Consider the following 72089-nt stretch of genomic DNA (forward strand, 5'->3'; position numbering starts at 1 on the left):
GAATGAAGTATGGGTTGAGTTGATTTTATTGAAGTATTTTAAGAAAGATGATGGGTAGAGATATGGGTGGTGATGTGGGTGGTTGATGATGTTAGATAATGGTAATGGATTAGGGCATGGGTGGAGGTGTGAGTGGTTGATAATGTTAGAGGATGGGGATAGGTTAGGTTAGGGTAGGGTATGGGTTGAGTTGATTTTGGAGGGAAGGCGATGTGTTTGGTTGATTTTTAGAGAATGGTGATGGAGGTAGGTGATTAGATAAGGGAGGTGAAAGGTGGTGATGACATGTGTCATCTTTTGGTATGAGGATTGTGATTGGTTGATGAGGGTAGTAGTTGATGGATTAGGGTTGTGGGTTGGGTAATTGGATATGGATAGAATGATATTTGTGGGCTTTGGTTTGTAGATTATTTTAGGTTGGGTAAGGCTTGTTTTGGGTTGGATTTTGAGGGTGGATAGGTTTTAGGGTTTAGAAGGTATGAGGTTAATTTTGGGTTAAGGGTAATGGGTTTAGGAAGGGGTTGAGGTCTTGTGGGCCTTAGGTAGGTTTAGGGCATTTGCGAATTTCGAGGTGGAATGGTGGATGATAGATGAAGGGTAGGTTTTCCAAGTCTTACCTTTTTAATTTTTTTCAATTTTTTTTTTGTATTTTTCTTGAGATTATTGATCTGATCAAAAAATGTCACGTGTTTGGCGATTTGGGCCTTTTGGACCTGTTGGAGAATTTATTGAATTTTTTTTGGATGTGAGCGTGGAGCGGTGATGTTGGACACATGTGGGATGGGTCACACCCCTTCTTGTGGGCCTCTTAGACCATGGGGAGGTCTTAGGGCATTGATTTATTCAAAATTGTCATTTTTTAACGTTTTGGGCCCTTGAGGCCCGTTGGCCTATTATGTTGGAAAATTGGTATTTCAAATGAGCCGGGGTAGATGGGAGTGTGCCGAATCCTTTTAGTGGACCTACTAACCCATTAAGAGGTGTTAGAGGCCTTGATTTTGGCGAAAATCGATGATTTCAATGCTTCGGGCCTTTGAGGCCCGTTGACCAAATTCATTGAAAAAAGTTGTTTTTGGGCCCTTTTCAAGTGAGGGCCCACTCAAATCGGGGTGTCTACAAGTTTAACATAACCAAAATAAGAATAATTGGGAATGAAGAAACTAAAGATATAATAAAATTATTGATAATCCCAAATTGAAACACTATGAGATTTACTAAGAGTAATTGCCAATTGTGAATCGAAAATCTAGAACTTTATGATTTTGTAAATCTAAAATTTTATGGATTTGTACATACCGAAACTTTGTAGGTTTGTATAAACAGAAACTTTGTAGGCTTGTATAAACCGAAACCAATAATAAAAAATCTGAAAATTAATTGGATCAAAAATCTGAAATTTATGGGTTTGTAAAACCCAAACCAATAGTTAAAAATCTAGAAATTTATGGGTTTGTAAAACTCAAACCAAAAATCAAAATCGGAAATTTATGTGTTTGTATGAATCAAAATCATAGTCAGAAATTTATGAGTTTCTATAAACCAAAATAAAATCGAACATTTATGGGTTTGCTATAAACCAAAATCAAAGTCGAAAATTTATGGGTTTAAATAAACCCAAACCAAAATCAAAATACAAAATTTATGGGTTTGTATAAAAACCCAAACGCAAATAAAAAAAATCTTTAAATTTTTGGGTTTGTAAAACCTAAACAAAAAATCAATGGCAATAAAATAAGTCCAAATGGAACAAATTAATCTTAAGATTAAAAAAGATTAGTAAATAACCATTTAGTTTCTTCAAGATTTCAAAAGGAACCTAGCCTAGTATGGCAACAATAATGCATAAATAGACAATTAATCCAAGATATAGCGATTCATGAATCTATGCTCTAATACCACATATGAGATTTAATCTATAATAAATCTTTACTCACAGCTATTAGTCTATAATTTTTCATGATCAAGAATCATGAATATATCTCAAGAAACCTATTCATGCTGCTAAAGATTAAAAGTTAGGGTACTTACCCTGTACCATAAGTTAAATCAATAAACTAATATACTGGAGGTGTGCCTTTCACAATCCACGTGTTTGTGATTCGATGTGCGTAAATCTCCGATCGTTCTCTAATTTTCAGACCCACTTTCTCTTCCCTCTCTATATTGGTTCGACCTAGGGCTTTAGTGATTGGTGGAGGTCACCATGATTAAAAACCCTATATCTCTTCTTTGTTATTCACATTTTTCGTGTGCCTATTATGAGGTGCCAATCCACTTAAATAGATGGGAATAGAGGGCCTAGTGATATTCTTTTAGTAGATTTCCTATCTATCAAGGGTTTTTTTTTTTCTAAGACTTAAAGAATTGTTTCTATTTATAATATATTGGGATATATTTTTAATTATTGACGTCTCTATAATGATAGAATCCTTGTGCAAGTCAAAAACCTAAAAATGTGTAGGTCAGTAGGCCACGCGATTATTGTGGGTTATAACTGTCTACACATGGATTTTAACATAATTTGTTAAAATTCTTTTAAACCCAAAATTGTATCATCGATCTATTTCCCCAAAAATCTTATCTCATTATTGAAGTATGAAGGTTGGAAGGTTAAGGGCCTGATTGATTCAGCTGCCAGAATCTGCTGTCAGCTTCTACTGCCAGAATTTGCTGTTAGAATCTGCTGTCAGAATCTGAAACACTGAAAAGCTTGCTTGATAGAGCTTTCTAAAAGTGCTGTGCTGTCAGAATCTACTGTCAGAATCTGGTAATTACTGCTTGATACAGCTTCAAGAATTTGCTGTGTTAGGGTAAAATGACCAAAATACCCTTAAGGTTGATAATGCACCCAGAATGCATTAAAAATGATCAGAATACCCCTATAAATAGATAATTACACTAAATATATATAAATATAATAAAATTATATAAAAATTAAAATAATTATTATTTTAATTTTAAAATGTCTATAAAAATTATAAAAAGATTTATAAATCTATAGAAATTTCGGCAGCATCTCCTTAAAAAAAATGGACATATGGAATTTTCCTGATAAACAAAATACCTACATAATACACAATCCAAAATTCACATTGTACATAACACATCCACATTACATCGTATATATTAGTTGATCTTAACAAAACTAAGTTGATAATTGTCATAAAATAGTCATTTAATTTTAATTTCTAACAAAACAGCCCATGTGTATCATTTGGCATGTATCACAAGTGGGTAAAATCGCCTTACACTATCAACAACTAATGCATGACTTACCATGAGGCTAAGTGCAATGTTGCAGTGCTGTGAATGTAATGGGATTTACAACAAAAGTAATTGTGATGGAACATTAAAACAGTCATAAGAAAAAAAGAGAAAATGCATGAAAGTAATATTCGCAATTTTGGTGAAATAAGACCATGTTGAAAGTAATATAACATTCCAAAATGCATGGAAATGTGTCAATTAAATCCCACTCTAGCCCTGCCATAACCCATCGAAGAAAATTCAATCATTGTGTAACTAAGGTTGGATCAGATTACCAAAACACAACAATGATATTAGAATCTCATATTCATCTTGACAATAACAAAATATTGAACAAGATATTTAAATCTATTTGAAAACAAGCAGAAATTTATTTCAATGCTAAGCAAGCGGAAATATTTTCAATGCAAAGTAATCGGAGTTTTGGTTATTTAATATAACTAAGGGAGTTTTGGTTATTTAATATAAAAAAATCCTAAAGGAATTACTTTAAAAAGGAAAGTAATTTAGACAAACATACACCTCTACGTTTAAGTGAATATTTGAGATGCACCCTTAGTTTTCAAATACCCTTAGATGTCTTTAGCAAGGCCACTATTTTTATATCTAAATCTATAATCAAGTTAAACTAATAAAAATATCTATCCTAAAGAGTAAATTTCACTAAGGTATGAAACAAACAAAAGCTATTTTGTAAAGTTATATCATAAAATATCAACATTTAAAGATTTTGAAATAATCCATGTAATATCCAATCGTATCTTTCTAGTTGTTCTCTCTGGCATGAAGCCAAGTTTGCATTTGTTTGTTTCTTGTATTATTCTTTTCTACATGACCCTATTCCAGAATTTTATTCCACAATAGGTAGTGCAATTCCGCACATCTCCCTATTCTTTAAAATAGGTGTCAAATTTTTTTCCCATAATTGACATCCAAATATTAATCTTTCTACCATTTAGATCAGATTTCATTAATCTTTCCAACAAAGGGGAAAAACAAAATAAATAAATAAAAACCCTTCATAGGTTAGATGCTCCAAAAGAAAAAGGTAAAAGTAAGCAAAAGTCCTTCATGAAAATTTCAATAATCATCCAAAATTTGAGAAAAGTAAGCAAATCCCTTCACGGGTTAACCTCCAAAAAGGGAAAATTAAGCAAAAATCTTTCATAGGAAATTACCAAGTGTAGCCTTCATGGGTACTTCAAAAATTGATCTAACAAAAAGAAAACAAAACAATATAACAGAATCTCACCTTTATCCTTGTATTTGGTGTAAAGCTCAGTCAATTGGGTATAATTGGTATCCACTGTTCAGCTCCAAACACAATCCCATTAATATTCAGAAAAACCAAAATAAATAAATAAATAAGATTGATGAACGACTCATTTTTGAAAAATAAAGTACCATTTGGAAGCAACGTTACCAACAACAATAATCTTCCCTTTGTAAATGTTGAGATCAACATCCTTCCCTTTACAATCCTGAAGAGAAAATCCCATAATTCAAAGAACCCATATGCGTGCAAGTGATGAATTTTCATACAGAGAGACAGAGAAAAAAAAATTGAAATTGAAATCTGATAAAATTAACTTACCTTGACTGTGAAATCATGGAGGGACTGATCTAAGGTAGATGATTGAGAAGCACCCATACCAAATCAAGGGTTTGTATGGCAGAGAGAGAGAGAGAGAGAGAGAGAGACTTCAGGAGAGGAGGAGAAGACGACGACGTCGGTGTCCGAGGGTTCTGTCGAGAACGACGTTGTTGTGTGAGGGTTCTGTCGAAGAAGAGACGAAGAGAAATCGATGTTGCTGTGTGAGGGTTCTGTCGAAGAAGAGACGAAGAGAAATGAGTTAAAAAAAACGAAGGGTAATAACGTCTTTTCACATGAGACTTTTTCGGTAATTCGCGTCTCCCGCAAACGCAAATTGAAAAAGCTCTAAAATTCTGCTTTTCACATTTGCATTTATAAACACAATTTGGTAACGCAAACTCGGTAAAGCAAAACGCAAATGATTGCGGTCCGTTTGATTCAGCTTCAAAACGCTGCGTTTTGACGCAAACGCCGGTAAAATTGCGTTTTGAAGCGCAATCAATCGCCCCCTAAGGAGTTAGTATCATAAGGTTGTTTCAATGAGTAAATATTTCACCTAAGAGGTTGAAGTTTACTTGTTTTGGAGAAGATATCGATTAAATGATTTTCACTTTTGTGCTTGAAACTGAAGATGAGGGTTGTTAGGTCTTTTCGTGACGTTTATATGTTGAAGGAGATATGATCTTCGTATTGGATATGTTGGGTATAGATTCTACCCGGGAGTGGAAGATGACCTATTTTGTAATGGATTTGACTAGAGGTTGAAGACAAGGGAATGTAAGTCAGTTTTAGTTAGCTTCTAAATGAAGACCAAGGTTTAGGGATAGGTCATCGGTTTGAATCTATCGGTTGCATTTCGAATATTATTCTTCAAAACACATGGATGGCATGCTTTTTGTGGGCAATATGTTCAAAAACCCAATACGGATCAAAATGCAAACCAATTTGTTTAGTATTGATTCATGGTTTGGTACAGGAAGAACGAATCTGGTAACATAAGTACAAAGTACAGATTATATACGTCTATGATTCTGAAAATTTGCCACGTTTGTACCTCAAGAAAATCCATTTATGTAGTGCATGCAAACCAATTTGTTTAGTATTGATTCATGGTTTGGTACAGGAAGAACGAATCTGGTAACATAAGTACAAAGTACAGATTATATACGTCTATGATTCTGAAAATTTGCCACGTTTGTACCTCAAGAAAATCCATTTATGTAGTGCACATGTAGGCTCCGAAATCGTACAAGGGCACTTTAAATCCTTGAGCTTTCCAGGCTGTAAGATCACGTAAGTGTAACAAACCACATATTTCCCATCAAATCTCCTACTCTTTTTAAACGCACCGATGGAATGCTACCAGCTAACTAAGGCACATTTAGAGACTAGAACGAGGCAGTCATGTCCTTTCTAAGCAAAAGTAATACTCATAACGTGTATACGTGTTTATATAGACTGTTTCCTTTGACCTACAAGCTTTTTTATGTAAGTTACCTTTTCAATGAGAGGATTACAAGTCATTGAGGGGTCCATTTGCAATTCTATGTCAATCAAGTTTCCCATACCGCGAACACTTAGTGATAAACACACTTATGGAGCTTCCTTTTTCCCATTATTAAAGGTCGTCCTTCATCATGATTTCACATGATTTAATCCACTATGTCCTTGACATTGGCCATTGATGATTGTTTAACAGAATCTTAAATTATTTGGATAAAATTGAGATACCCCTTTGTGCTTTGATGAAAATTAAAGTTACCAACTTATTTTCCCTTTTAATTTATTTTTTTCTTGAAAATTAAAGTTGAACATTTCCCATATATATATATATATATGGGAGCGGTTCGACAGCCCTAAAGTTTGCCAAATTTGGTGCCAAACATTTTTCAAAATATGGGTTAGAAGCTTTGGAATGAGCTGATTCTTTGTGAGGATGATCTCTATGATGAGGAGATCATCATCACCGAAAATCAGCCTATTCCAAAACTTCTAACCCCATCAAAAGTTATTTACAAAAATTGGATGGTCCACGATTCTTCAACTTGTAAACTAGGGTTAGAAGTTTCAAAATGAGTTGATTTTTTGTGAGGATGATCTCTTTACCGTAGAGATCATCCTCACAAAAAATCAGCCTATTCCAAAACTTCTAACCCCATCAAAAGTGATTTACAAAAAATGTTTGGCACCAAACTTGGCAAACTTTAGGGCTGCCGAACCGCTCCTATATATATATATATATATATATATATATATATATATATCAAAGTACTCTCATCTTCAATCTCTTAGCTAAAACTCCTTTAGAAAATACCTCTATTGCTATGGTAAAATTATTTACCCTTATCTTCAACTTCAAGGTTTCATTTCCCTTTGTTATGAATCAGTAAAATACAAAACATAAATATTTAATATAATTTATTAATATGACCACTTCAAGGTGAAAAACCTCCAAATGAATTTCTTCGAAATAATTCTTCTCCCCATGTAAATCTCTAAATCCTTATATTTAACTAACTTCCCATAGATAAGATAGGAAAGCCAAGGTACCCTAATCAGAATACTCCTATTCTAATCAAACACATCTCATTGGTAAATATTTGAAATCTTATATATATGTTAACCACCACACATGATTCATAATAATCTTAAAACCTAAAGCACAGTACAGGACTTTTGGAAAGGTTGAAGATGATACATTTTTGAAGAAAAATCAAAGTTTTCCAACAAGAGGATGTATATCAAAGCATTTGTAGTTACTTAATTATTTAAGAGTATGGTCAGATGTATGGGTGGGTTTCAACTATAATATGTGAAGTACAATAGTCTCAAATGGCTGAACATCGACTGGTAGACATGGATTATTATACCCAATCCCATTATTGTAGACCAGGGACATGTATAGCTTGAATAATGGCCACCTAACTGCCACAAGAGCCCACCAGATAATCTGATATTGATAGTAAACCAACTTGTCCCTCTCTTTTGCAAAGGGAACGATTTTGTAACCCTACTAATCATTCCCTTAAAGATTACAAACATCTACTCATGCATAAATGAATTCATTAATACCCATACATATTCTGGGGAAATTTCATCCAACACCTCGTGATGGGTGAATATAAAAATTGCTTCTTTGGGCATGATGACATAAATAGAGATCATTGTAATTCCAGTACTCCAACGGTCAGGTAAGTCACTATCCAATACAGTTTTTAAGGGGTTTTTGAGTTGAGTTGTGTACTTTGGCCTCCCGTTACTTTTATATTCCTCTTTTCAGTCGGGCATTTTCCTATCTTAAGGTATATGTTGTTCTGTCATTGTTGCGTGCTCATTGAAGCATGTTAGAAAGTAATGTGCAGTCTGTATCCATGCCAATTGGGCTACCTCACCTCCTTTATAGAAGCTTTTCTACCTGTCCCATCTGTGCGTAATTTTTGCCTATGATATGCACACCTAAATCTTCGCAACAAACTTCGAAAGGCAGTCATCCCAACTCAGCTGCATGGTCAGGCTCTAATTCTGCTATGTGTTCTTGTTGTCCTTTGCATAAGAGTCTAGTGCGAAGTTAACTCACTAATATTCCTTGGAGGGGTGGTCTTTCCTTGGTGCATCTTGAGAAGAAACTTAACATACATCTTTGTGAGATTATACTATTTGCCTCCCACATATACATATACATATACATATACCTGCACGCCCATGTTACGTACCACGTGCATATAAGGGTAAATTAAAGATGGTTACTAAATGAAATTATTGTAATGATATACCTGTGGGGTCTGTAGTGTAGTTGGTGAAAATAGACAAGAAAATGGATATCCCAGGAAAATTCAATTTACAGGTTTATAATTGAGAATTTCTAGCAAAAACATTTTCCTCCCGAGAGGAAAATATTCTCAGACCCATCTTCCCAAGAAAATGATTTTCTCAGCACTATTGGAAAAGCCAAATATTATTTTCTCAAGGTTACCCCCAAAACGTAGAACCAGCTCTTTTCTATATTTTCCTAGGTGCAATCAAACCCAGGCAAATATTTATTCACAAAATCTTTTTTCTAAAGAGAATTTTCATTTCTAATAAATGTTTTCTTCAAGCCTTCACACCACATATAATTGAAGACGAAGATAAACACCAAATACAATAAATATCATAGGCTTTTTATATGTTTCATCAACAAAGAATATTTATCCCAAAAATTTGCGTTGGGCTGATTGAATCCTATTCTTTATTCAAATGGATCATGAACTTTATCTTCTCACATCCTATTCTTTATTAAAATGGATCATGAACTTTGTCTTCTCACTAGTTCATTCCTCTTTTATGTTTCTACAAACCAAACAAGGGTGTGATAGATAATTCTGAATATGGAAAACTATCATAGAAAATGTGAAAGAAAAAGGTTAGTGATAGATTAACTTGTGTGAATGAAGAATATAACTTTTCAGTGCATTTAAGAGAAATGTTTATCATTATAGCGTAATCATGAGTTTAAAATGGACAGTAAGTCCAAATTTGATGCTATCAAGTATCAAATTTTGACAGTAATTGGCAAAGCGGATTAGACTAGCAAGCAACTATTTAATTGTTTAGGGAAATATAAAGAATAATTATAAAATTTTCATATGTTTACATGACGAAAGCACACGTGAGATTCAATATGACGCATCAAATTAATGGTTCATTAGTCCTTTATGTACTCATAACATGTCCACCATGTACCATTGCTACATGAAATAAGAAACGTACACATACATGCATACATCAATATGCATCTAGGTCTGATCACCTCCACCCTTTACTCCAACACAGTTCTATATATGAGTGTCTTTCCTCTTGTAGCTAATTACAAGAAATAAAAAACTGCATAAAAGGGAAACCATGAGTAAGGGCGGAAGCTATGGAGGTGGAAAGAGCTCATTAGGCTACCTATTCGGTTCGGAGGAACCACCGACAAAACCTCCTATGTTGCAGGTAGTTAACAAGCCTCCATGGGGAGATGATAACACTACCGAGGCACCTCCGAACATTCGTTCACCGACACAGAAACCGAATATCTCCAATAACTACCATCGTGCTCAGGGCCAGAATTCAGGCAACTTCATTACTGTGAGTAAATTTTTTTATCTCCCGTGTCATACTCTTACCTTTTTCTTCTTCTTCTACGGATTTGATCAGATTTCATTCTTCCAGGACCGACCGTCAACAAAGGTTCAATCTGCCCCTGGTGGAGGCTCATCCCTTGGCTACTTGTTTGGAGATAAGTGATGGAACTCTCTCACTGAAAAGTAATGAAGTAAATTTGTGGTGTGGAACTGTGGGTTAGTAGCAAAATTGAAATAAGGGCTTTGCTTGCCATAAACTTGTGGATTTTATGAGTGTTTAGACACTGTTGGTATGGTGTTTGATTTCATGTAGCTATGGGTTTGGTATTAGAATCATGATGTTTTTTTTTATTGTGTGAGTGAGGATGCTTTCTAGTGCTTGAAATAAGGGTTGCAGTTCCAATCAATGTGGTTGAATTAGTTTTTTTTTAATATATATATTATCTTGGGACTCTCTCCATCTCTCTCTCTCGGCCATATGATTAACAACCACAATTCCATGGACTGGTTTTATTTGTCACCGTTAATAGTGGATACTATAGTTATTTTTCTGAAGGCTTTGATCTTATTATGTGACGATTGAAGTGCAAAAACCAATGCGCCATTAGGGTTCCAGTGAGCTTATCAATAAGAAAAAATAGGAATTGATTAAGTGCAGAATTAATAGTCCAAATGGAAGATTTCCATGGGATTTACTCAATGAATAAATGAAAAATATATAGAACAATATTTTATTACTGAAGTTAATGACGATGAGCTATGAGCTTGATTATTAAATAAGGGAATGCATCATAAACATCAAATCCTTCTCCTAAAGATTTGGGTATGGGTTTCTTGAGTTTGGCACAAGGGAAACCCACAGATTCACAAGTATGAGGAAGCATAATCCACCAGGCTCTTATTTCTCTTTACGATCAGTATGCTTGAGTTCGGGGGACTTCACCCTTTATTACAATAAAAATCGAACTTACAAATGAATTCCACCAGATTCAAAAATCTGCATGTGTTAGATCTCTAAAAAGCAGAAATGTAGTTGCCACTTCTATCTTGGAAGGCACCTTTGTAATTTCCGTGACATCTGAATTTATATCTTCACGGAATTTTCATGACGTGTACATATCAGCAATAAAACATCCTGGTGATTCCTAGCAATCCAGATTTTCCAATCACCAAAACCACATTGAGATTAATTTTAGTCACTCCCAGAACCGGAGGCTCCCATTCACAGATCTATTATAATTTTCCCTCTAAAACATGGGATAGAAACTATTGGACACATCCTCTACAATGTTACCCATTATCTTTTGCCTTCACAATATCTCACCTTCAATAATTCTTCTATTTCTCTCTCCACAGATGATAAATATTGTGCAAATAACCATTACAAACATAGAAGGAAAAAATAATATACCCCCGTCCTCCAACCCCTGGCACCTCCATAGTGCCCCCAATGCTTATCTGGTATACAATATATATTTTGCTCTGTAAACAAGGGTTTTACGGGATACAACTGACATGGAGAAAAAAAATATTCAGAATTAACATCAGAGATAGTTACAATATAGATGTTTGGTTTTTTTATTGGTAAGCTGATCTTGAAGGGACCCCACCCTTTTATTAAATATGCTAACGAAGATACTTACAAGAAAGATCATCCAACATAATTTTCTCTAACTCTTGAGGGATAAAACTAGCATCCTCAATTATAAGATAATCACGGTCATAAATACCTATTTTTGCCAAAAAAATCTGCTGCGTGAGTTAGAAATTCAAACTGACAAGTCTGAAAAGCCATATGGAGTTGCTGGATTTCCTTAATTTGTTCATCGTATTGCCATCCAACTTCAATTTCATCATTGATGCACTTGATGGAGTAGAGTGAATCCGAACTAATGATCACTCTTTCATAGTTTCTTTTAAAAGCATAAACTAGTGATTCACGTATTGCCAACTACTCAATACGTATGATGCCATCCTCATTGCTGCCTGACCAACCCGCAAACTCAAACTCTCCATTACCATTCCTTCCAATGAACCCAAACCCTCCTCCTGCTGATGAAAGAGAGTCATCAGTGTTAATTTTGACAATGCCATCTACCGGGCATTTCCTAAACAAAGACTTCTGCACTATTTTCTTTTTAGAAACTAAACAGTTCCAATTTGAGAAAAATCTATTCCCAAAAAAGTTTCAAGAATATCCACACCATCAAAAGTAGCCTTGATTACTTCCTTAACTTGCTTAAAAATTAATTCTTTAGGCAAGTTAACTCCTTCGAAAATTCTTTTATTTCTTTCTCGCCAAGAGAAGTAAATGGTTGCACAAAAACTTACACAAAGCATATGGAAAATCTCCTTATTTGTGAAATGAATTCCTTCGATCATTTGTAACTGCTCTTCTACATTTCCAATACCCATCCGAATGATGCCAAAGTTTCTGAGACAAGTTTTCCATACCCAACTTGTGTACATACAACCAAAGAATAGATGATCATTTGTTTCAGCTTGGTTGAAGCATAAGGAGCATCGTGATACAATTTGCATTCCCCTTTTCTGGAAATTTTCTATAGAAGTTAACTTCCTATTCACTGTTAACCACGTTATGAATGACTGTCTTGATATTTTGTGTTTGCTCCATATAGTTCCTACCAACGTAACTTGGTTATTAGCACTCAACAATGCCTCACATGCTGATTTGGAAGAAAGTCTTCCATTTGCGTTGAGACTCCAAACTAATTTGTCTTCAAGCATTCCTTTAGGAATCGGTTGAGACTTAACAAGCTCTACCACATCAGTCATATGACCATTATATGGTTTAGGTAAAGTCCACAATCTACCCTCAAAAAAGTCTTTTATCTTGGCCTCCCCATTACTATAAAAAAAATTGACGATACGGTTCCCAAACCTTGAGATCAGACTTTCTCTCTCTATCCAAGGGTCCCGCCACATTACGGTATTTTCACCATTTCCTTTCAAAATTTTGTTATTTTTAACAGTAAACTCCATTTCTTTCAAAATTCCCTTTCAAGCCCAGGAAGGATTTTGTGGTGCTTGACATGTCCATATATCATTAGTGACAACTTATGGCAACCTCATCCACTTTTCCCGTAAGGATTTATTTTCTTGCATATTCTAGAAAAATTTTGCCATTTCCCATTTTATTTACTTCCCGCAAACTTCGAAAACCAAGACCCCCCACCCCCCCAGAAAGTATTGGTTTGCAAAAATTCTTCCATTGAACAAGATGAAAAGATTTTTGAAGCTAATGTCCACTACATAAGAAGTTATTCAACAAAGATTCAATGTTTTTAAGGGCACTGTTAAAAGAGGCTGACCAATATATTTGGAATTTAGAGAGAACATATTTAATTAATTCCAATAGTCCAACATATGAAAGAAACATGGATTTGCAACCTTCTACTCGCTTGGTCACTCGATCAATAAGACATTGACAAAAAGAATGTGTAAGAGGAGAATAAAAAAGAGGTATACCTAGGTAACAAATTAGAAGGTTCCCATTTCAAAAACCAAGTGTATTTAGGGCTGAGATATGATCAACACAATGTAAAAAAAAATCTAACACTTCCCTAATATTCACTAAAGAGTCCTTCTCATTTTGAGAAAGTAACAAAACATCATTTGCAAATTTCAACTGAGAGATGTAGACACCCCATTTTTGCATAAGCCGAACTTGAGAGCACCAAAAATTTTCTGAGGAAGGGCTTGACCCAAGATAGCTTTCCAGAGGATTAAAAAAACCCAAATTTGCAAGCAACCAATGTCTGGGGATTTCAACAAAATTTAACCATGCCAAAAGTAACCCACGGCCAAAACAAATTTTAAACTTGGCCAATGGTCACCCATGACCAAGCATAAAATTTTCTTGGTCCAAGGGTCACCCACGGCCAGGCATAAAATTTGTTAAGGCCTTGGTTCACCTAAGGCCAATTTTGTAGGGCAGGTTCTAAACCATGTGCACTCGAGTTTGGTTAGAGTTAATTACCCTTTAACCGACCTCTTAATGAAATTTTCCTTAAGAAGACCCCTACATTTTACTCTTTTGCCCATCTTTTAATCCTTCAATAAATCGACCATCATGGTCTTCTTGTAATTTGCATATTCTTCAAACAAAGACCTTTGGTCAAATTGGTCCCCACATAAGTATAGTTACTACCTTAACATCATGTCGTTAAAGCTAAACTAAAGTATATTACACTTATGACCTCCAAGTTTATCCACAATCTAAGAGGAATCAATATAATTAGACCACGTTCAATGGGTTTTGACCACTTTACCCAATTCATACAATGCTCTAGAACTTGTGAACAAATACATTCTTAACCTTAGGTTGTTAGAGGATTAGTTAAGATAGATAATCTTAATGTCCAAAATCCAAGTCCATATTTACATGCCATCTAGCCTAGTTCTCTAAGATTTGACCCAAAGCCAAGGACCTAGGACTCTTTTGAGCTCGAGAACATTAAAAACCTTCAAAGAAGGGGATTGACCTAAGGAAATTTCTAGGAGGGTTCAACCCCTATTTTCAAGCAACCACAAGGCCTGAAGGTCATTTAAAAAAAAAAAATTTAATTTAAGTCTGGCCATACTTAACCCTTGGCCAAGTTTAAATTTAGGTTTGGCCATACCTCAACCTTGGCTAAGCCTAATTATTTGCCTGACCAAGGGTAGCCCATAGCTAGGAGTAGTTTTTGCTTGACCCAAAGGTGACCCTTGGCTAGGAATAATTTTTGTTCAGGCTTTGGTTCACCCCAGCCAATTCTATTACAAACCCATATGTGTTCGAATTTGATTAGGGATAATTACCCTTTAACCTATTCCTTGATGAATTTTTTCCCAAGGAAGTCTCTCCATTTTACTCTTTTGCCCATCCTTTAATTCTTTAATAAATCCACCATAATGGTCTTCTTGTAATTTCTCTATTCTTCCAACAAAGACCCCTGGTCAAATTGATCCCCACATGAGAACAATTATTACCTTAACCTCATCTTGCTAGAACTAAATCAAGGTATATTACCCTTATGTTCTCCAAGTCTATCCTCAATTTTAGTAGGTTCAATGTAATTAGACTAAGTTGAAGGGATTTTGACACTTGGCCCAACCTATAGAATTCTCTAGAACTTGTGAGTAAAAACATTCTTAACCCTAGGTTGTTAGAGAACTAGTTAAGCTAGATGACCTTAATGTCCAAAATTCAAGTCTATATTTACATGTCATCTAGCCTAATTTTCTAGAATTTTTCCCAAAGCCAATGACTTAGACTCTTTTGCCCTCTTCAAAAAATCCTCTAGAAATTATGACCTTTTACAATTCTATCATCTTGATCATCATGATTGGTAAGACCTATAGGTAAGTGAAAAACCATCACGTCTAAGGAGAAGAGAGGTAATTTGGATTTTCTCTAAAGGTTTTATTGAAAATAAAGGGACCTTATGATTTAAGACAAGTTTATCTCCAATGTTCTCCCAAAATCCTATAAGTTGAAGACTCTTCCAAGGTAAAGAAAAGTAGATAAGGAAGATGCTCATTTGGTGATTTAAAATTCTATCCAAATCTCTTCCAAACCTATTTAAGTTGTCCTATTTTTTCAAAACCTCTCTAAAAATCTTTAAAAGAACAAACCAAGAAGAAGAAGGAATAAGAGAAGAAGACCAAGGTGGGGGCCTTCAATTTCCCCCTTTTAATCCCCTCCTCTTTACTTTCAAACACTTTTTTTACTTAGCTCACTTGCTTTCTTCTTAATGTAGTTCTTTAAATTTCTAGTTTAGAAGCTTAGAGAGAGAAACTAATCCCTTTTAAAGGTAATATCCCCCAACAAGTCATCAATAAACTCCTTAAGAGCATTAGATTAGGTTACTTTATTTTCTTTCTTTATTCCTATGCAATTTAAATTTATAGTGTAGATGTTTTACTTTCTCTACTTTATTTGCACTTTGAGTTTCCTTGTCTAATAGTCTTTCTTGTTTTACCTTCTTTGATAGTAATAGAGCTAAAGAGTAAACCTTCCTTGGAGTTAATCTTCTCTTGATAAGTCCATCACATATAGATACTTTGCACTCACTCACTTCTAAAATGATTACAAGCAAGAGTGTAGGTCTCTATAGACCTATATTCAACCTTTAGAGCCAATAAAAATAGTCCAAAAGTGAACAAAATCTCATACTTGTAATCTTGATTCATATATGGTGTAATTCAAATCAGAAACTCACCAAAGGATCAAATTAATAAATAAAGTCTCCTTAAGGAGCACATAAAATTGTTTTGACGCTTTGGGACTTCAGCAACCAACATTTTGCACAAAAGTTGTATAGAATATTATTGTAGACACCCCATTTTTGCCTAGGTCGAGCCCGAGAACATTAAAACCTTCCAAGAATAAGTTTGACCCAAAGAATTTCATACGAAGTTTAAAACTCGACAACCAAACATGTGAGGACCTAATCTTGTAAGGTTCAGTCAAGTTAATTTAAGCTTGGTCAAATTTAAGGTTCAGCCAAGGTTATATTTAGCCTGTTGAACCTTATGTTCAGCTAAAGTTAATTTAAGCCTAGATGAACCTTAGGTTCAACCAAGGTTAAATTTATCTTGACCGAACCTTAGGTTCAGCCAAGACAGTTAAACGATTTAAAACACCTGTGCACTCAAATATTTTTAGGAAAAATGATCCCCCTAACCCCCTTTTTAATAGTTTTTCCCTCAAGAAATCCCTCTTCTTTTACTTGTTTACCCCTCTTTAACTCTCTAACAAATTCTACCACTTTGGTTTTCTCTAAATTACCTAAATCTCCTAAAAAAGACTTGCTTGGACCCCACTCAAAGATAATTACCTCCCTAACTCAAGTTTATTATGACTCGTTAGAGTGGATTCCCACTTCTATCATACCCATATTCTTCAAAATTCAAAGAGCTTCCATGGTATTCAATGTGATTTTACTAAGTTCAAGGACTCATGACACTTTTTTTCACCTTAGAAAATTCTCTAGAATTTGTGCCTATTGACCCTTTAATCCCTAGATTGTTGGAAATTCTCTTAAAGGATCAATTGACTGAAAGTCAAAGTCTTAGGACCACTCTATCCCTCCCAAAGAATTTTATAGAAACTATTGACTTTTATTAACATATCCCTTGATTTTCATGATTGATGAGACCCATAGATGAGTGATAGACCATCAAGCCGAAGGAGAGGATGAGTAATTATGATTTTTCATGAAGGTTTTAGTAAAATTATTAGGAACATGAAGATTTAAGACTAAATTATCCCAAAAGGTCTCCCAAACCCTTATAAATAGGAGACCCATTGAAGGCAAATAAGGAGAACCTCATTTGGTAATTCAAAATTCTATCCAAATCTCTCAAACCTCTTTAAGCTTCCCTATTCTCTCAAATCTTTCACAAAATCCATGGAAGAAAAACCCAAGATAGAGAAGAAGAAAATCAAGTTAAGGTTAAACCCTCCATTTTTCCCATCTAATCTTCCTATTCTTACTATCATTTTTTAATTTCAAGTATTTTTTTATTTACAAGCTTTCTAGTTTAATAATGTAGCTTCCTTAATTTTCTAGGTAGAAGCTTGGGGAGAGTAAGTAATCCCTTTTTGAGGTAATCTCATCCAATAAGTCCTCAATAAGCTCCTTGAGAGCATTAGTAGGTTGCTTTACTTTTATTTACTCTTATGAAATTTAATTTTTATAACATAGATGCTTTCGATTCCTTGCAATTTCAATTGTAGAATAATTTTTTTTTTATCTTACTTCTTTTGATGGCAATAAAGCTAGAAAGTAAACCCTCCTAGGAGGTAATATTCTCTTGATAAGTCCATCACATGCATACATTTTATACACATCCACCTCTAAAAGATTATAAATGAGGGTGTAGGTTCTTGTGAATCTATGTCAAACCTTTAAAGCCAACAAAAATAGTCTAAAAATTGACAAAATCTCATACAAGTAATCTTGATTCATACATGGTGTGGTTCAAATTATGAATTTCACCAAAGGGTCAAACTAATAAAAAAATCTCCCAAGGGAACACATAAGCTAATTTTGAAGCTTTGGGTTTTCAAATGATGAAATCCATATGGATTTCCATCAAAGTCCTAAGCTTACAAAAAAAAATCCAGTAGACACCTACTTCTTGTAGTGGCTTGCTCATTTTTCAAAATAAAACTATAGTCAATTTTTCTTTACTTCCTTTATAATTCCTTATATTTTCAAAATCCAAAAAAATGAGTTTCTAATCTTACCTTTAGTCAATCAATGGTAATCATCTTAGGATGGGAGGGACAAAGTGCTTAACACCTTCCTTGTCCTTCTACCGAACCCCTTACCATAGAATTTCTAGGAAGACCTTTTCCATATCTTTTGGATATGAAGTCACCAGAAGTCAAAGAAAATCAGATTTTAAAATCTTTTTATGATGCCCATTCACACTTTAATTGTATGGTGGCAACTCCTAAAGCCATGTAGATGAGCTCAAATTTCAAAGCTCATGTATCTACAACTTGGAGACTCCACTAGGGATGCCGAGGATTTAAACCAGATTTTTGTTGAACATTAGTGATAATTTTGAAGCATTAAATTGTTGGTTTTTGTAGCTAACCTGTTTTATTTCTTTTGTTTTCTCTTCTTTATGTGTGGTGAATGTTGCAATAATATAGGACTAATTTTTTCTTTTGCTTTTTTGGGACTATTTTCCTTGTAAAGTTGGCACACTTTGATTTCTAAAATTGTACTTGTCCACTCTCGATCATAACCAATGCACAAACTACCCATTCTATAAAAACTATCTAGCCCCAGATACAATAATCTTACACCTCATAGGTAGTTTACCTTGAGAAACGGAGACGAAAACATCCAACTTAATCACCAACCAACGACATGCTTGCTTCGATTTGTATAGAGATTTGAAGATTTGAGAACCTTCAACCTACTTATAGTATATTATGCATAGCCTTTAGTTATAGGTTTATGATACTTGTTTCGAAAATGAATCCCAACAAATTGTGTACCAACTTTTAAAGTTGTCAAGTCACCCTTGAAGGTCAAATTGTAAGGTCCTTTCAATTATCCATGTTGAAAGGTGAGGCTTCACTTTATCATTTGTTTAAGTTTTACAATATGCATTTTTATAGGCTAGACCTCCCAAAGTTTGTTTCCAACTCAAAGGGGTTCAAAATCCATCGATACAAGTTGAAAATAGATGTTGAGAAGATACTCTAGAGGACAAGTCCACTCTTTGGGAAAAAAAGATTTCTGGCTGCACTTTAGGTTCAACCAAACCAAAATTTTAACCTGGTCGAACTTTAAGTTCTGCCATAGTAAAATTTTGACTTGGCCGAACTTAAGGGTCAACAAAGCCAAAATTTTGTCTGGTCAAACCTTAGGTTCAGCCTTGGCAAAATTGTATTTTGGCCCATCCTTAGGTTCGGCCAAACATATTTAATCTTAGAATGCCCCACTCTTAGGCAAAAGAACTTTTTGGTGTTGTCCCTCTCCCTATTTTGACTAGGACAATAATTTATGACTAAGGAGCTCTTGATGGTCCCTTTTGTTGACCTTCAGACCAAAACAAGATGCGTTTTTTATTACTTTTTCTCTTAGATTCTTTTGGTGAACCTAATTTCAAATTAAGCGATTGTTCTATCCAAATGTCACCCCCGTTTAGTTCTAAGTCCTTAAATTTGTTAGGACTGAGAGTCATCTTATTCTTAGATCTAAGTTTAGACACCCTCTTGATTCTTCCTAACATAAGGTAAGTGCTCGATGTCATCACCCAAATCACAATAGATTAATTCTTATCTGTTCAAACGATAAATTCTCACATAAGGTTTCAGGTTAACCTAATGCAACGATATAAGTTAAGAAGACCCTAAGGGAAGTTAGGAATCCGATTTCATATCTTGACCAGGCCAATTTCAAAATTTTGTTGTGTTTCCTCTAAGTTAGACTTAAGACTACTCAATTCTTTAGACTTAGGTCCGTCCATTAATCTAGAAGTATTCGTCAACTTTCAAATTAATTTGGAATTTGTGTTTCCTAAGGAGTCTTTCATTATAGGTTACCTTGGAGTGCATCTCAATCTAATAGGGTTGAAAGGCAATTATTCGAGTACAAAAACTCAACTCATTTTTCAAGAATTCTTAAGATTCTTAGGAAACCAATTTAGACTAAGCCACTCCTATTTTAGGTCTGTTAGAAGTGTCAAGCTCGACCCCACTCGAGGGTCACTTCGATATTCCTCGTTGACAAGGGCCATGTATGCAATCGATTCTTATTAATTTTAGGTTTGTTAAAACTTCCTAAGATCGAACCCACTTGTGGGTCACTTCCTCATTTTTTGCTAGCAAGGATTGGGCATGTGATCAATCTTCATCAATTTTAAATTTGTTAGAACCTTCCAAGATTGACCCCACTCATGGTTTACTTCATCATTCTTAACCGACAAGGGCCGTGCATGTAATCAATTCTCATCAAATTTAGGTTTGTTAAAAACTTTGCGCTCAACCCCACTTGTGAATTAATCACATTCCTCGCCAGCAAAGGTCATGCAACTCATTAACTTGAGATACCTACCTCCAAGGATCAAGGGCAAGGTGATCCTATACAGTGAATCTCGTTTAAGGTCTTCAAGGCTTTGTCTCATACACTCGAGATGTCCAATCCAAAGATCTGGGCATAACCCCCATACAAGGGATTTTATTTTTTGTTTTCTACATCCAAGACACTTAAATTTATGTCTCATATATTCAAGACATCTCTTCTTCTCATCTTATAGATTCGGGTCTCTTAAAGATCTTCAACTTCTTAAAGGTCTCTTTAGATTGAGTACTTCAATGTTAGAAGGTCTAGATAGGGACCTGTCTTTACTTCAAATAGCTCCAAAATTCTCTCAAATTTGCAACCTTTGAGACCACTTTAGATCAAGTATTCAATTCTAGAAGGTTTGGGTAGGGATCTTTAAGGATTTTCGAGCCCTTAAAGATCAATTTAGGTCATAACTCAGGTCTCTCAAAAACCTTTGGACTTCTTAAAGGTCAATTTAGTTTGTAGTACTTTAGGTCTCTTAAAGACCTTTGGAACTCTTAAAGGTCACCTTACCATCTATTTCCTTCCTTTTCATTTTTTTTATTGCTTGAGGGACTTTAATAGAGCTTCTTGGAACCTCCTAGGTTAGTTATACTATATTTCGCTAGCTATCCAACAAAAACTAAAGGGTTACGATTAGATTCATTGTTCATTTACTCATTTTTATTGGGTTTCTTCTAGATTTACTACGAGAGGAACTTGATTTTGACCTAATAATAATGAAGATGAATAAATACTGATAAAATCATCATTTCTGTCATACTAAAGTCGAATCTTTTATTTTTTTTCTTTATTAAGGTACCAACAAATAATCTCATTGTAAGGAGACAAACGTTGGGCATCTAAGGATCAGGGTTCAGAGAAAAGGAGATATAACTCAGAGTTATTACCTTTAAATATCTAGGACATCACAATGGAACCAATAGAGAGGACAAAACCTCCACTTAGAGAAAATCCATTTGCTACAAATAGTCAGTGTAGATACGTGATTCTTGGATTTTCAAATACCACTTCTACTAAGGTTTGGAGTCGCCTCCATTCATATTTGTAAAAGGGTGTGAATTATCACTCGGGGTACATTTTTAGAAAAAAGGTCATTTTTCTCATTTAGTGACTTTCGTTTGGATAAGGTACCAATCAACCTAAGATCGGGATAAGTGGCTCAATTGAAGAAAAAGAAAGGTGATAGGCATCCTTTTCTCCCCACCAAGAGATGGTAACCTCAAAGAACTTGATTATTTTGGATGTAAATAAAATAAAAGTACCACGTGTTGACAATTTGTATCCTAAGTATAAATTTACTTTTAGCTTGATTATAAGATCATCCCATTGAAAGAGATGATCCTTATAAACACTTAGCCTTGAGAACTATATGTGTTTTAAAAAAATATTGGCTATGGTTATGGGTCCATTCTCATGAGTCGAGATGAACCCGAATATCGGTTGTCACAAAACGATTTAAGGGATTAAAATGATTTTATTTTGAAAGTGGTTACAGCCTCTATATTTTCGGTTGAAACCAAAATCTGATCTACCAGAGATAGGAAAGGGGGATCATTACGTTTTAGAAGCTTTCTAATAATAAAAATTAAAGAAATGAAGGGGATAGTAGAAGAGGGATATGGAGAGGGTAGAGAGAGGGGGGTATGTGTTCCTTTGACCCACCTTGAAGCTTTAAGGTCTTTTTTCTTTTTTTTTTCTTTCTTCTTCTTTTATATCTTCTTCTTTGAGTTCTTAGTAAAATATGAGAATGTATTTTTTATTGATGTGAAAATGTAAAAGTATAGTAGAAGAGAGTTGAGAGTAGAAAGGTGAGTTGAGTGTGGACCCCTTTTTTAATCTAAGACTTGGTACTCATTTTGAAAAGTGAAGGGGTATTTATAGGTATTTAGAAATTATTTTAGGAGTACAGTTGGGTGAAATAATGGAAAATAGATAATGGCATGGGATTTGAAGGTGGGGGGGGGTGTGAAATTTAGAGTTGGGATGACGATAGTTGTGTAATAAGGATAAATAATAGTTTTTTAATCCAAATGGTTTGGATCCTACCCATTCCATTTTGGTGAAGTGTTTGGTGAGGTGAGATGATTGATATTTGGTTTAAGAGAATAGGAATGTAAGGGAGTGGTTTGTTGATTGAGTGTTAGATAGGTTGAAGGGGAGTAGTGTTTAGATTAAGAGAATGGGTTGTGTAAGGGATTAGTTGATTGAATTTTGAGAGGGTTAAGGAGATGATGACATGTGTTAAAAATGGGTGGAGAGGTGAGGTGATTAGATGAGTTGATTGAAGAGAATGAGTGATTGATTGGAGATGATAGGTGTGGAGATAGATTTATAAGTGATGAAGAGGGTAGGTTAGAGAAGGGCATGGGTTGAGATGGTGGTAGATGATTTTTTAGAGAAAGGTGATGTGGATAGGTTATGAAAGGGTATGTGTTGAGATGATTTTTAGAGAGGGGTGATAAGGGTAGATGGTTTGTTAGAAAAAAGTGATGGGGGTAGGTAATTGGATGAGAGGTGAGTTGGGGTGATGACATGTGTCTCATTTGGTAATCAAAGGGTGATTGGTTGATATGAATAATGGTTTATGGGTTGTGATTATGGGTGTGGATGTGGATTTGATATGGATAATGGTTTGTGGGCTTTGGTGTGTTGGGCTTAGGTTTTTGGAAGATTGTAGGTTATTTGGGATTGGGTAGGATTTATTTTAGGATGGGGTTTAATGATTGGTGATTTTTAGGGTTTAGGTAATATTGAATTAGATTTAAGTTAGGTTGGATAAGGTGAAAAATGAATCTTCCGTGAGTTTAAGGTTCGTGGGCTTTAAGTGGGTGTAGACACCCCATTTTCGCACTTGCCTGATTAATCAACTCATCAACCCGATTACGGCTGCTCCCAATGATGGATGAGGTATCTCAAGTAAGTAAAACTTTAGAAACCATGCTACGCTAGGAAAATGTGACCCAAAAATATAGAAATCACCATTTTGAAATAAAAAGAAGCTTTACGAAAAAAATCACGAAAAAATGATCAAATTACTAAAATACCCATGACATCAAAACATCCCTAGAGCCTACTTTACGCTTAGGAAAATTTTATAAAACACATAAAACAACAAGTTAAAATCAAATAAACTGTTTCGTCAATTTTCACCAAATTCGATAAAATTACGAAAATACCCCTCATAAGGCCCACAATCATTTTATATAAAAAATCTATAAATGACACAAATCGATACTCTCATTCAATTTCTTACAAAAAACTGATTTCAAAACATCCTAAAATATCAAAAAATGACCTCTCAACACTAAAGTCCTCTTCGGGGGTGCAAAACGGTAATTTTTCAATTCTAATAATTTAAAATTTTGAAATTAATAATTAAAACATTAATTAACGTAAAGTAAAATCTTAATAAATTAAATTAAATTTTTAAACAAATAAAACTAATTAATTAAACCCATGGGCCAAATTTTAAGTAGTAGCACATTTAAGTAGGAGCCCACTTGACATTTATTAAAAAAACCCTTCATCTGGGGGGCCTAAAGAATTAAATACATAACTAGGGGGGTTCTCCAAAAAACTTAAAAAATGATCTTTCATTGTACGTAAGAATTAAAATCTTAATTCTAAACCCTAAATTAAAACTCTAATTCTAAATCCTAATTTAAAACCCTAATTAAATCCTAATTCACCTTATCTAAAAGAAACCTAGTAAAACTTAAAATCTCCTAAAAATTTTATAAATAGGAGCCTCCACAACCCAATCTCGCATGTCAAGAGAAACCCTAGGAAAGAGAGGTCAGAAACACCCCTCAGCCTTCCCAAAACCTTAAATCCGAAGCCCAATTCCCTATCAAACACCCAAACCCTTTTTTCTATTAAAAAAACACCCAGAATTCTTCAAAAAACACCTAGAAACCTTCAAAACACCCAGAACATATAGAAAATACTTAGATCTAGGAGGAAAGTACCTCATCTTGAGGATCAGAAGCAGGTCAAGTGACAGAGAAAAAGTAGGAAAACTCACACGAAGACGCTCTCCGTCAACTTTGAGGGAATCAATTGCCGCAATCACCCTAGGTAACAAAGGTAATAGTTTATTTTGATTTTTAGGTCATTTTTAGTAATGTAATAATTTTTTGGAAAAGTAGAGACCGACGTTTGTCGAGCGGGATCGGTGCCTAACACCTTCCAATCCCATAACGTGATCCTCAGACCCTTTTTTTTTATATTAGTACATTTTTTCGATTTTGAGTCATGTTTCGATTCCTAGACCTCAAACTAGGTGGCGACTCCTAAACCCAAAAACAAAAAAGCAGATCTGCAACTCACGGATTGAGAGTGCTTTTAGTGGCGACTCTATTGTGGACAATTTGAGTGTCAAACTTGAAAATATCTCAAATTTATGTGCATTGTCAAATCGACCTAGTTTTATTTTTATTTATTTTTGTTTATTTTTTTATTTGGTTATTTTTATTCTTATGACTTGATTGTAGATCATTTGTTCGGATTTTGAGTATGGTATTTTTTATTTCTTTTATGGTCCAATTGGGGGTCACTTTAGACGATCCTAAATAATTTAAGATTTCAAAGATTTAATAAGACAAGGATGGAATGATGGTGTGGACATGAGATTTATTCAAGTTTGAATATATCAACCACTTTAGGGGGGGTTTGAGGTCGTCACCATTCATATTTGAAATAGGTGTGAATGGTCACCCGGATTGCATTTTTTTTTTTAAATCATGTTTTTTGTAATTTGATGACTCGCGTACGGATATGGCTCATTTGGTCCAACTTTTGATTCAAGGTAAAGGGATCCATTTTATGGAATAGGGAAGGTGTTAGGCACCCTATTTCATCCACCGTTGCTGGTAACCTCGAACTCGGTCTATTTTAAAAGAAAAGAAAAAAAATGAATTGGAAAATTTTGACATGTACCCTCGAAGATGAGGGACTTGGATATTGGTTTAAATCGTTGAGGGCACCCTTATTGAAAAAGGGGCCCCGTTTATGATTCAAACCATTTGTGGTGTGTATGTATAAGTGTAGAGAAAGGGGTGTAAGAAGAAGATCGAAAGTTGGAGGGGAGAAAAAGGGGTGATCCTTGTCTAAAGCCTACCTTGTTCTTCTTGACCTTCTTTGACTTTCTTCAAAAGATGAGTCTTCTTTGAATTTCCTTGGCTTGATTGAGAGAGTTGAGAGTTAAGAGTTGAGAGAAGTGAGTTGAGATTAGAGGGTTGAATATGATAGCTAGAGAGTGATTTTCTTAAGAGACTTGGGGGTTTTTCTCAAATGTTCATTAGATACTGAGAGTTGAGAATGAGAGGGGTTTTTTAGAGTTTGAGAGTTATTTTTAAGGGTAAAATAGGGTGAATTGTTGGAAGAGTAGAGAATGGCATGAGTTTTGAAGGTGGGGGTATGAAATTTAGAGTTATGATGATGGTAGTTGTGTAATGAAGGTAAATGGGTGATTTTTGACCAAAATGGTTTGGATCCTACCCAACCCATTTGGGTGGAGTGTTTGATGAGGTGAAATGATGGGTATTTAAGAGGGTGGTTGTTATTGAGTAGTGTTTGGTTTAAGAGAATAGAGGGTGTAAGAGGGTGATTGGAAGGGTGAGAGAGATGGTGATATGTGGCAAGATGTGTGGAGGTTAGGGGTTTAGATTTAATTGATAGGAGAGAATGAGTGTTTGATTTGAGATGAGGGGTGTAGGTTTAGGTTGTAGATATGGGTTTGTAGGTATTGATAAGGGTAGATTAGGGGAAGGTGATGGTTGATTAGTAGGGAGTGATGATAATAGGTTAAGGGGGATGAAGGTTGATGTAACTTTTTAGAGAAAAAGTAATGGGGTAGTTAATTTTTTAGAGAAAGGAGATTGGAGTTGGTGGTTTGATGAGGGGGTGAGTTGGGATGATGACATGTGTCATTTTTTATGAAAAAGTGATGATTGGTTTGATGTCGGTAGTGATTTGTGGGTTAGGGTTAATGGGTTAGATATGGATAAGGGCTTAGGGGTATTAGGCTTGGGTTTTAGGAAGGGTTTTGGATTTTAGGAATTGGTTGGAGTCATTTTGGATTAGGATTTTAAGGATGGGTATGTTTTAGGTGATGTAGGATTAAACTTTTGTTAGGGTTAAGGTGAGAAACGCATTTTGTGTGTGTTGAAGGTTCGTGGGCTTTAGGTGGGCTTCGGATAATTTAATTCAAGTGCGGAGCGGTGAAGGTTGTGGAGAGTGGTAGGTATCCCAAGTTTCATTTTGCATTTATTTATTTTTTTAGGGATTTTCAGAATCCTTGGCTTGATCAAAATGCCACATGTTGGTGAATTGGGCTTTTTAGGCCCGTTGGAGACTTTTATTGAGAATCGGGTGTTTTGGGATTCAGGAGTGGAGCGGTGAAGGTGGGAAGGTGGTGGGTATCCCAATTCTTTTTGGTGGGCCTATTAAACTCTTAGGGGGCTTAGGAACCTCAGTTCTATCAAAATATCGCTTTTTTAGTGATTTGAGCCTTTGAAGCCCGTTGGTAAATTTTGTTGAAAAATTGATATTTTTGGACCCTTATGAGTAGGGGCCCATTCAAATTGGGGTGTCTACAGCTACCCTTCTTTGGAGGAATTGTGTGCAAAGAAATACAAATAATAGATTAAACCCTTATTAGTACGGGCCAGAAGGATTCTATAAAACACGACTTCAAATTACCGATTGAATTGATAATCTTCATAAAAAATGGCTACTCAAGCACGGGGTCTAACAGAGTTTTACCTTATTGATTCCTTGATCTTGATGGCGTGGAGCTCGTGTGGGATCTCGGATGAGAATTTGATAATTTTTGAAATTCAGTAGTTGCTTCAGTCATGTTTTGGCAACTCAGAGTTGTATAACTCAAAAATGTTTTTTTTTTTATCTTACTTTATTTTTACCATAACTTAATCCTCCAAATTCATGCATTGTCCCTTATAATGGCGCCTTTGATCTTTTCAACGGTACAAGCAATAAGGTTGTTAACAGTAGCCACTGATCCAAGAGCGAGTTTTTGCTGTTGGAGTTGAATCAACTAGGATCTGAAGGCAGGAGGGCTATATAGTCTGGGGCACCCCCATTTAGAATCACATTCATTGCAACAATATCAATGTGAGCATAAACTACGAACGAGCCCGTGGCATTGGAGCTATTATCTTGCAATATTAACATGTTGTTCTAGTTAGAATTTGGATTATTTACTCGTAGTAGAGATACATAGTTACCAAGATTTTGACCATTTGAATAATGTGTGTCATTTGTTGAACAACACTACCATTTAGAAAGGATATCCCACTCATCACGAGAATTCTCAGTCCGGAAGAAGTCAAAAAATCTCTTTAGTGGAACAGAAAGCCAGAAAGAAGTGGCTGCACTTAGCACAATACTAGGAGGTCGGCCTAGGTTGTCTATAATCTTTGTAGTCATGACCTTCACATCTTCAGCTCCACTTATTGATAATGTGGTCCATGTATGAGTGGTAGAAGCACTCACACCAAAACAAAAGCTCATCACCATTTTCTCAGCTAGCTTCAACATACTCTTTCGCCCTTCTTGATTCGTTATCACACCAATATCTCCAACCGGCGTGTTACTTGCCATAACACTTGCAAGGAGTTTGCATTGTTGATCTAAGGTAGCAACCCATCGCTTTGCTCCAAATCCAAGGTCAGAGTTAACCAGTGATTTATATATAGTGTGAACTGCTTTGTCATCCACTTCAACATGTTCAATCCATACAACCTTGGAGTAACCATTCGGCATTGCTTGGATTACACAACCAGATGGCCTTCTTCAACATCTCAATATCGGGCTAGGACGTAAATGGTCCAAGGACACATCGACAACCACCCAAATTCCCTCGGAGTGCTATTTATAATACCTTACAAAGAAACTCTTTCAGGTCGGAACAAGAGGTGAAGGGACTTAAAATTATGCTGTCATCATTTGAAGGGCTCCATTGTAGTTTTCTGCTATGCCTGTTGATAAGACCTTGAGAGTCATTGCTCTTGAAACAATGCTAGAAAACACAGTGGACCACTGATTGACATCCATAAGGATCTCAACAAGGTCAATATGATTCATGATTACAATGGCACTTTCTCGTGAAGTTTCTGTTTTCAATCCAAAAGGTTTCAGCCTAATTCCCCTAGGAAAAGTTCCCATGTACTCTTCTTCATTTCGAATCTCATAAGTATCGTCAAGGCCGTCCATAAGGGTTCCCCAAGTTGGGCCATTCGGATCAGCTCTTCCATTGCTGAAACTGCAAGCTCGATGATCAATGGTTTATCTGCCTCAGTAGGCCCAAAGAGTGATCTCAGGAGAGGCTTGCTCAGGATCCTTGTTTTGATACATTTGTGTCTTGCCTTGTGAGTCGTGATGCTTCAGATGCTGAGGTGGTGATGATGGGGCAAGCTATCCGAATTCGTGCTTTGGAAGAGAAACTTAATTCATTTCTCATCGAGACGTGTGATTGGCATCATATATTTTGTATTTTCTTTTTATGAAATTTTTGAAATAAAAAAAAATAGGTTTTTTACTTACTTGACCTTAGGTGTATCTATTTATTTGAAAACATGAAGTTTGAATAAGTCCTAGACTTTTTCATCATTGGTTAAAATAATAAAATTTGAAAACATTTGAATTTTTGTGATTTGTCTTTGTCGAATAGATATTAAAGATGCAGAATATGAACACTTTGAAAAACCTTTATTATTTCGATGATTTATGTGTTTTTGCCAGTTATTGAGGATACAGATGTTGGTAGCTCATTCGCTCTTTTTAGAGTCATCCGCAATGTTCTAGTACTAGATGAAAATCGATTGAGCGTGGGACTTGGGATTTCAAGAAATTTTTGTTGTTCACAATTTATACTCATGCGGGCCAAGAGTTTTTTATTTTATTTTTTTTATTTTCCCTTATTGTCCCTAGTGCTAGTTACGATTTTCACCATACTCGGTTTCCACATTTTTACTCATCGAGACTCTTTTTTGGGGTTTTCATCGTGTCGATGGCTTTTGATAAGAATGCAAAATGTCATATTTTTCTCCTTTAATATTTAGTCCTTTATACATATTTAGTGCCTAAATATACTCATTATTCTTTTATTTTGATTTAGGATGCAAATGGAGGTGTTAAGTGCAAAACGAAATTAATTGGGCGATTTTGGACAGTTTCGACATCGCTTCGTAATCTAGGCATAACTCTCTCATCCGAACTCCAATTGAGATGATTCTAAATGATGTGGAACGCTGAGAAAAAGATCTACAACTTTCGTATTTTGAGTTTTGAGAGATAATGACTGTATCAAGGTCAAAATTGGGTTTGAAGTTGCTGTATGTACACTGTTGACGCGAATTTGACGCGAATTTGATAAAAATTTGACGAGGTTTATTTTCGAAAGTCTCCAAATCTAGTGCACGAAAATTCTAACTAAAACACCACTTTCCTAATTATATTAGGACTTTATTTTATTTTAATTAGTCAGATTTATATATTGTTATTGGAGGATAAGATTTAGAATATTTTTTTTAGGAGATTTTGTTGGCTTCTAAGAAGGAAGAGAAGAACGTGTAAAAAAAGAAAAAAGAAGATCTCTCTCTCTCTCTCTCTCTCTCTCTCTCTTGCTCTCTCTCTATTAGGTTTTTTTTTTAATCTTTTCTTTAGGAAAGAAGTGGCTGAAACTTGGGGAACTAGGGGCCAACGAGTTGCTGTCAAGAAGAAGGAGAAGTTGCTGAAAATTTTCAGCAACATTATTGCCAAAAAGTTTACAACGTTGCTGCTTGTATTCGTTTTCAACCATCAACATCATCGCCGTGAGGAACATCACCACCAACACATCTCAAACTTCTTTGGTTGTGTTAAAAAAGTGTAACCCTTATGACTTTTATTTATTTTTATTATTGCAACCCTGGTTGCTTTTGGATTAAAGAACATCTTGTTGGATTCTTAAGTTGGAAATTTTTAATTCAATGAGTTAGTGACTTTCAGATTCATTAATTGATGTTTTCGGATTGGTGATATGTAGATACATGAATCAGTGAATTTTAATTATGTATGCTGAATTTTCAGTTTGGTCATATTGAAAACTTTGATATTAACGGTCATTGAAGCCATAATTGTATCTCTAATCACCTAATTGATTTGGAATATGATTTAAAAGTGGTAAAAACTATGAACAATAGTTGTGATCTGAAAATTGCATGTTCTTTAGCCATGGACTTTTCCATAGGTTTGAAGAGTAGGTTATTGAAACATAATTCCTTTTGATCTTAATGATTTGTTTAAGAAGTTGTAAGGATACGCTAAGTATTAACTTGATTGCTTAATCAAAATAACTAGGTGATGGACTTTTCCAAAATCCTAGGGATTATCTAAGAAGGAATTTATAAGATGCATGATCTCTTTAGGCTTGCACTTTGATTCAATTCGGATATGTAATTAAGGCATAAAATTCGTTATCTATGTTGAAGCAATTTGATTAGTCATTTAATGAATTTGATTTTCTGAATTGTGAGAGAAGATGATCGATTGTAAATATTTATTTCTTTAATTTTTATTTTTATTTTTATTATTTCTTTCTTTTTATTATTATTATTTTTTTTTTAATCCGAATCGCCAAAATTGAAACCCCTACAAATTTGTGTAATATGTTTGTTTTCAATTTGTTAACTAAACTAACTAAAATTTGTTATGACTCTTTAGAATAGGAGTACCCGCAATCCCCGGCCAATAACGATACCCTACAAATCACTTTACTACAATATTCTATAGGGTTTATTGATGACTAAAAATATGGTCAATCAAATGGCGCCGCTGCCGGGGATTGCAAAATCCCTATGTTTTAGTGTCATTTAACTTGTTAATATTCTATTTTACTTGTTGAGCTTGCATGTAATATATCTTGTGTTACACTTATTGAAATTTTAACATGAATCTTTCCTATCACTATGGCGATCACATTGTGATGTTTTTAGGAAGGGAAGCTTATTATTATTCTTTCAACTCTAACTTGTATATTGTTGTCTTTACTTTTGGGTTCAGGTCCATGAATGTCCGCAGTTAGAAGAAAGACTTATGAACTTGCAAAACGCTTGGCCTTGCTAAAAGAAGTTGCACATCAACCCCTACCTCACCAAGAGGAAAGGGAAGAGTCGGAAGAGTCAGATAGCTCTTCCTATCCCTTGTCAGACGAGGAAGAAAACATACCTGATTTAGAAGAAGAAAGTGAAGAAGAAGAATTACCAATGGCTGAAACCATTAGACAAATGTCTTCTTCAACTGATGGGGGAACCGCACCAACTTGTATTACTTATCCAGAACCAGCAATCGGCAAAGTAGCTGAGTTTGAACTGAAGAGTGGGTTTTTACACCATTTGCCCAAATTCCATGGGCTTACTAATGAAGATCCTCATAAGCATCTCAAGGAGTTTCAGTTTGTGTGTTCAAGTATGTGCCCACAGAATGCAGATCTCAACATTTTGAAGCTGAAGTCATTCCCTTTCTCACTTGAAGATAGGGCAAAGACTTGGTTGTTTGATCTACCTTCAGGCTATATCAACACATGGGAGAAGTTGATGACTGAGTTTTTGACTAAGTACTTCCCCGCCTCAAGGATTACTGTCTTGAGAAAGCAAATAACTGGAATTGAGCAAAGGAAGGATGAGGCATTTTATGCCTACTATGAGAGATTCAAGAGCTTAGTTGCATCATGTCCTTCACATGGGATGAAGGAAGGAAATCTACTTACTTACTTTTATGAGGGACTCCTCCCTCTTGAACGTCAATTGTTAGATGCTGCTGCTGGAGGTTCTTTTGTGGATAAGACACCTGAAGTTGCTAAGGAGTTGCTCGCCCAACGTGCTCTTAATTATCAACAATATGAAGGAGTGTTAAACTCCACTCGTGGGGTGAATGAGGTATCTTCTAACTCTACTATTGAGGAAAAAGTTAATAAAATGTCTACTCTTCTGTCTCAGGTATTGAACGTGAATGGAGTACAAGTACAACAAGTTGCTCAAATCTGTGGTGTGTGCTGTACTCAAGGGCATCCAACTGACCAATGCCCCCAACTGATCAATAATGGAGGATGGGAGTCTCTTAACGCTGTTGGGTTTCAAGGTAATCAAGGTGGACAAAGGTATAACCCTTTCTCTAACACATATAACCTTGGACTTAGAGATCACCCCAATTTACGTTGGGCCAACAATGATAATATTCAAAACCCTCAAGGACAAGGGCAAGTGTTTCCACGCCCTCCAGGTTTTCTGATGAGACCTCAGGTACCTCAAAACTTTGTCTCACCTCAGGTACCTCAAAACTTTGTATCTAATCCTCATGTGCCTACAAATTCTAATGCTCCTAATTATGATGAGATTTTAAAGTCCCTTGTTCAAGGGCAACAGAATTTAAATACTGCTACTCAAGCTCTTGTTACAGGTCAACAGGCTCACACTAAAGACATTGTAGAGTTGAAAAAGCAGTTGGGACAAGTGGTAGACTTCATGGGAAAGATAATCGAGAGCGCAAAATTGCCTAGCAACACTGTTCCCAACCCAAATATTGAACAAGCTAAAGCTGTTACGACAAGGAGTGGTAAGACCCTTGTGGATGTTCCCAAAATCCTAAAGAAGGCCCAAGTGACCCACAATGAGGAAAAGGACAAAGAGAAAGATCCTGCCACATCAAGACAGAAATGATTAGTCCTTCATCATCTGAGAAGGCTTTGAAACCTCGAGGTAATGAGCAAAACCCTAAAAATTCTTTCGATTATAGTCCTTTTGCTCGTGTGCCTTTTCCTAGTAGGTTTGCCAAAACCAAGAAGGATGAATCTGATCAAGCCATCTTGGAGATTTTTAAGAAGGTACAAGTCAACATGCCTTTGATTGAGTGTTTGAAGCAAGTGCCAAAATATGCCAAATTTCTGAAAGAGCTTTGCACTACAAGGAGGCAAACTCGTGAGAAAGAGGTGGTAAAGATGAATGAGACAGTCTCTGCTGTCATCCAAAGGAAATTACCACCAAAGCTTAAGGATCCAGGGAGTTTTTCTGTTCCTTGTGTGATTGGTACGAATAAATTTGATAATGTCATGTTAGACTTAGGAGCTTCAATTAATGTGATGCCTTATAGTCTTTATGCTTCTTTAGATCTGGGTGAACTTAAAAGTGATAATGTTGTTATCCAATTGGCTGATCGATCTAACAAGTATCCTAAAGGATACATTGAGGATGTTCTTGTGCAGGTGAATCAACTCATTTTTCCCGCTGATTTCTATGTCCTTGATATGGAAGAGGCACCCCTAAATTCCACTCCATTACTTTTAGGGCGCCCATTCATGAGGACTGCAAGAACAAAGATCGATGTTTATGGAGGAACATTGACCATGGAATTTGATAATGAAATTATACGCTTCAACATCTTTGAAGCTATGAGGTATCCATTGACTGACATTAAACCCTGTTTTTCTATTGATATTATTGATTCATTTGCGCAGAGGTTTATGGAAGCAATGGAAGAGGATGAGTTGAAAGTAACACTCTCTCAAGGAGTTGGTTATAATGAGAATGGAGATTCCTTTTCTAAAGCTGAGTTGGAGAAGACTGAGGAGCCCATTGTGATCAGAACCGTGGCCTCCCTTGAGTCCCTACCCATTTTACCAAGGTATATTCCTCCTTTGTCCCTTCCTATTTCTACTAACAAGATGTTACCTTCAGTGATACAGGCCCTTACACTTGAGCTTAAGGTTTTGCCAGATCACTTGAAGTATGTCTTTTTGGGGGATAAGGAGACGCTGCCTGTTATTATATCCTCGAAGTTGGAGGAGAATCAAGAGAAGAAGCTTGTGGACATTCTTAAGAAGTACGAGACCGCCATTGGTTGGACTTTGGCAGATATCAAGGGAATCAGCCCAACCATGTGCGTCCATAGAATCCTATTGGAGGATGGTGCCAAACCCACCAGAGAAGCCCAGAGACGCCTACATCCACCCATGATGAAGCTTTGAAGTATTTGATGACAAAGAAGAAGGCCAAACCGAGGCTGATTAGATGGGTGCTGTTACTTCAAGAATTCGATTTGGAGATCAAAGACAAAAAGGGGAGTAAAAACTTGGTAGCCGACCATTTGAGCAGACTTGTACATGAGGAGGGCACCTTACCCTTGCAAGAATCATTCCCAGATGAACAGCTCTTTGGGATTGAGATAAAAAGTGACAAAACTGGAAATGAATTCAAGGTGAATGGCCATCGCTTGAAGCCTTATTATGAGGCTTTTAAGGAGCACACTGTGGAAGAAGTACCCCTCCTAGAGGCTCCACTCACAAAGGACTAAAAACGAGGTACAAAGTCTAGGCTGAAGGACTGTAAACATTCAAGCGCTACTGGGAGGCAACCCAATTCAGTCAAGGCTATTGAGGATACATCAACACAGATTTGCATTTTCTTTCTCTCCTCTATTTACTTTGGTGGATTTCATTTTTTTTTATTGTGTGATTTTCGTGAATACCTTGCTCATGTTTATATTTCTACTTACAGGCTTATTCTGATCTACATTGAGGACAATGTAGGATTTAAGTGTGGGGGAGGGATTTACAACTTTAATTTAAAAAAAATAATAATAATAATTAAAAAAAAAAAAAAATTTGTTTTCTTTTTAGAATTCCTTCCAACTCAATGATGAAACTGATTCTTAAGATAGATGGCTTGTAAATAGATTTGAGCATATTTTTATAGATAAAATAAGAAATGGAGTTAATTTTCTTATATTGTAGTCATACTTGGAAATTTTGATGCACATTAGCCTTGATTCGAGTAATCTGTTATCTTAAAGTGAAGCATGGAGACATATTGAATGATACTTGCATAATTCCGCAATATTTGTGAGCTATTCGAGCCTTATAATTGATTCATTATACATATCAATTTAAGCTTCTTTTCTGAGTGCATCTTGTGAATATCATGTTTTCTAGAACTTGCTTTAAACCTGCTTGAGACAATTTTACATGTTCAGATTTGGAGAAGACGGAGGCATATTAGGATTTTACCACCATGACCAAATAGCCTTTGTCCTGATTGTGATTTGACCCTTAGATAGCCCTTTGAGCCTTCATTAGCCTATTTTCTTCATTAACCCACATTCACTTACTCTTTTAAACTTAAACACTTTACTTACCCTTTTCCTTGGAACTAGTGAGCTTGGATCTTGTTTATAAGGTGATATCAAGAAGGGTGGAAAAGCATAAGTGTGGGGGAGGATTTCATATGGTTCTAAGGTGTAAGATTTGTAAAAAAAAAAAAAAAAAAAGATTGTGATTAAAGGAGAAGTAGGGACATGAAAAGAAGTGTTGTGATTTAAAGAATACAAGTTCAGAAGAAATGGGAGCATTACAAATCTCTAAAGCAAAGTAAAAAGAAAAAAAAAATTGATGAAATCTACCTTAGAGTGATCGAAATGTGGTACTTAATGATGAAGACCTATTTATTGACATTTCTAATTGCTTTCTAGTTCTGAGGAAATTTTGTGATATCCTTTCTTTTCCTTCTTATGAACCCTTGACCCTTTAGCCCCATTACAACCTTTTCAAAGACCTCTTGATCCTTTGATGTTCTGTTTTAAATGTAGAGAGTGGGTGGACAAGCAAGCCTATGGTTTAAACTGTTTTCACAAGGGTTTGAGTGATTAGTGTAGCTAGCACCATATCAAATTGAGAGAAAATCAGAGTGATACATCGTGAGAAGTAAAGTTTGATACAATTTGTGCATTAACTTAAGGATGCATATTACACTTATATTTGGCTACACACACACACACACTCCAAGTATGCATGCTATATAGTCTTAATAACTCTGTGGCTTATTTTTGAAGTAAACTTGTGCTCTTCCTACTTTATTATGCCATACCATCTAAAGGATCTCTGAGATGTAAGTTGGAAGGATTAGAGTCATTTAATTTGTGTTAAGTCATTGTGGTGTTTTTAGTTAGTCTTTGTCGTTTTCCTTGAATTTCTATTAGGTTACATTTTGTTCTGTTTTGCCCGAGGACGAACAAAAGTTAAGTGTGGGGGAATTTGATAAGAATGCAAAATGTCATATTTTTCTCCTTTAATATTTAGTCCTTTATACATATTTAGTGCCTAAATGTACTCATTATTCTTTTATTTTGATTTAGGATGCAAATGGAGGTGTTAAGTGCAAAACGAAATTAATTGGGCGATTTTGGACAGTTTCGATATCGCTTCGTAATCTGAGCATAACTCTCTCATCCGAATTCTAATTGAGATGATTCCAAATGCTATGGAACGCTGAGAAAAAGATCTACAACTTTTGTGTTTTGAGTTTTGAGAGATAATGACTGTATCAAGGTCAAAATTGGGTTTGAAGTTGCTGCACGTACACTGTTGACGCGAATTTGATAAAAATTTGACGAGGTTTATTTTCGAAAGTCTCCAAATCTAGTGCACGGAAATTCCAACTAAAACACCAATTTCCTGATTATATTAGGACTTTATTTTATTTTAATTAGTCAGATTTATATATTGTTATTGGAGGATAAGATTTAGAATATTTTTTTTAGGAGATTTTGTTGGCTTCTAAGAAGGAAGAGAAGAACGTGTAAAAAAAGAAAAAAGAAGATCTCTCTCTCTCTCTCTTGCTCTCTCTCTATTAGGTTTTTTTTTTAATCTTTTCTTTAGGAAAGAAGTGGCTGAAACTTGGGGAACTAGGGGCCAACGAGTTGCTGTCAAGAAGAAGGAGAAGTTGCTGAAAATTTTCAGCAACATTATTGCCAAGAAGTTTACAACGTTGCTGCTTGTATTCATTTTCAACCATCAACATCATCGCCGTGAGGAACATCACCACCAACACATCTCAAATTTCTTTGGTTGTGTTAAAAAGTATAACCCTTATGACTTTTATTTATTTTTATTATTGCAACCCTGGTTGCTTTTGGATTAAAGAACATCTTGTTGGATTCTTAAGTTGGAAATTTTTAATTCAATGAGTTAGTGACTTTCAGATTCATTAATTGATGTTTTCGGATTGGTGATATGTAGACACATGAATCAGTGAATTTTAATTATGTATGCTGAATTTTCAGTTTGGTCATATTGAAAACTTTGATATTAACGGTCATTGAAGCCATAATTATATCTCTAATCACCTAATTGATTAGGAATATGATTTAAAAGTGGTAAAAACTATGAACAATAGTTGTGATCTGAAAATTGCATGTTCTTTAGCCATGGACTTTTCCATAGGTTTGAAGAGTAGGTTATTGAATCATAATTCCTTTTGATCTTAATGATTTGTTTAAGAAGTTGTAAGGATACGCTAAGTACTAACTTGATTGCTTAATCAAAATAACTAGGTGATGGACTTTTCCAAAATCCTATGGATTATCTAAGAAGGAATTTATAAGATGCATGATCTCTTTAGGCTTGCACTTTGATTCAATTCGGATATGTAATTAAGGCATAAAATTCGTTATCTATGTTGAAGCAATTTGATTAGTCATTTAATGAATTTGATTTTCTGAATTGTGAGAGAAGATGATCAATTGTAAATATTTATTTCTTTAATTTTATTTTTATTTTTATTATTTCTTTCTTTTTATTATTATTTTTTTTTTTAATCCGAATCGCCAAAATTGAAACCCCTACAAATTTGTGTAATATGTTTGTTTTCAATTTGTTAATTAAACTAACTAAAATTTGTTATGACTCTTTAGAATAGGAGTACCCGCAATCCCCGGTCAATAACGATACCCTACAAATCACTTTACTACAATCTTCTATAGGATTTATTGATGACTAAAAATATGGTCAATCAGCTTTGATCTTGCCATAATCTGATTCTTTTACTCGTAACGCCCTTTCGGATTTTCACTATGCCCTTTTAGACTATGCTTGTATTTTTTGGACTTTTTCATTACAAATCTTTCTTGGAGCCTCTGTATCTTTGTGGCTTGGTGACTCAAGTTGAGCTGCGAGATCGGTGACTCTACTCGTGTAGTGGTATTATTTCTTGAGTGATCGATCTAGATTCTCCTCTCGAGTGTACTGACGACTTTTCGTGGGTCGATAACTCAAGTTGAGCCGCGAGATCAACTACTCTACGCTTCGAGTCCTCTTTTTTTTTTGAATATTCGGTATAAACTCCTCTCTCGAGTCTTTCAATGACTAATAAGACTTGAGGTCCAGATCAAGTTACAAGATCATTGATGCTACAATTGTCATTGTGAAGTCTTAGAACATTCCCTGATCCGAAAGGACATTAAGGGTAGTGGAAAAGATACAAAAAGTTTAAGATCTGGTTCTATCTAGAGTGGGTTAAACGTGGGGTTTGTCTATTTTTGTTTCGAACAGGTGATTTATGTCTCCTTCCAGCGTCTCTCGAACTTGTTTAGGCTGGAGATTTGGGTCAAACTCAAGGTCAAGTGTTCGATTTTTGACTTTTTTGAATTTTTTTTTATATTTTTAGCCGTGCACAGTTTATCCACATGCGGGCCAAGAGTACTTTGATAGTTTTTTTTTTTGTCACTTTTTTTTATAACATTGACTTGCCCCATTCTTAAGCTAAGAAATGAATGTGATGACTCAAAAGGGCTGACTAAGGTTAGATAGTTGTTTCAGGATAACGAAAATGGCCTTTCGTCATCTCAGGATCAATTTTTAGGCGTAGTATTTCTTAACAATGTCAGCAATGATAAGTGCGGGAAAACTTGTTCGTCAATTTCTATGAGAATCAGAGCTCCTCCCGTCATTATCTTTTTCACTATAAATGGTCCCTCATAGTTCGATCAAAATTTTCCCCTGGCGTCTTCTCAGATTGGTAAAATCTTTTTTAAGACAAGGTCTCTTGATAAAATATTTCGTGGTTTGACTTTCTTGCTGTAAGCATGTGTGATTCGCCATTGGTAAATTTGCCCATGACAGATAGTTGTAAGTCATTTCTCCTCTATCAAATTCAACTGATCGAACCGAGCTTGAACCCATTTTTTTCGTCTAGCTTTGCTTCTTTTAAGATCTAGAGGGAGGGAATCTCAACTTCGACAGGTAAAACTACTTCCATTCCATATACCAACGAGTACGAAGTTTCCCTAGTCGAGGTTCGAAATGAAGTCTGATAGGTGTGAAGGGCAAAAGGAAACATGTCATGCCAATCCTTGTATGTAACAGTCATTTTCTCGATGATTTCTTTAATGTTTCCGTTGGCTGCCTCGATAGCTCCATTCATTTTGGGTCTATAGGGTATCGAGTTGTGATGAGTGATCTGGAAGTCTTCGCACATCTTGATCATATCTTTGTTCTTAAAGTTTTTGGCATTGTCCTTTACTAATCCGTTGGGAAGCCCATATCGACAGATGATGTTGTTATTGACAAACTTCAATACATTGCTTTTTGTAACATTGGCATATGATACAGCTTTTACCCATTTTGTGAAGTAATCAATAGCGACCAGGATGAAGCGATGTCCATTTGAAGTTTTTGGGAAAATCTACCCAATAATGTCCATGCCTCAGAGTGAGAAGGGCCAAGGAGTAATCTTGTTGTGCAATTCTGAAGGCGGAGCGTTGATCTTATTGGTATAGATCTGGCAGAGATGACATTTATGAACGTGCTGATAGCAATCGTTTTCCATTATAGTCCAGTAATATCCCATTCTCATGATCTTCTTGGCAAGCATGTGAGGTCTGTAAACTCCACCATGTACAATCTCGACCAATCATTTAGCTTCTGCTTCTGTGACGCAACGGAGAAGAACCTCGTAATGTGATTTTTTGAACATAGTCCCGTTATTTAGGAAGAATTGACCTGCCAATCTTTGGATGGTTCTTCGTTCATTTACCGTTATATCTGACGGGATAGTCCAATCTTCTAAGTATGCCATGATGTCTGAATACCACGATTTCTCCTCAGGCTCTGCTGTATCCACTGGTAAACAATAGGCTGATTTGTCTTGGATGCCAATTTCGATAAGATCAATAACTAGGTCCTTTGAAATACTGATCATGAAAGCAAGCGTGGCCAGTGCATCTGCAACTGATTTTTGGCTCGTGGCATATAAGTGAATGAGATCCTAGTGAAGTTTGAGCTCAGTTTTTCCAAGTATTCATGGTAAGGGACTAATCTTTGTTCTCGAGTTTTCCATTCTCATGTTGTCTGATAGACCACTAGACTTGAATCTCCGAATACATCGATTTCGTCCATTTCCAAGTCCATTGTTGCTTTTAACCCTGCGATACATGTTTCATACTCTGCCTCGTTATTGGAACATTGAAATTTCAATCGGATGGCGATTGAAACATAATATCCATCTGGTTTGATCAAAACTACCCCTATTCCATTTCCTTTTTGATTTGTAGCTCTGTCGAAGTACATCTTCCAAGCTTGCTCTTTGTCACTATCTTCAACTTTTGTTAACAGGATGACTTCATCTGGGAAATCTATTTTTAATGGCTCATAGTCGGGTAGGGGATGCTCAGCTAAGTGGTCGGTAATGGTTTGCCCCTTGATGGCCTTTTGAGTAACATAGGTTATGTCAAACTTAGATAACATTAATTGCCATTTTACAGTGCAACCTGTCAGTACTGACTTCTCGAAGAGATACTTGAGAGGGTCCATTCAAGCAATAAACATAGTTGAGTATCTGAGGAGGTAGTGGTGCAATTGTTGAGATGCTTAGACCAGTGCACAACAAGTCTTTTCAAGCGTCGAGTACTTTGCCTCATAATCGGTGAACTTCTTGTTGAGATAGTAAATAACTTGCTTTTTTTGACCTGACTCATCGTGTTGTCCCAGTACATAGCCCATAGACATTTCTTGTACTGAGATATACATTAGTAAGGGTTGCCCTGGCGTAGGAGGAACTAAGTCTAGCGGATTGAGTAAATATTTTTTTATCTTGTCTAAGGCTTCTTGACAATCTTCATTCCACACCTTTGGTACATCTTTTCTGAACAATTTAAAGACTAGTTCACAGATAGGTGTGAGTTATGTGATGAATCTACTGATATACTGTATTCTACCCAGAAATGCTCTAACATCCCTTTCTGATACTGGTGCTTTCATCTCAAGAATGTATTTAGTTTTTGTTGATCTATCTCAATGCCTCTTTTACTGACGATGAAGCCTAACAATTTGCCTTGACTGTACTTCCTTAGTCGATCGAATAACTTTCTCAAATTTATCAAATGATCTTCCTCCAAGTTAGACTTAGCAATCATGTTCATCCACATAGACCTCCATTTTCTTGTAGATCATATCGTGGAATAAGACTGTCATTGCACGTTGATAAGTTACCTTGACGTTCTTAAGCCCGAATGGCATGACTTTGTAATGAAAACTACCCCAGAGTGTGATGAATGCTGTCTTCTCCTGGTCTTCTTCTACCATTTTTATCTGATTGAAGCCTGAGAAACCATCCATGAAGGAGAACATACCATGCCCTATTGTGCTATCGATTAAAGTGTCGATGTGGGATAGTGAAAAATCATCCTTAGGACTAACTTTGTTCAAATCCCGATAATCGACACACATTCGTACTTTCCCGTCCTTCTTTGGTACTAGAACAACATTAGCTAGCCATTCGGAGTACGTAGAGACTACGAGAAATCCTACTTAGAACTATTTTATCACTTCGTCTTTGACTTTGAGTGTTCAGTCTGACTTGAGTCTTTTCAACTTTTGCTTGATCAACTTGCTCCTAAGAGAGATCGGTAGCTTATGAACAACTAGATTTTTGTCCAAGCTGGGCATATCTCTGTAGAACCAGGCGAAAATGTCTTGATTATTACGCAGTAGTTCAATCATTTCTTCTTTTGCTGAGGGGTTAACAAGGCTCTGATTTTTACAACACGTGGGTCATCTTCAGTGCCGAGATTAACCAAGTTTGTATCCTCAATATTTGGTTGAACACCTTTTTCATGTCGTTCTATAAGGTTTTTGATTTTTTTAGGAGGGTATTCGACTTCTTCCTCTAACTCTTCTTCAATTCCAATGAGGTTGAGGTCAAGTTCGAGATCAAAGTCATACTCATCCTTTTCATATTCTGTTCTGTCCAAAGGTCCATTCGAGTGAGACAAATACCTTAAATTTTGAGAAAACTTTTTTTTTGAGTTTTGGAAGATATCTATTATTTTGAGATTTTGAAAGTTTTTTTATTTTTGAGTACTATTTTTCGGACATTTGAAATAAGAAGAGCAGTCATGCATTAGTAAAGATAAGGAACCCTCAAAAAGATCTTTACCCGAGGACGAAGGCACGTTATGCTTCTCGGGCAAATTGATTTTGGCTAAAGGCATTTTTTTAGAGGCCTCAGCAGCCTCAAGTGTGATAGGGAATTCCTCCCAATTGTTCAAAATCTCCCCTTCTTTAAGAGGGCGGATGAGATGAGAAAGTGATTTGTTGGGTAGTTTGGTCGATGGTTCGGAGATGACCATGATCTCCGGTTGATTATTGACAGAGTTGGGCATAGTTCCCCCCAAACTCGATGGGATGATGACTAATGCCCAGTTTATGCCAGTGGGGAAGGGTGATTCTTTCTCTTGGCTCATGGTGATTTTTACTTTGGTAGATTCTAGAGCGGTCTCTGATAGATTTTCATAGAAATCCCCATTAAATAGGATATCAATGCCTTCTACGAAGGATGGTTGGAACTTGAAAACTGAGTTTTCTTGAATATGCACAGGTTTGAAATTTACCGCTTTTGACTTTCTTACTGGTTTTGTTGACAGTAGTTTTGATAAACTATCGGGTTTGACTTGTGATTTCAGGAAGTTGATGCTGATATAAGGAACTTTGCCCAGATTCCAAACATTAGGCTCACGATTTTACTTTCTTGTTAATCGAAGTTCCCACTTTTTGTCGTTCATTTATGCAATATCCTTTTCGTGGGCCTGAATCACAAATCGAAATAAGGAGTATGCTTCTTTGCTTCAACTGGCGTAGCTTTCCCTTTTCCTCTTGGTTCTAACCCTTGCTTGGGTCGGTAATCTGCCTTTTTCAAGACCCAACCAATCATCAAATTTGCCCTTGATAGCTCTGTCTTCACCTTCTCTTTCCCTTTTTCAATGTGGTTAACGGTAACAAACTGATAAGAATGGTATAATGCTTTGTCATTTGTCATTTCTATATTGATGAAAGGGACGTCTGGAGCTCTCCAGGCTAGGATTAGGTTCTCTACCAAGACGGATATCATCCTCTGTCCCATGATAAATTTGATTCTTTTAGGTAAAGAGGAAGGCACTGCCCAAGCAATATGGATCCATGGCCTGCCCAGCAGTAAGTTAAAGATTGTAGGTATCTCCATGACCTCGAATGTTACCTCGAAGGTGCAGGGTCCTATAGTGATTGGTAAATCTATCTCTCCCAGAGAGTCCTTTCTCGAACTGTCGAAACCTCGGACAACCTTATTGTTGGGTTTAACATGTGACCAGTCAGCGTTAAGTTTTTGAAATGTTTCGAGAGGCATAGACATTGAGGGTTGAACCATTATAGATTAACTCCCTTGCAACCATCATGCCCTTGCACATGACCATGATATTTAACGGTTCAACATGCCCCCGCCCCTTTGGCACGAATTCACTTTCTATGAAGATGATGGGGTTGGGAGTCATGATCTGACCCACTATTTGTTTCAACTGTGTGGGTGAAGTGGTCGAAGATACATGTGATTTTCCAATAACTCTCAATAATACTTCTGGGTGTTCCTCTGATTTTTGTAGCAGACCCAGAATGTTTTTCTAAATCAACTATTTGTTCAGTTGGTCCACTACATTATGCTCACTCTTGCGAATAAGCTTAATGAAGTCTGTTGCTTCTCTATTTGACACTTTTCCTATTTTCTCTTCCTTGTCCTCTTCGTTTATCTTACCCTCCATTTTCCTTTCTTTTTTCCTCATCTACTGTTTCTTTTGTTGCCTCTTTTGTTTCTTCCCTGATGTTTATCCCTTTTACTGGTACTCTTTGGCACTTCCTAACTTTTGTCATGTGGCCAATATCGGCCACCATCACTTTTTTCATCGTCTCAACCCCTACTGATGTGGTGATAGTGGTCTCATAGCTTCAAGGGACTGCTTGGTTAGAGTTGTATGAAAATGGTTTTGGTGAGTATATGGTGATTGGGGATGGATCGAGTTTTACATTGAGAATAAGAGGTGGCAGTTGTGATTTGGATGTCGTGGCAATGGGGGGAGCTATTTGAAGGGATGATGGAGTGTAAGGAAAAATGAGACGTGATCGTGATGATGAATGGTAGGGTATGTGAAGGGGGGGTCGAATTGAGTTTTGAGGATTTGGTGATGTATAGGGTATGACGAGTGGTGGTCGGGTGGTAGTATTGGGAATTTGGTGAGTCGGATATATAGTGAGATTAACCATTTTCAGTAGCGGTCGTGTATTTCGATGCTAATTTGTCGTGTATTGGTTGAGAGTGATGACTGTTGACGTCTCTGGCTCCTTTGTTAGGTGGATTCTAATCTTCAACCCGATAGGAGCTATCAAAGTTAATGGATAAAAATCGAGTTCCCCAAGAATGACATTTACTTTGTGCCCTCTTCCCCCTCCATTGTGAGTAGGTGGGGGTTTTGGTTGATATTCTGTTATTGAGGTGGGTTTACGGGCCCGTCCAGTATAAGAGCCTTCTTATCTATCAAGTTTTGTACCTAATGTTTGAGTTGCCAGCACTAATCTGTAGAGTGCCTTAGAGAACCCATATGAAATTGATAAAACAAGTAGGGGTTGTATCCTAGTCCTTTCTCAGCTTCTAGATTTGGTGGCCTTTTAGCGAGATATTCTCCCCTGAGCAAGATCGGGAGTAATTCTGATAATGTCATTGGCAATCTGGTAAATACCCTATTAACTCTATTAGGTCGTGTTTGCTGATTCTGTCCATATTGTGGTGTGGGCTGTGTTGGCATGGTCTATAGAGGAACCATCCAAAAAGGATTTTGTGGTGTTGGAGCCCAGGAAGTTCGAGGTACTGGCATCTAAGGTACTTGTGGTGCCACTGGTCTCTGAACTAGTTCTTCAATAAAGAGAGGTTGACTAGGTTGTACATTATTGACTTGTGTTTCCTCTCTTTTTGACAAAAGATATTGACTTTTTCTATGCCGATGTCCCTGCTGCTGCACTTAAGGTTGTGAAATCAAATATTAAACCAATTCGGATCCCGTCCTCGACCTAGTCTGCTACTTGAATAAGATTTGAGAAAGTACCAGTGGTATGCCCTACTATATGGGTGTAGAACAAATGTCCCAATGTAGAGCTAAAGGTGGTGTTCATCTCTTGTTCGATCATAGGGAGTCGTACCTGGGAAACTGACTTTTGCCACCTCTGGCGTACTCTTTTACTGTTTCCCTCTACTTCATTGTCATTCTAGCCATATTATTCTAGTCCAACCCCACATCTATGTTGAACCTGTAGTTGTGCCAGAACATCTCAGCCAAGTCATGTCAGTTCTTGATAAGTGAGTGGTCCAATCCTGAGAAGCCATTTGAGAGCCGACTTGGTTAGACTTCTCTAAAAAAACTATACCAACAATCTGTCATCCTTGCCATATTGGCACATCGATCCGCAATATAGTTTGAGGTACGACAGAGGACACCCAACGCCATTATATTTCTCGAATTCCGGACATTTGAACTGCTGGCATTGGGAAAGAAGCAAAGGTCCCTAAATCTTGTCCCTCCTAAAGTATTTGTACCTTTTATTTGTCTCATTTCCTCTTAGAAAGACTCAATCTACTGAACCATTTTGTCATCAGTGGCATTTTTGGCCTTAGGCACCCTGAAGTCACACTCACGTCTGGGATTACCACCGGAGACGGTTGATTCTATGGGATGTAAAGTGGAGGGTCCTGATACATTGGCACACTAGGAGATGGGGTGGTCTGTTGATCTGGTCATGTCTATTCAGGGGGTTCCAGATTTGATCAAGATGCTTGGTAGTTAGTACTACTCAAAACGACCATCAACATTTGTTCCTTTCTTTTTGCTATTTCTACTAGCTTCGCTATCATTGCATTAGCCTCGGCAAGTTCACTTGTTGCAGGTTGTGGGTCCTCTGAGTTTTTCATAATTGATGTAGATCGAAGAAAATACAGAGGTTTCTCAGGGTGTTTGTACTTCTTTCGTTTGGCCACCTTGTTCATATAGAAGACCAAATGTTACTGTCTTGTTTACAAAAAGGAACATGTATGATGTTTATTAAGTTTGACAATTATTCAGGATAACACCCAAAAGGAAAATTTTAGTTAGGTAAAAAAAAAATGTGGTTCGTCAGTGCGGAGCTGGATTGTTTAAGAAAAAAGAATTACATCAGCACGGAGCCGGCATTAACACGGAATTGGAAGAACATTTTGAGAAAAAATTACATCAGTTGGAGTTGGCATCGACATGAAGTTGGTATAATTAAAAAACGATTACATCAGCACAAAGCTGGCATCAGTACGGGACAGGCATCAACACGGAGTCAATAAAATATTTTTAAAAAGAATTATATTAGCCGAAGTTGGCATTGGCACAGAGTCGGTAAAATAAAAAAACAATTACATCAGCACATACTGGCATTGACACCGAGTCGGTAAAATATTTAAAAAAGAATTACATCAGTCAGAGCTGGCATCGACACAGAGCCGATATAATTAAAAGAAAATTATATCAGTACGGAGCTGGCATCAAAACGGAGTTGGTAAAATATTTTGAAAAGGGAATTTCATTAGCACGAGGCTGGCATCGATACGGAGTCAGTAAAACATTTTGAAAAAGAATTACATCAGCTGGAGCTGGCATCGACACAGAGTTGGTATAATTAAAAAGTGATTATATCAACACGAAGCAAGCATCAGCACGGAGCTAGCATCAAGATGGAGTTGGTAAAATATTTTGAAAATAGAATTTCATCAACATGGGGCTGGCATCGACATGGAATCGGACGAACATTTTTTAAAAAGAATTACATCAGTTGGAGCTGGCATCGACATGGAATCGGTAAAATATTATTTTTTATTTATTTTTTTAAAAGGGAATTACATCAGCACGAGGCTGGCATCGACATGGAGTCGGTAAAACATTTTAATAAAAGAAATTGCATCAGTTGAAGCTGGCATTGACACGGAGTCGGTATGACATTTTGTAAAAGTAGATTTAACTGAAACAAGTAGAGTTGTTTGATTGGTTGTCATCCTTGTTAAATCACTGATGAGTGTAAACACTCCATCTTTGCACTCGCCTGATTAATCAACTCATTAACCCGATTGCAACGGTTCCCAATGATGGATGATTATTACAATGCTTTATTTTGTTACCAGATATGTTTCAGAAATCCGGATGAGGTATCTCAAATTACAAAAACTGTAGAAACCACGCTACGCTACGAAAATATAACCCCAAAAGCTTAGAAATCATCATTTTTCACATAAAAAGAAGCTTCACGATAAAAAATGATCGAATTATCAAAATACCCCTAATCTTAAAATATCCCTAGAACCTACCATTACGCTTAGGAAAACCCTTTCGAACACATAAAATAACAAATCGAAACCAAATAAATCATTTCGTCAAATTTCACAGAATTTGACAAAATTACGAAAATGCCCCTCACAAAGTTCACGACCATTTCACACAAAAAATTTCATAAATGACACAAACCAATATTTCCATTGAATTTCTGATGAAAAATCGATTCTTAAACATCTTAGAACATCAAAATCCGACTTAAAACGCAAAAAGTCCTCTCCGAGGGCAAAACGGTAATTTCACAATTTTTATAATTAAAAAATTTGAAATTAATAAATAAAATATAAAATAATTAAAGTGAAATATTAATAAAATTAATTTAAAATTTTAAACTAAAAAATTAGGTCAATTAGGCTCTCAGGCAAAATTGTTGAGGGTTGTCAAGATATTTCTTCAAGGACCCCTCCATTTGGGGGTCCAAAGAATTAAAGATATAATAGAACGGGGTTCTCCAAAAAATTAAAGTCAATCAAGCAAGACTAAAGTCAAGGTATTAAAGTCAATCAAGTAAGACTAAAGTCAAAGTTAAAGTCAATTAAGTAAGACTAAAATCAAGATATTAAAGTCAATCAATTAAGACTAAAGTCAAAATCTTAAAGTCAATCAAATAAGACCAAAAGTCAAAACTCCAATAGAGTTCTAATTAAATAATAATTCTATTTAATAGAATTCTAACTAAAATATAGCTCTACCTAAAACAATTCTAACTAAAATACAACTCTAACTAAAAGAATTCTAATTAAACACTAATTCTATCTAAATCAACCCTTAAAACAAATCTATAAATAGGGGTCCTCACACCCTATTTTCGTATCAAATAAAAAATCCTAAGAGAAATAGGTCAAAAAACTTCCCTAGCCTCCCACAAACCTAAATTTTGAAGTCCCAACTCCTTACCTAACACCCATACTTCGATTTTACCCTGAAAAATACCTAGAAGCCCTTCAAAAACACCCCAAAATCGATAATAAAATTTGAAGAATCTAGATCTAAGGAAGAGATACCTTGCCTCGGAGATCCGAAATCAGATCCGGAGACAGAAAGAAGTAAGAAATACGGTAGAAGGAGCAATTTTATCAAATCTGAGGGAATAGAACCGTTGCGTTCGAAGGTAAAATCTATTTTATTTTTTCTATCTAGGTTTTTGTTAGGAATGTAGTCTTATTTGGGATAAGTGGAGACCGGCATTGGTCGGGCGGGGTTGGTGCCTAACACCTTCCAACCGTGTAATGTGATCCCCGGATTCAGTTTTTCTTTAGTAGATTAGTTTCTTTATTCGTTTAGAATCATTATTCGGTTCCTAGACCGTAATAACTAGGTGGTAACTCCCAAACCTCAAGGGTCAAAAGCGGATCCGCCACCCCGCGGATCGAGGGCGCTTTCAGTAGCGACTCCACTGGGGACAATTGAGGATCAAACTTGAAAAACCCCAAGTATGGGAGCATTGCTAAAACGATCTAGATTTTTTTTTTAGTTGTTAGTTTATCTGTTTATTTATTTGTTTGTTTGTTTTTATTTTTCTATCATCCTTTCCGTTCAATGATTGATCGTGTGTTTGGATATTTCACCATTGCATGTTAATATTATTTTATTATCATGGCTTAATCGAGGGTTACTTAGAATGACCCAAAGTAATCAAAAAATCAAGAAGTTTAATTGAGGATGGAGTGTTGATTAATGAACGTTGGAATTTTATATTTTATATTTTATATTTTTATTCTTTCTTTAAGCATCGTTTTTTTTTTAAACAAATAATAATAGAAGTAAAATTTTTGTTTAAGGGTGGGCGATGTATCCTTCGACGACGTTTTTATTTTGTATTTTTATCTTCTTAAAAAAAAAAAATTCTGTTAACAACAATAATGGGCTAATAGAGTTGGTGTGTAACACGTAGAAATCAATGCTTTTAAAATCTCACATTTAAAAAAAAAAAAAAAAAAAAAAAACAAAAGAATTTTTTTTTTAGGTTCTGTTTACAGCAATATTGGGTTGGTGTGTAATAGACAAAAATCGATTTTTTTAATATCACACCATCTTCTTAAAATGTTGGTTCATCTGATTTCATCGTTTCTTCAACAGAGACCAAATCGGTCTCTGAAAATAAAACCAGCCATTTGAAGCTATTATCCATTGATTCTATTTAGAAGAAGACTAATCTAATTCCATCGTCTTCAACCGAACCAAATCTGAGATCGATCCTCATCGTCTTCAACCGAACCAGATCAGAGACCGATCAGCTTTGGTCTCTCAACCCGGTCGATATTGACCAATTCGATCGGTTTACAATCTATGAAAACGACCATTTTCCTCCAACGGAGTGGCATGGAGCTGCAAATCAATAGCCATCCCGAAACCTAATCAGTTTTGAAGGATTTCCCATGAAAATCGACGTTGTTCCCGGCTGAAGTGTGTAGAGTTTGTTCTGATTCAGATTGGCATGAAATCTTAAGGACATGAACTGATCTTGCCAGATCGAGACATAAATCATTCTGTTCTAATCGAATCAAACCCGATATGGATCGATTTTCTCTTTAAAAGGAGTTTCTTGACAGATTTTTTTAGTTTTTTTTTCTTCTCTTCTACGATCAAGTCATTAGAGGTTGTTCATGAGAATCCCAATATCTTTTGATCAGATCATCTTTAAAATCTTTCGATTTTATTTATTTTTTTTTTTTTCTTCTTCATGAGAATCTCAATTTTTTCTTTCGATTTGGAAATGGGTAGAAACCAGGTCCATCGATTTTACTAGAATCATAATTTTGGAGTTCATAGATTTTTTCTCTCGGCTCTTCTCTTGATTAGTTGACATTATCGATTCTAGTTTTCTTTGCTGCTTTTGGTTTTGGATAGTTAAGAATATTAAAAGTCAAAAACAAATTGGATTGAGATGACAGAATGGAATAGATGGTCATGGTGAGCACGAAGTGGGATTTTTCGTTGTAACCCATGTCAATGGGATCGGCTGCGAATCATCACTGGTTCTAAGAACCAATTACTCAATGTGGTTTCAAAATATCATCCCAATCCTATTGTGCGAATTTTTATTGGGTGGAAAGCATTGATCAATAGTTTCAAATTAAAAATCGGATTTCGCAAGTGTTCTACAATTTTCAGACAATTTTTCGATAATTAAAAGGGATTAACTTACATCGAATTACACTTCCATCAAACCCCTGAACTGATAAAGGAATTTTTTTTTTAAATAATAATAATAAATCCAGATTTGTGTGTTGCCAACAGCAACATATATTTTCTTTCATAAAACTCTTCGATTTTAAAATCAATTTGTTTTCTAAAAAAAAAAAAACATCACTCTTGATCTCATCAATTACTGCTCTATTTTTAATTCAATATTCCTTGAAGTTCCAGATTATTTTGGGCCACCCAAAATAACCCTTGATTGGACCATAAAAATTGCAAAACTTGTGCCTATTGCAATGATGGGATCTAATTAATTATTATTGATTAATTTGCCATAATTGATTAGATGTGCATGTTAAATCTTAAATTGAACCATATGAAGAGGTGTACATGTTTAAATCTTAAATTAAATCACATGAATATGTTTCTGATCAATGAATGCCTTTACCTGTATGGTTTAATACCTCTGCTTGTAAGATTTGATCAAGCCCATGGGCCTAGTGTTTGAAAAAGGCCCCGGGCACACCCCACCTTGTTTTGCACACACCGCATGCACGTTTACTGTTTTGCACGCTTGCACGTCCCATATAGCCAACGTGGCACTAGTGCGTGGCCCGGTCTCTTCGGAGATGCGACGTCATTCATGAAAACCATAACTCCAGTCACGTACCTTAGGGTATATCAAACTGGGGCATCAGTACCGTCTGATCAGGTGACTCTGAAAGGTATATCGATGTACTCAGGCTAGAGCGACCTGAGCTTTTGACCTATTGTGAGCCACATAGTCACATGTCCCGATTGCCAAAGTAGTACTAGTACGTAGTCGGTCCCCTCGTGTGATGCCAAATCATTTACGAAAGCTACAACTCTCGACTTGTACCCGTAGGTATATCAAAGATAATCCAAGTACATCAATTGCACTTCTTGATCAAAACCAGTGCCTAAGCAAGATCCTGTCCCGCTGTACCCTACTGTACGAAGGGGATAAACTACGTCTATTCTAGACGAGAGGTATTTAAGTGGGTCCTTACTCAACATCGTGCGCCACCTCTCAACTGGGGATCAAACTGGCTATTTTTGACTTCAGAGAAGTGAATTGGAGTTTTAGATTATCACTTATACGGTATATCAAACCAAGTCACCATGTACCGTCCGATTGAGTACCCTTGAGAGGTATATAAGTGCACTTAGGCAAGGGTGGCCAGATAAATTACATTGCACATAGTAAATCTAGAGTCTAGAAGCCTTCCTATAGGTCACAACCTGAACTGACTATGGGTGTTCCTGAGTTGCTTTATTCAATCCAATCAACAGGTAAGTTGGCGGACCGATCCAGAATAATCAAACAAAATCTGCAATATCGGTTCGACCCAATCGGTGAAATGTACCGATTAATTTGAACTACTGAAACCAGTTGGCCCAATTGACAAATGGATCAAACTGATTAATACCAAATCAGTTGGACTAATTGTTTTCACTTTTAAAGATCCATACCACTTTGTATAGAAAGATTCAATCTTAGGATCAAATTAATTTGTTTGATCAAAGGTTCAATCCCAATCAGGGTAGACCCGTGTCTAACCTTTCTCACTTTCTTGGTCACTATGAACTTATAGTGCATTTGGATTCGATATTTTCCACCGGACTTGGGCTATTCTATATCGAAACTTTAATCATGTGGTTAAGAGTCAAACCTTTAGAGTAAATGGTTAACCTTGGTTTACTTCCAATCAGGTGATAATTGATCCCAAACATTCTAAACCTCCATCTGTATTACTTTGGGTCCGCGAAAAAAGTCGTCTTTCTTGAGTACCATTGCCAAGTAGTCAGTCTTTGCCACAAGAAGAAACGAGTACCATGGATGAAGCTGTGCTCCGTCAGATTTTAGAATTTTTTTAAGCACAGATTATTGCTTTTGTCCAAACACAAATCGAATCCCTGAAAATTGAAAAGAAAAAAGATAAAGTTATAGAACTTCAAGATGTGTTTGACTTCGTTGAAAACCAAGAAGATGATCAGTTACACATCGACCCTGTCCTAGCTCATCGAATAACTCAGGTTGAAACTGCTTTAAAGAATATTAAAGACCCCGATGATCTTACTCTTGGATTAGGGGCAATGACTTTGTTTCCCACGGTCCGTCTGTTAGAGAATTTCACAATGCCAGATATGGAGAAGTTTGACGGTATTGGATGCCCTAGGACTCACTAAAAAGTATATGTCGGCATAATGTAATCTCAAGGTCTGAGTGAAGAACAGATGGTTCAACTTTTTCAAAGAACCCTTACAGGTCCTGCCCTACGCTGGTTAATGTCATTGGACTCATCTCGGGTAAGAACATGGCATGAATTGATGAAAAAATTTATTGGTCGATATTCATTCAACACGAATATTGAATTCACAAGAAGAGACCTAGAAACTACTAAACAAAAACCCGGGGAAACTTTCACTGAGTTCATTGCTCGATGGAAAGCTAAAGCCACTCAATTATGGGACCGACCTTAAGAGAAGGAACAAGTCAAGATTATTCTCAGGAATCTCACTCCAAATTATGCCAAGTACTTGATACCTCAGTACCTTCCCACTTTTCAATCCTTTCTTGAGGCTGGAAATCAAGTTGAGGATGCCTACTCTTCGGGACTTTTTGGTAACTCGTCTGAGTCAAAACCCAAACATTTCAAACCTAATGTCAATTCCTTATAAGTGGCCAACACCTCATTTGCACTATCTCCTCAAGTTACTCAGCCTTCACAAACTAAGCCTAAGAGACAGTTTGCCAATCTTAGAATGTTTCTTAGTGTTGCTTATCAAAAATTGATGAAAAGGGGATTGCTGACACCTTTACAACGTAATCATTTACCTAATCCTCTTCCCCCAAACATGCAAAATGGGCAATTCTGTGAATTCCATCAAATGCCTGGTCATGTCCTTGACAGGTGTATTACTCTCCGACATGTTATCCAAGACCTTATTGAGCAAAGAAAAGTCATCATACCCACTCATACTACTCCCAATGTTAAGACTAACCCTTTGCTTACTTTTCAAAATCAACCTCCTCCTACTCTGAACCTAATATCCATATCCAAACCTGAATCAATTGACCCAATTTCCTTCATTCACCCAATTGGTTTTAACAGTGCATTCGTTCCATGCCAGAATGAGCTCAACTATCTTAAGGCAGTGACAGAATTGAAGAACAGATAAATCATTGAAGCAACGGGTTGTCTCGCATATGACAGGCTTGAATCGGAATATGAAGAGATAGTAAAAGCAGGCAAGTTCAAGTCGTCCATCGAAGATAACTGAAGTGGCATAGACTCTAGAATTGTGTCCCTCCATTCAAAATGATGTCATCTTTTAAGTCTTCTTAGTTTTCTTTTTTTAGCTTCAGTTGCATCAGTCTTTGAATTCAATTAGTCATCTTTATTTTTGGATTTTAGTAAGGTTTGTCAGTCTATGTTCTTTTCAATTCCAATAAAATAAAGAAACTTTTGATTATCATGTGTGCAATAATGATGTGAATATAAAATCTAACACGAGAAATGATTTAAAGCTCACTAACCAAATTTGATAAATATTGGAATTAAAGAGTACAATCAAGAAGTACAAATTGGTAATATGTTATCCTCAGGAAAACATGAGAGAATAGTAAACCTACTTGAGAAATTCAACAATGTTCTTGCATGATCTCATAAGGATATATGGATGGATTACACAAAAACATAGATCAAGTCAAGAGTGATTTCAAAGTCAAAGATTATTGGTCAAAAATGATATAGTTGAAAGCATCGACATAGATGCTAAGACTTACAAGTGGATCTATCATGTTTCTCACTCAAAAGAGGAGAGTTTCATTCATAAGAGAATAAAAGATTTTCTCGAAGTTTTAGAAGAGATGAATAGTCAGAAAACTCAATTATACTCGATTTCACAAAAGAAGACTAAAGAATATTCATTCTTAAAAGAAGACCTTACTCGACAGAGCAATCCAGATATCAAAGGAGGCCTCCTTTGGTCGAATCATTTCCCTGTCTTACCAAAAAAAAAGCTTTCTTTAGCCTTTCGTAGTCTTTTAAAAAAAAAATTAAATAGCCTCTTCTTTCTAAATCACACCGACCAACCTTGGGAGGGAATCTTAGTATGAACTACGTTTTAACCTGATCCCAAAAGAAAAAGAAATATTTGGGGTACGTAAGCAACCTGAGAAGTTACTTCAGGCTCGATCATGTAAAGAATAAATGTATTCTCTTAAAAAAAAGTGTCATCTAAAAGGAAAATCCCCTATTGAAAGGTTCAAAAGAAAAGAATGCCAAACTAAAGGCATTAGAAAAAAGAATCAAAAGAATTGATAAAAAGTAAACAATGCCAAACTAGGAGCATTTAGAAAAAATCAAAATAATTTACAGAAAAGAAAGAATATCAAACTAGGGGCATTTTGGGAAATTGAGCCTTATATCTTTTCTTTCTAAACCATATCCTAAGCCCACCTATTAAGTCCTCCTGAATGTTAATTGACTTGGTTAAGGTGCAGGGAACCAAGAAGTTATCAAGTTGGTTATTCAAGATCATCAAGAAAAAAAGAGAAGTCCGCTAAGTCAAAAATCCGAAAATGTGACTTAGGCAAAATTTAGGACATACCCATAAAAAAGAAAGCCTGCTAGGTTGAAAACCTGAAAAGGTGACTTAGGCAAAAATCAAGGCATCATCAGAAAAAGAAAAACAAAGCTCGCTAGATTGAAAACCTGAGGAGGCGATCTAGACAAAAATTAGGGCATCATCAAATGGGAGGAAAGGTCCCATCAATAAGAAAAATTCAAAAAGAAGCTTGTGTAGAAACTAGAAAATGAAAAATCATTCAAGTCACAATATTCGTTTTCAGCCAAGAGCTCACATCCGATGAAGACAATGTTGAAGTCGAGACGAAGACAATGTTGAAGTTGAAAAAATCAGAAGTCATCTTGAACATTGTAGGATCTTCAAAAGTATGTTTACTTGTTCAAGTGTTCGCTAATAGAAGATGTAGAACCATCAACCACTTTGAACAGAAAGATCTTCTATTCTAATATTTATCAAGATTTTTTAAAGTCCAGCTCAAGTATTTTCAAAAGAAATTCGAAAGAAAATGATCAATCCCTTATTGCACATATGATAACCTTAAGAGTCTTAAATTTAACGAAATGTCAGTTCTTCTATCTGTCATACATCAAAGTCCATATTTTTCAAGCGTAATTCATTCCATCAGTCTCGTAGTCAAGTTCTAGTTAAAGTCAACCTTGAAACTAGGAGCATTTTATGAAAGTCATTTATTTCCAAAGTTTTATTCTTAATCACATGATAAAAAAAAATCTTACTTAGAAGTCCGATGCAGTCCAATGATAATTATGAATCCAGATGCATGATAAGCCAATAAAGGCCCAATTTTTTAAACTTTGAGCTCGATTAATAGGATTGTTTAAGTTCCTATAAATCTAATTCTGAGAAACGTGGTTTAGTAAGTTCGAGTCCGAGAAACGTGACTCCAACTTTTTGAATCATAGAATGAATAGGCTTTTTGAAGTACCTATAAACCTAAGTTCGAGTCCGAGAAACAAGACTCCAACTTTTTGAACCATAGAATGAATAGGCTTTTGAAGTGCCTACAAACCTAAGTTCGAGTCCGAGAAACGAGACTCCAACTTTTTGAATCATAGAATGAGTAGGCTTTTTGAAGTGCCTACAAACCTAAGTTCGAGTCCGAGAAACGAGACTCCAACTTTTTGAATCATAGAATGAATAGACCTTTTGAAGTGTCTATAAACCTAAGTTCGAGTCTGAGAAACGAGACTCCAATTTTTTAAATCATAGAATTAATAGACTTTTTGAAGTGCCTACAAACCTAAGTGCGAGTCCGAGAAACGAGACTCTAACTTTTTGAATCATAGAATGAGTAAGTTTTTTGAAGTACCTACAAACCTAGGTTCGAGTCCGAGAAGTGAGACTCCAACTTTTTGAATCATAGAATGAATAGGTTTTTTAAAGTGCCTATAAATCTTAGTTCGAGTTCGAGAAATGAGACTCCAATTTTAATAAGATTGTTTAATTTCTTTAACCCGAGAAGCGTAGCTACAATAGGTTCGAGTCCGATAAACGAGACTCATACTTTTTCGAACTCTAAAAAAGAATTTCAAATAAGATTTAACGAAGTTCCTACATTGTTATGATTCCAATTACCTCATTGTTCAACCTTGCCATAATTGTTTTTATTGCATAAGCACATTTCAATTTTGAATCATTATTGTTAGTGAGAGAAGATTTCTAAGACCTGACACATTTTTACTCAATTTCACACAATACACACACTCACACTTGCATTTTTTAGTCAAGGAGAATTCTTTAAAAATTCAAGGATTTGACACTATCAATGAGAGTTCTCGCTCAATGACCTGACAACCTTTTAGTTCGGGAAGAGTTTTATGCTCAAGAATCCGAACACCCTGATGAATTGCTAAATCAGGCTGCAAAATGAATTGTCACTAACTTTGGCATTTGGATATCGCACTATCTACCAAAATAGATTTGCTATCTAGTTTGCTTCAACCCTCTACCAAAGAGGGACATCTGTAGACATCCCATTTTTGCAATCACCAGATTAATCAACTCGTCAACCCGATTGCAACGGTTCCCAATGATGGATGATTATTCCAATGCTTTATTTTGTTATCAGATATGTTTCAGAAATCTGGATGAGGTATCTCAAATTACCAAATCACTAAAAAATGACCAAATAACCAAATTACCCCTAATCTTAAAATATCCCTAGAGCCTACATTACGCTTAGAAAAACCATTTCGAACACATAAAACAACAAATCAAAATCAAATAAATCATTTCGTCAAATTTCACAGAATTTGACAAAATTACAAAATGTCCCTCATAAAGTTCACGACCATTTCACACAAAAATTTTCATAAATGACACAAACCAATATTTTCATTGAATTTCTTACGAAAAATCGATTCTAAAACATTTTAGAACATCAAAAACCGACTTAAAACGCGAAAAGTCCTCCCCGAGGGTAAAAGGGTAATTTCACAAATTTTATAATTTAAAATTCTGAAATTAATAAATAAAATATTAAATAATTAAAGTGAAACATTAATAAAATTAATTTAAAAATTAAAATTCAAAAAATCAATCAATTAAGCTCTCAGGCAAAATTGTTGAGGGTTGCCAAGATATTTCTTCAAGGACCCCTCCATTTGGGGGTCCAAAGAATTAAAGATATAATAGAGGGGGGTTCTCCAAAAAATTAAAGTCAATCAAGAAAGACTAAAGTTAAGGTATTAAAGTCAATCAAGTAAGACTAAAGTTAAAGTTAAAGTCAATTAAGTAAGACTAAAGTCAAGATATTAAAGTCAATCAATTAAGACTAAAGTCAAAATCTTAAAGTCAATCAAATAAGACCAAAAGTCAAAATCCTAATAGAGTTCTAATTAAATAATAATTCTATTTAATAGAATTCTAATTAAAATATAGATCTACCTAAAACAATTCTAATTAAAATACAACTCTACCTGAAACAATTCTAACTAAAATACAATTCTAACTAAAAGAATTCTAATTAAACACTAATTCTATCTAAATTAACCCTTAAAAAAATCTATAAATAGGGGTCCTTACACCCTATTTTCGTATCAAATAAAAAATCCTAAGAGAAGTAGGTCAAAAAGCTTCCCTAGCCTCCCACAAACCTTAATTTTGAAGTCCCAACTCCTTACCTAACACCCATACTTCGATTTTTACCTGAAAAATACCTAGAAGCCCTTTAAAAACACCCCAAAATCGATAAAAAATTTGATGAATCCAGATCTAAGGAAGAGATACCTTGCCTCGGAGATCTGAAATCAGATCCGGAAACAGAACGAAGTAAGGAGTACGGTACATGGAGCAATTTTATCAAATCTGAGGGAATAGAACCATTGCATTCGAAGGTAAAATCTCTTTTATTTTTTTTATCTAGGTTTTTGTTAGCAATGTTGTCTTATTTGGGATAAGTAGAGACCGGCATTGGCCGGGCGGGGTGGTGCCTAACACCTTTCAATCCCGTAATGTGATCCCCGGATTCAGTTTTTCTTTAGTAGATTAGTTTCTTTATCCGTTTAGAGTCATTATTCGGTTCTTAGACCATAATAACTAGGTGGCGACTCCCAAACCTCAAGGGTTAAAAGCGGATCCACGCACCCCGCGGATCGAGGGCGCTTTCAATGGGTCATGGGTTTGATTCGAAATCGGATATGGGTCGTGGACCCAATCTGAGATGGATATGGGTCGTGTACATTGAGGTGGATATGGGTTGTGGACCTATTTCGAAGTGGATATGGGTCGAGGACTCATTTGAAGTGGATTATCAAATTCTATATTACCCCTTTGATAACATTTTGGTAAATCTTGAGATTGAATTTTGTACACCAACCTATTAAATAATTCATTTATACAATGATTATTCACACAGAAACTTAAGGAAAATAATTTTATTGAACTATTGAAAATTATTGACAAATAAGATTTTCATTGTATAAAAACTTTCAATAACTCTGACTTAGATTATTCTTTACATAGACGCTTGACTTTGTTTTGATTGTCATCAGGATTGCTTGGACAATTAGACTTGCTTCTCTTGGTTCTAACGACTAGCTCTTTGAATTCTGCTGGTTTATCTGGATACCTAAGGTGCATTTGTTTCAAGCCTTCTCGACGAGATGTACTAACTTTTCAGTCAATGGTTTATGAGGAAAAAATTCTTTGTGTTGAGGTAGCGAAAACTCTATAGGTACTTCGTACTGTTCTAGGATCAAGACAGGTTGGTAAAGAGATGTCTCCTCCAATCCAATCAAACGGACATAATAGGATTCTTTGGTACCTAAAACAGGGTAGTCAACCATCCACATAGGGTATCTCCAACCAATATGATGGACAAGGCGAGAATCCAGCCATTTGCTCCAAGCTTTGACTGAGTTGTGATGTACTAATATGTTTATTTTGAAAAAGTACTCTGCCCTATACTCGAGGGTTGAAGGAATGTCCACAATTTTAAGACGGTCGCAAAGCTACATATAAAGTAAGTGAAGGCTTCCTTTGAAATCTCTTTCCTCAACATTTTTTATGGCATCTAAACCTGAAAAGGTTTAACTAAAATAAGAGGTATAGGGTTGGTTGTTCTTGAGAGCTGGGAAGCTATGTCTATGAAGGACTCAAGGATAATTTGACCATTACTTTTCGAGGTCAGTATGTATTGGGTTAAGATTCCTAAACACAATTGATAGTCTCTAGTGGCTCGCCAGACTTCTGATTTTACATTGATGGGATGACTGCGGGAGTGATATAGACTTAATAAGGGTACTAAATCCAATCTCCCATTATGGACTAAGGCCTTGGCTTCTTCTTTTAAAATGTTTAGGCCTGTGGTGAGGTCACCAGAATATCGTGTCTTCATTGAAGGTCTGACTAGAAGACCTGAAGTAGATATCCCCATGATGCCGTAATAATCTTCATGGGTAGGACACAAGTGCATATGCCCAATGTGGAAGATATGAAGATAAGGGTTCCAACGCTTAGCCATGGCGCGCAAAAGGTTCCAATCTATCTCAAACTCGTGGAAGTACAAGGCACATCTCAACATGAATTTCTCAAAGTTGAATTTCTCTACAGTGTGCATCCCCGTGATGGTTGTTTTGTCGAACTGGTCGATTGGGTTATTGCCTGCAGCTAGGATCCTGAGTTGACACAAAAAGGTATATCAGTACATTTCCAAGATCCATGAAAAACATATCTTTGTAAGTCATTTTTTTTGCAATAATAAATCTTTTGTAAATCATTTTCCTTTTCTTTTCTTTTGAAAAATATTCTTCTTCTTTTGAAATGGGTTTGGACCCAAATGAAAAAAAAAACTTGAATGTTATTTTGACTTAAATGGTCCGGCCCATTGTGATCGTTAAATCGAGATGACCTAGGTCACTTATGAATCACTGTCATATTTAAAATGGATTATTTGTTGGGTTGGTGCACCCATTAAACAAATAATTTGATTATCTTGAGGAAAAAATTGTAACTTTTTGATCTCAACAATTTGTGATGTCCATTTTCGAAAAGCAACTTGGGAACACCCATGATAAGTTCGAGTCGTGACCTATAGGAAGGTTCTTAGACTCTAGGTTTACTATGTCCAATACAATTTATCTAGCCATCCTTGCCCAAGTGCACCTATATACCTTTCGAGTGTACTCAATCAGACGGTACGTGGAGACTTGATTTGATATACCGTATACGTGATAATCTAAGACTCCAATTCACATCTCTAAAGTAAAAAATAGCCAGTTTAATCCCCAGTTGAGAGGTGGCGTACGATGCTGAGCAAGGGCACTCTTAAGTCACCTCTCGTCTAGAATAGACGTCGTCTATCCCCCTAGTACCATAATACATCGGGGTAGATCTCGTTTAGGCATTGATTTTGATCAAGAAGTGCAATTGGTGAATTTAGATTACTTTGATATATCGTATATATACGAGTCTAGGGTTGTAGCTTTCATAAATGATTTTAGGATCCCACGAGGGGACCGACCACATATTAGTACTACATTGAGAATCGCGACATGTGACCGTGCGACTTACAATAGGACAAAGGCTCAGGTTACTCTGGCATGGGTGCATCAATATACCTTTCAAAATCACCTGATCAAACAGTACTGATACCCCAATTTTATATACCTTACGGTATGTGACTGGAGTTATGGTTTTCATGAATGAAGTCACATCTCCTAGGAGACCGGGCCACACACTAGTGCTACGTTGGCTATTAGAGACATGCAAGAGTGCCATGCAATAAAGTAAACGTGCTAGTGGTGTGTGCAAATAGGATAGGGTATGCTTGGGGCATTTTCTAAATGAATGGGCCCGTGAGCCAAATCAAACCATCAATACATAGATGTCACATAGATCAAAGAAGGTCAAATCCATTACATCCACATTAAGATCATGTAGGTACATTAAAATATTCTTATAGAGACTATGACTTTCAAAAAATTAATCCACAAAGATAGCACATCCATAGTTAAGCATCGACCAATCCATTTTTTTTCATATATTTTTTTTTATAACCTTTTTTTCATTTTTTTTAAACGAATAAACTAACATAAAAGGACTTTTTTTTTGTTCAATCAAAGATTGCTTTGAATTTTCATTTTAATCAAGCAAAAAATGGCAAGCGGTACACCCTAAGTTTAACGAAAAGGTGATACGTTTGATCTTTTGAAGTTTTAAACTCAAAACAAAAATAAAGTCCAAGAAGAAAGTTGCCAAGACTGACGTAAGGAACAAACTGAGCAAAAACAATATTTTTTTTTTAATTTTTTTTTATACTCATTTTGTATCCTTAGAAGAAGTCGAGCAGTAATGTTAGTGGAAACGATAGTAAACAGACTCAAAAATTGATTATGACTTGTCAAAATCTCACTGACTTTGTCATATTTGAAAGAAAATTTCATTCTACCCCAAATCGATATGGTATAATGGTTAATCGAAGATCGGACTAGAAAGTTACAATTACTTTAAGTTCAGTTGTCCACTTGGCAAAAAAAAAATGTTTTTTTTTTTTATTTTTTTTCTTTTTTTTTAAACATTTTGAGACACATTGCCTCTGGTTTTTGGCTTGGGCAAAAAAAATATTTTTTTTTCATTTTTATTTTTATTTTTTTGATGATATGCATGAATAACAAAAAAAAAGTAATCGGATAACTAAAGAAAAAAAAAACTAGACTTCTCCCTTTTACCCAAGGGAGTAAATAAAGAAAAAGAAACATACTTAAACAACAAACATAACAAAGTTAGCTTGCAAATAAGAATATTTTGTATATATAAGAAAAAAATGGTCGAATTGACATAAGGGTAGAGCCTACAACTCCCCAGTGGAGTCGCAAAGCTGTGTACACGGAATTTAGTCAATTTTGAATATATCAACCACTTTGGGGATGGGGGGTTTAGAGTCGCCCCTATTCATACTTGAAATGGGTGTGAATGGTCACCCGGATTGCATTTTTTTAAAAAATCATATTTTTTTGCATTTGATGACTTTCGTACGGATATGACTCATTTGGTCCAACTTTTGATTCAAGGTAAGGGGGTCCATTTTATGGAGTAGGGAAGGTGTTAGGCACCCTATTCCATCCACCGTTGGTGGTAACCTCGAACTCGATCCATTTTAAAAGAAAAAAAAATTAAAAAAATCCAACATGTACCTTCGAAGATAAGGGACTTGGATATTGGTTCAAATCGTTGGGGCACCCTTATTGAAAAAGGGGTCCCTTTTATGATTCAAACCATTTGGGTGTATATGTGCAAGTGTAGAGAAGGAGGTATAAGAAGAAGGAGAAAAATTGGAGGGGAGAGAAAGGGGTGATCCTTATCCAAAGCTCACCTTGTTCTTCTTGACCTTCTTTGACTTTCTTCAAAAGATGAGTCTTATTTGAATTTTCTTGACTTGATTGAGAGAGTTGAGAAAAAATTGAGAGTTGAGTATTGAGGGTTAAGAGTTGAGGTGAGTTGGGAGTTGGGAGTTGAGAGTTGAGAGTTGAGATTAAAGGGTTGAGTATGATAGTGAGAGAGTGATTTTCTTAAGAGACTTAGGGGTTTTTCTCAAATTTTTATTAGGTAGTGAAAGTTGAGAATGAGGGGGGTTTTATAGAGTTTGGGAGTTATTTTAAGGGTAAGATGGGGTAAAATGTTGGGAGAGTAGAGAATGACATGAGTTTTCAAGGTGGGGGTATGAAATTTAAAGTTAAGATGAGGGTGTAATGAAAGTAAATGGGTGATTTTTGACCCAAATGGTTTGGATCCTACCCAACCCATTTGGGTGGAGTGTTTGGTGAGACAAGATGATGGGTATTTAAGAGGGTGGTTGTGATTGAGTGGTATTTAATTTAAGAGAATGGATGATGTAAGATGGTGGTTGGGAAAGTGAGGGAGATGGTGACATGTGACAAGATGTGTTGAGGTTAGGGGTTTAGATTTAATTGATAAGAGAGAATGCGTGTTTGATTTGAGATGAGGGGTGTAGGTTTAGGTTGTAGATATGAGTTTGTAGGTAATGATAAGGGTAGATTAGGGGAAGGTGATGGTTGGTTAGCAGGGAGTGATAATAGTAGGTTAGGAGAGTGTAGGTTGATGTGATTTTTTAAACAAAAAATAATGGGATAGTTAATTTTTTAGAAAAAAGATATAGGAGTTAGTGGTTTGATGAAGGCGGTGAGATGGGGTGATGACATGTGTCATTTTTGATGAAAAAGTGATGATTGGTTTGATGTGGGTAGTGGTTTGTGGGTTAGGGTTAATGGGTTAGATATGGATAAGGGCTTAGGGGTATTGGGCTTAGGTTTTAGGAAGGGAATTGGATTTTAGGAATTGGTTGGAGTTATTTTAGATTAGGTTTTCAAGGGTGGGTATGTTTTAGGTGATGTGGGATTAAACTTAGGTTAGGGTTAAGGTGAGAAACGCATTTTGTGTGTGTTGAGGGTTCGTGGGCTTTAGGTGGGCTTCGGATAATTTGATTCGGGTGCGGAGTGGTGAAGGTTGTGGAGAGTGGTGGATATCCAAAGTGTCATTTTACATTTATTTATTTTTTTAGGGATTTTAGGAATCTTTGGTTTGATTAAAATGCCCACATGTTGGTGAAATGGGTTTTTTAGGCCCGTTGATGACTTTTATTGAGAATCGAGTGTTTTTGGGGTTTGGGAGTGGAGTGGTGAAGGTGGGAAGGTGGTGGGTATCCCAATTCTTTTTAGGGGCCCCATTAGACCCTTAGGGGGTCTTAGGAACCTCGGTTCGATCAAAATATCGATTGTTAATGATTTGGGCCTTTGAGACCCGTTGACAAATTTTGTTGAAAAATTGATATTTTTGAGCCCTTATGAGTAGAGGCCCGTTCAAATTGGGGTGTCTACAGATGGTGGTTGGGATGAAGAGATTGTTCTTCTTTTTTAACTAATAAAAAACAATTAATTTTTTTTTTAATCGGTGTTGCTTTGATATTAATTTTTTTCCTCATATAAATTTGTGCATGATGAATGGTATCAAAGAAAGAGAATTTTTTTTTTGTACTATTGGTTGTGCATAAGAAGAAGGAATTTCAAAAAAAAAGAATCATAAAAAAAAAATAGCACCATTGTGCGTGGTGTGCTATTAGCAAAAATCCTTTTTTTTCTTCTTATATCTTCTTCTCCATGTGTGCTAAAAAGGGTAGCAAATAGAGAGAAACGTCTCTCCATTTCTCTCTCTCTCTCTCTCTCCCAATCTCTTGGATCAAAATTACTTTGAGATCAAACATTTTTGAATCTCTGAGAGATCTAAATCAGAAAGTTTAGATAAATTGTTACGTGAGGTAAAGGCAATTAAAGTTTGTTTCGATCTTTCTTGCTCATACTGAAAGTGAAATTTGGTATTGATCACCTTTTGTGTTTAGATTATAGATTTATTGGAGGCAATTGCAATAATCTGATGGTCTATCATCTATAATTCTTTATGGAATTTTTAGGATTTGACCGTATATTTTCTACAAAGATTTAAATCCTTTTGCTGATCTATGTTTTGGTTAAGATTTATCTATCAATTTCTCTGATTTTGTATGTGACTAAGAGAGATCTAAATGTAAAAACATTGTGTTATGGTTTGAGAAGAAATTGGATGATTCCAATGCTGCGAAATAGGGTAGACGAAGAAGATGTGGCAATGTCCATTGATTTCTTTTAAAAGAAGATAGCAACATATAAAAAAATAGAGAGAAAGTTGGGGGAGGAGCATGTTGGCAGCAACTTCAAAGAAAAGAAATTTATTAGTGGCTGACTCCTTTTGCGTTTTCTAAAAAAAAAAATTTTGTTTTTCTTTTACTGTTACATATGTAACTTGCTTGCATGTGTGACGTGAGATGTGCGTATGTGTAGTTGTCTGTGCTGGAGCAACATATTATAAAAAAAAAGAAGGTGGCGTTAGTTATGTTGCTGGAAGCAACATATAAAAAAAACAAAAAAAGGGTTGACGTGTTGTGGTGCAGCATGTTGTGTTTTGGCAACAACATGATAATAAAAAAAAAATGGAGATGATGCTGACAGCAACATGAAAGTTTTGATTTTATAAATTTTTTAAAAAAAGAAAAAACCATGAATGGGCTACTGTTAGTAGTTAAAAGTCATTGACCTCATCACGTAGCAAAAAGAAAAAAAATCATAACTCCTTGTGTTCACAACTATCATTCTATCCTTAATCTAATATTATTTGAAATATCAAATTGTTTTGGGTTGCCCAAAGTGACTCCTGATTGGACTATAAAGAAAGAGTCATTTTTGTTTTTAGTTCGTTTTGAAAAAAATAAAATTTCTTGGACCTATTTCATCGATTAGCCTATGATTAATTATTTTTATGCCATAATTTTTGCTTATTTGATATGCCATGATCCTGATTGTTATATATTTTGATACGCATGCCTTGATCTTGATCTCAATGCTATGAATTTTGTATTCTCTGATTAAGATTTAGGTGATATCCATATGTTGATGGTTTAATAATTTTATCTAGCCCATAGGCCTATTTATCTGGAAAATGCCCTGGGCACACCCCACCTTATTTGGCACACACTACTAGCACGTTTATTCTATTACATTACACGCTTGCATGTCCCTTATAGTCAATGTGGTACTAGTGCGTAGTCCGGTCTCTTCGGAGATGCGACGTCATTCATGAAAATCACAACTCCAGTCACGTACCTTAGGATATATAAAATTGGGGCATCAGTACCGATTGATCAGGTGATTCTAAAAGGTACATCGATGCACCCATGTTGGAGCGATCTCAGCCTTTGTTCTATTGTAAGCCGCAAAGTCACATATCTTGATCAGCAATCCAAGACTCGTACCTATACGGTATATCAAAATTAATCTAAGTTCACCAACTGCATTTCTTGGTTAAAATCAGTGCCTAAGCGAGATCCTGCCCCGATGTACTACGATACAAAGGGGATAGATTACGTCTATTTTAGACGAGAGGTGACATAAGAGTGTCCTTGCTCAGTATCATGCGCCAACTCTCAACTCGGGATTAAACTGGTTGTTTTTGACTTTAGAGATTTGGGTTGAAGTCTTAGATTATCATCTATACGATATATCAAACCAAGTCACCACGTACCATCTAATTGAGTACGCTCAAGAGATATATAGGTGCACTTGGGCAAGGGTGGCCGGATAAATTGCATTGCATGTAGTAAACTTAGAGTCTAAGAGCCTTTTTATAGGTCACGACCTGAATCGACTATGGGTATTCCCGAGTTACTCTATTCAATCCAATCAACAGGTAAGTGGGCGGACTGGTCCAAACCATTCAAATTAAACCCACAATATCGGTTCGACCCAATGTGTGAAATATAAATCAATTGACCCAATCAACAAATGGATCAACACCAAACCGGTTGGACCAATTGGTTTTACTTTCAAAGATTCAGATTATTTTATACCAAAAAGATTCGATCTTAAGGTCAAATTAATTTCTCTAATTGAATATTCTATCCCAATAACGGGTAGACTTATGACTAACCTTTTTCACTTTTATGGTCATTACAAACTTATAGTGCATTTGGTTTCGATATTTCCCACCGGACTTGGGCATTAATATCAAAATTTTAATCATGTAGTTAAGAGTAAAACCTTCAGAATTAATGATTAATCTTGATTTACTTCCAATCAGGTAAGAATTGTTCTGAGACGTTCTGAATCCCCCGTCTATGTTACTTCAAGTCCAAGTGGTTTAACTTTGCACCATAGTATCAAGTCCATCTACCCAAAAGAACATCCTCACTTTGTAATTGTCCATGAGTTTCTTTTTAGTTTTAGTTCAAATTTCGTTAGTCTTTAAATTTAGTTGGTCATTTTAGTTACGTTAGTCTTTCTTTAATTCTTGAGTTTTAATCGAGTTTGTCAGTTTATATTTTTTTAATTCCAATAAAATAAAGAAGCTTTTGATTATCATGTGTGTAATAACGATTTGAGCATAATATCAAACAGCAAGAATGACTCAAAACTCACTAATTAAACTTGATAAATATTGAAATTAAAGATTACACTCAAGAGTGCAAATTAGTACTACATTATCCCCAAGGGAACATTAGAGAATTATAAACGTACTTGAGAAATTCAACAATATTCCTGCTTGATCTCATGATGATATATTGATAGATTGCACCAAAATAGATCAAGTCCTAAAGTTGAGGGTGAACTTCAAAATCAATGATTATCAGTTAAGAATGATGTAGTTGAAACCATCAATAAAGGTACTAAAACCCACAAGAAAGGATTCATCATGTTTTCTCATTAGCAAAAGAATATGAGATTTCTTTCGAAGTTTGAAAAGGATTGAACAAATCAATGTCAAATACAAATAACTCAATCACACTTAATTTTGTAGGAAAAGACTGAAGATTACTCCTTCTCAGAAGAAGACTGAATATTACTCCTTCTCAAAAGATGACGTTACTCGACAGAGCAATTAAGACATCGAGTTCCTAAAATCTTGATCAAATCAAGTAGTACTTAACTAAAGGAGGCCTTATTTGGTCGAACCATTTTCCTGTCTTACCAAGAAAAAGAAAATCTTCTTTAACCCTTTGTAGCCTTTAAAGAATCAATAGCTTATTCTTTATAAACCACACCAACGAACCTCGGGAAGGAAGTCTAGTATGAACTACGTTTTAACTTGATCCCAAAAGAGAAAAAAAATATTTGGGGTACGAAGGCAACTTGAGAAGTTACTTTCAGGTCCGATCACGCAAAAAAATGTATTCTCTAAAGAAAAACGTCATCCAAAAGGAAAATCTCCTATTGAAAAGTTTAAAAGAAGTAATGCCAAACTAGGGGCATTAAAAAAAGAGTCAAAAGAATTGACATAAAATAAAATAATGCCAAAGTAGGTGCATTAAAAAAAAGAGTCGAAAAAATTTACAAATACGAATGCCAAACTAGGGGCATTAGAAAAAAAAGAGAATATCAGACTAGGAATATTTTGGGGAAGTCGCACCTTATACTTTTTCTTTATAAACCATGTCCTAAATCCACCTATTAAGTCTTCTTTAATGCTAATTGACTCGGTTAAGGTGCAGAGAACCAAGAAGTTGTCGAGTTGAATACTCAAGATCATCAATAAAAAAAATAAAAGCTCGCTAGATTGAAAACTTGAAAAGACGATCTAAACAAAAATTAGGGTATACAAAAAAGGAAAAATCCTATTGAGACGAAAAATTCAAAAGGAAGTTGTCGAGTTTGTTATTCAAGATCATAAAAAAAAAGAGAAATTCGCTAAGTCGAAAATCCGAAAAGGTGACTTAGGAAAAAATTAGGGCATAACCATTATATAAAAAAAATGCCTGCTAAGTTGAAAACCTAAAAAGGCGATCTAGGTAAAAATCAAGGCATCATCAGAAAAAGAAAAATAAAGTCCGTTAGATTGAAAATTTGAAGAGGTGATCTAGGTAAAAATTAAGACATCATCAAATAGGAGAAAATGTCTCATCAAGAAGAAAAATTCAAAAGGAAGCTTGTTTAGAAACTAGGTAATGCAGAACTATTCAAGCCACAACATTCGACGAAAATAATGTTGAAGTTGAAGAAACTCAGAAGCCATCTTGAACATTGTAAGATCTTTAAAAGTATGTTTACTTGTCCAAGTGTTCGTAAAAGGAAAGTGTAGAACCATCGATCACTTTAAAGAGAAAGATCTTCTATTATAATAATTATAAAGATTTTAAGTCCAACTCAAACATTTTTTAAAGGAAATTAAAAAAAAAATGATCAAAGTCTTTATTGCACATATGATAATCTTGAGAGTCTTGAAAATTTAAAGGAATGTCGATTCTTCTGTCTGTCATATATCAGAGTCCATAGTTGTTCGTTCATATTTTTCAAGTGCAATCCATTCCATCAATTTTGTAGTCAAGTTCTAGTTAAAGCTAACCTTGAAATTAGGAACATTTTTGAAAGTCATTGTGATTCCAAAGTTTTGTTTTTATTCACATGATAAAAAGAAAAAATCTTACAAAAACTGAAAAGTCCTGTGAAACCTAATGATAATTATGAATCCAGATGCATGATAAGTTAATAAAAGCCCAATGCCCATAGTTGCTCGTTCATATTTTTCAAGTGCAATCCATTCCATTAGTTTCGTAATCAAGTTCTAATTATAGCCAACCTTGAAAATAGGGACATTTTTGAAAGTCATTGTGATTCCAAAGTTTTATTCTTAATCATATGATAAAAAGGAAAAATGTTACAAAAGATAAAAAGTTTGACGAAACCTAATGATAATTATGAATCCAAGTGCATGATAAGCTAATAAAGGCCTAAGCTCCCGATCTTTGAGCTCGATAATACCGAGTCTTTAATTAAATCAAAGTCCGAGAAACTAGACTCCAACTTTATTTGAATCATAGAATTAATTAACAGGATTGTTTAAGTTCTTATAAACCTAAGTTCGAGTCCGAGAAACGAGACTCCAATTTTTTTTGAATCATAGAATGAATTAAAAGAATTGTTTAAGTTCCTGTAAACCTTAGCCAGAATCTAAGAAACGAGACTTCAATTTTGTTTGAATCATAGAATGAATTAACGAGATTGTTTAAGCTCTTGTAAACCTAAGTTCGAGTTCGAGAAACGAGACTCCAATTTTTTGAATTATAGAATGAATTAACGGGATTCTTTAAGTTCTTGTAAACCTTAGCCAGAGTCCAAGAAATGAGATTCTATCTTTGTTTGAATCATAGAATGAATTATCGGGATTGTTTAAGTTCCTGTAAACCTCAGCCAGAGTCCGAGAAACGAGACTCCAGCTTTGTTTGAATCATAGAATGAATTAACGAGATTGTTTAAGTTCCTGTAAACCTCGGCTGGAGTCTGAGAAACGAGACTCCAACTTTGTTCGAATCATAGAATGAATTAACGAGATTGTTTAAGTTCCTATAAACTGAAAGCGCCTTCGATCTACGGGTTTCGGATCCACTTTTTTGGGGTTTGGGAGTCGCGAGTTATTATAGTCTAAGAACCGAATATTGACTCTAAATAGATAAAATATTGATCTACAAAAAAGAACAGGTCCGGGGATCACGTTACGGGATTGGAAGGTGTTAGGCACCAACTCCGCCTGGCAAACGTCGATCTCTACTTTTTTCCAAAAAATGTTACATTGTTAAATAGACCTAAAAAAATAAATAAATAAATAAAATAATTAGCTAGATAATTGCGACAACGAATTCCCTTAGAGTTGACGGAAAGTGTCATCGTGTGAGTTTTCTTATTTTTTTTCGTTATTGGATCTGATTTCGATCTCTAAGTTGAGGTATCCTCCTCCTAGATCTAAGTATTTTCTAATTTTTTGGACATCTTTTTTAAAAAGTTTCTAGGTATTTTTGGAGGGTTTCGGGGTGTTTTTTGAGCAAAAACTGGGGTTTAAATATTAAGTAGGGAGTTAGGATCTCAAATTTAGGATTTTGGGAAAGTTGGGAGTGTTTCTGACTTATTTTTCCTAGGATTTCTTTTGACCTGCGAAATTAGGTTGTGGAGGCTCTATATTTATAGAGTTTTTTGGGTAGAGTTGGTGTTGGATTAAGTCTCTTCGGATAACGTGAATTAGGGTTTTATTAGGATTTTTGAATTAGGATTTTAAATTAGGAATTTGAATTTAGGTTTTAATCTTGCATACAATGAAAGAATATATCTTTAAGTTTTTTGGAAAATCCCCTAATTATATATTTAATTCTTTGAGCCCCTGGATGGAGGGGTCCTTTAATAAATA

The 72089-nt window shown here is 35.6% G+C and overlaps 3 protein-coding genes, 1 long non-coding RNA gene and 1 pseudogene across 4 annotated transcripts; 2 read left to right on the forward strand and 3 right to left on the reverse strand.

The window, feature by feature from the left end:
- Positions 1 to 3710: 3710 nt before the first annotated feature.
- On the reverse strand, positions 3711 to 5148 carry LOC147391113 (uncharacterized). The gene is made up of 3 exons (XR_015183188.1): positions 4862 to 5148; positions 4672 to 4748; positions 3711 to 4573 (listed from the first exon to the last, which is right to left on the reverse strand). It is a non-coding gene; the product is annotated as an uncharacterized LOC147391113 (long non-coding RNA).
- A 4471-nt stretch (positions 5149 to 9619) lies between these two features.
- Positions 9620 to 10420, forward strand: SP1L5 (SPIRAL1-like5). The gene is made up of 2 exons (XM_086459771.1): positions 9620 to 9970; positions 10055 to 10420. The coding sequence occupies exons 1-2, from the start codon at positions 9743 to 9745 to the stop codon at positions 10127 to 10129; spliced, it is 303 nt and encodes a 100-aa protein (XP_086315897.1). The 5' UTR covers positions 9620 to 9742; the 3' UTR covers positions 10130 to 10420.
- Positions 10421 to 27510: 17090 nt separating this feature from the next.
- On the reverse strand, positions 27511 to 30399 carry LOC147391115 (homeobox-leucine zipper protein MERISTEM L1 pseudogene; annotated as a pseudogene).
- Positions 30400 to 33282: 2883 nt separating this feature from the next.
- Positions 33283 to 34590, forward strand: LOC147391116 (uncharacterized). Its single transcript, XM_086459004.1, has one exon. It carries the CDS (start codon positions 33283 to 33285, stop codon positions 34588 to 34590), a length of 1308 nt encoding a protein of 435 aa, XP_086315130.1.
- Positions 34591 to 40306: 5716 nt separating this feature from the next.
- LOC147391117 (uncharacterized) lies at positions 40307 to 41205 on the reverse strand. Its single transcript, XM_086459005.1, has 2 exons — positions 40777 to 41205; positions 40307 to 40660 (listed from the first exon to the last, which is right to left on the reverse strand). Exons 1-2 carry the CDS (start codon positions 41203 to 41205, stop codon positions 40307 to 40309), a joined length of 783 nt encoding a protein of 260 aa, XP_086315131.1.
- Positions 41206 to 72089: the final 30884 nt, after the last annotated feature.

Source organism: Akebia trifoliata, chromosome 11, assembly GCF_017979445.1.
Source record: "Akebia trifoliata isolate Shusen 1 chromosome 11, ASM1797944v1, whole genome shotgun sequence".
NCBI lineage: Eukaryota > Viridiplantae > Streptophyta > Magnoliopsida > Ranunculales > Lardizabalaceae > Akebia > Akebia trifoliata.

Excerpts from the sequence above, each read along its gene's own strand:
- SP1L5 (XM_086459771.1), top strand. The coding sequence starts at position 9,743 with ATGAGTAAGGGCGGAAGCTATGGAGGTGGAAAGAGCTCATTAGGCTAC. Across the intron at positions 9,971-10,054 it reads ATTCAGGCAACTTCATTACT|GACCGACCGTCAACAAAGGT; the intron begins GTGAGTAAATTT and ends TCATTCTTCCAG.
- LOC147391116 (XM_086459004.1), top strand. The coding sequence starts at position 33,283 with ATGATTAGTCCTTCATCATCTGAGAAGGCTTTGAAACCTCGAGGTAAT.
- LOC147391117 (XM_086459005.1), bottom strand. The coding sequence starts at position 41,205 with ATGGACCCTCTCAAGTATCTCTTCGAGAAGTCAGTACTGACAGGTTGC. Across the intron at positions 40,661-40,776 it reads TGGAAATGGACGAAATCGAT|GATCTCATTCACTTATATGC; the intron begins GTATTCGGAGAT and ends AAACTTCACTAG.